The sequence below is a fragment of the Arvicanthis niloticus genome, chromosome 21, assembly GCF_011762505.2.
Source record: "Arvicanthis niloticus isolate mArvNil1 chromosome 21, mArvNil1.pat.X, whole genome shotgun sequence".
NCBI classification, from domain to species: Eukaryota; Metazoa; Chordata; class Mammalia; order Rodentia; family Muridae; genus Arvicanthis; species Arvicanthis niloticus.
Genome location: NC_047678.1, coordinates 10,750,765 through 10,822,853, shown reverse-complemented (window position 1 = coordinate 10,822,853; position 72,089 = coordinate 10,750,765). Strand labels below are relative to the sequence as shown.

General features: G+C 42.1%; 2 protein-coding genes and 1 pseudogene across 2 annotated transcripts; 2 read left to right on the top strand and 1 right to left on the bottom strand.

The window, feature by feature from the left end:
* The first annotated feature begins 12,472 nt into the window (after window positions 1-12,472).
* Ankrd34c (ankyrin repeat domain 34C) lies at window positions 12,473-24,202 on the top strand. The gene is made up of 2 exons (XM_034484469.2): window positions 12,473-12,849; window positions 21,511-24,202. Exon 2 carries the CDS (start codon window positions 21,555-21,557, stop codon window positions 23,157-23,159), a length of 1,605 nt encoding a protein of 534 aa, XP_034340360.1. The 5' UTR covers window positions 12,473-12,849; window positions 21,511-21,554; the 3' UTR covers window positions 23,160-24,202.
* A 17,770-nt stretch (window positions 24,203-41,972) lies between these two features.
* Tmed3 (transmembrane p24 trafficking protein 3) lies at window positions 41,973-50,453 on the top strand. Its single transcript, XM_034484564.2, has 3 exons — window positions 41,973-42,283; window positions 43,701-43,949; window positions 49,660-50,453. Exons 1-3 carry the CDS (start codon window positions 42,107-42,109, stop codon window positions 49,894-49,896), a joined length of 663 nt encoding a protein of 220 aa, XP_034340455.1. The 5' UTR covers window positions 41,973-42,106; the 3' UTR covers window positions 49,897-50,453.
* A 6,653-nt stretch (window positions 50,454-57,106) lies between these two features.
* LOC117693638 (uncharacterized) lies at window positions 57,107-62,536 on the bottom strand (annotated as a pseudogene).
* Between the last annotated feature and the right edge of the window lie 9,553 nt (window positions 62,537-72,089).

Genomic DNA, 72,089 nt, shown 5'->3' with positions numbered 1-72,089 from the left:
AGAGTTTTAAATTTTTCTCTCCCGATTTTCACAATTTATTCATCATTCAACAGTATTGTTCAGTTTCCATGAGTCTATGTATAGTCTGTATTCTTGCTGAGTTTTTAGTTTTACTCCTGTGTGATCAGGTAGGATACAAGAACTATTTAACTTCTACTGTGTTTGTTAAGACTTCTCTGTGCCCTGAAACATGGACTATTTTAGAGAAAGTTTCATGGACTGTTGACAAGAATATGTGCTATGCAGCCATTGAATGGAATGTACTACAGATGTCTGTTATGTCCATTTATTTTATGAGGCCATTTAACTTTGATGCTTCTTCATTTATTTTTGTCTGTGTGGCATGTTTGTTTGTGAGAGGGGTATTTAGGTCACCCACTATTACAGTGTTGTAGTCAATGTGTACCTTTACATATAACAGTGTTTTGTGTGTGTGTGTGTGTGTGTTTTACAAAATCAACTGCACCAAAGTTCAGTACTCATATGTTTACAATTATAATATTCTCTTGATAGCCTTTTCAACATGCGGTGACTTGATTTCCTCTAATACTTGTTTGAGGTCTATTTTGTAAGAATGTCTGCATGGGCATGCTTTCTAGTTCCATTAGCTAGGAATATCTTTTTCCATCCTTTCATCCAAAAGCTGTTTGTTTTAGCCATGGAGGTGTATTCTTACAGCAAACAATGTATCGGTCCTGTTTCTTATTCTAATCTAGTCTATGTATTTTGATCACAGAATGGAGACTGTCTAGTGCTCATAGTGACTACTGGAGAGTATATGTACATTCATTCCATCTTGTTTCTACAGTGTTTGATAGTTTCTTATCCTTTTTATCTGCTCTTCTACAGTTTAGTCTTTCCTGTGACCTCATGGATGTGTTTATCTTTCTCTTCTTTGGGTAGAATTTTAAAGAAAATCTTCTCTAGTACTGCAGTCAAAGAAGAAGGTTTTTTGTCTTGCTCTAGTTACAAAGGATAATTTTACTGGATATAGAATATAAGTTAGCAGTTGTTATTCTGATGTGCTTCTTTCAGCAGTCAATATTATCTCTTTGTTTTGTATGTATGTTTGTTTTGTAACTGTAATATGATGTGGCAGAGAAATTCCTTTCTGCTCTTGTCTGTTTAGTGCTCTAAATACCTCCTATATCTGGTTGGTCATCACTTTCTTTAGATTTGGGGAAACGTCTGCCGTAATGTTGTGCATATGCTTCCACAATTTTGTTGATTATGTTTCTTATGTTTTATCTTGAGATTTTTCTTCTTATATGTGTAGGGTTCATACTTTTAAACTTTTTATAATGTCTCATAAATCTCTCGGGTTTCTTTTGTGCTTTCTTATTATTTCATTTTTGTTGTTATGTTTTAACATCTTAAATTAAGTGTCTATGTTATGCTAAAAATGTTCTAATTTACCTAACTTGTCTTCAAGTTCTAGTATTTGATCTTCATTTGATTAATTCATTGGTGAGAATTTCCATTTTATTTTATTTTTGAGATAATTTCTGATATTTTAGTTTGGTTACTTTTATTGTCTCTGTCTCTTGAATTCTACTTTCATATCTTATTTGGACATCTTTAGTTAGTTTAGCTGTTTGTAGTCTCTTCGAATTCATTGAGAACTTCATTTGTGCTCTCTTATTTCATTGAATGTTTCTGTAGTCATTTATTTGAGTTGGCTAGGATTTCATTTAATTTACTCATTGGGGGCATTAGTATAAAATAGGTAATTTCTGGTGAAGTCATGTTGTTTTGGGCTTTCATGTTTCTTGTGTTTGAATTTTGTATTGAGATTTATGTATCTGAGATTAGATTCTTGGTTGGGTATGTTTTTAATAACCTGTGTTCTTTTGGTGGAAATAACTACAAAGCTTAAATAGAACTAGGCTTCAGGAGGGTTGAAGTGTTAGTGTCTCTTCACTGGACTAAAGATATAACTCAGAAGGTAGATTCTCATCCAACAGACTCAGGGCACCAGGTTCAATCTCTAATAATACACTGAGAGTAAAATATTATCTGAAGAAAAAACCCACAACTGATTGATAGACTCACTATGAAAATACAACAGCAGTGAATTAAACAAGTGCCATTTTAGCTCTAGTACTCATTATTCATAGTAAAGAAACTCAGATACTACTATATATGTTACAATATGAGTTACTGGACTGACATAAACCAAGGCCTATGCTTGAGAAGTCAGGGGAAGAAAACCTTTAACTTTAGGCCAGTCTGAGTTCATCGTAAAAAACTATATAAAAAATAAAAATACACAGGAAACACCAGTGTGAGAGACAAAGCTGCTCCACTAAATTGGCATTGGGCCTTATATATTGGAAGCATAAAAGAAAAAGAAAGAGTCAAATGGAAGTGCTGAGTCTGTATATAGTTTCTGTGGTGGTTTTGTGGATGATGGTACCCAACCACCTCTCTGGTTTGTAGATGCTTATCAATCAGCTGGGTGGTTCTTTGTAGGGTCAGCACATGTGTGTCAAGCCTGTGTTATGACCTCAACCAGATTTCCATCTCACTGAATACAGTATAGTTGCAATTTAGCATCACCCTACCTCACCCTGTCTAGAGGGGTCTGCAGGCAGGTTTATAGCTGCATGACACTTCTTCTGGGTTCCCAAGGTATGCTGTTCAGTAAGAGGCTTTTGTGTCTAGAATTACCAAGCTACCAATTCAGCATGAGTTTTTAAAATGACTTTCTGTGCTGAGAAGACAGTGAATAATTTTTCTTGCTATATTATTTAAAATGGAAACCATGTGAAACCTTAATTAAACAGAAAATCGGTTAAAGAAAGTCTGATTTGTGCATACAGTAAAATATAACAATGGCAGAGAAGATAACATGTAATAATATAAAACTGCCATATAAAAGGATACAAAATTAATTTAAATAAATAGCTTCGCAGCTCATGTTTTAAGGAAGACAAGAGGATGGTATAAGATGAATATTCTGTGTCCCATGATTTAATTTCTTTTGTGTAAATTGCATTGTGCCATTTAATATAAATGCACATAATCTCTATCTCTTGAAAAGTTTTCATAGCAAACATGATAATTACACTATCCATTTTTATTTTGATAAGGACATGCTGAAACCATCAGTAGATCAGACCAAGGAACAGAATCATTTCTTGATCTCAGCCAATCATAACATTCTTGCTTTCCATATTACCAATATCACTTGCATATGATCTATTTGAAGCAACATATAATCAAAAGTGAAGATGGTTGGGAGATTTGATGTTGGGGGAAGTTTTGGCAATAGAAGTCACCACATTCCTTAAATTCTTTCTGTCTGGGCTGTGGTGCTATCCATTGAGTCATTTGCAAAGAAAAGGTAAAGGCAGAAAGCACTGCTGCTAGCCCTGAAAACCAGCAAGCCGTTGAACCACTCACTCAAGGTCATGCTCCTTTATTTAGTAAGAAAACAAACCCTTCTCTAGTGTTGTGTTGGACAGCCCTATGACTATTAGTAATACTGTGTTGTACAGTTAATATATTTTTGGTTAAGATACCCTACCAGAATTTGAAATTAGATATGAGAACTTCTATGTTGTTTAAGCTGGGGGTTTCTGTTCATTGTGGCAACTGTGGGCATATTTAATAGAAAGATTTGAAAGACAACAATCATCTTTTAAAGGAAAAGACAGTTAGAAGGAATTGAAGCATTCCAAGTAAGATAGTGGGCCAAACACCACTGCTGGGGAACCTGGTGAGAAAGAGCGAGAATAAGAAAGAGCAGTGTCATTTCAAAGTAAAAGAGAGAGAAATTCAGAATCTCCCAAAAGACAGTTAAAAGGGCCAGAGAAAAGGATGAGTGAAGCCCAGAAAGATGTGAGCTAAGTAACCAGACTCGTAATTGAATGGCTCCCCAGAGGCAGTGAGGGAAGTAGCAGCCTTATCCAAAGGAAAGCCAGGCAGTCTGAGTGTAGAGACTGACAACCTCCTTTCTGGGTAAGCCCATGCTCTCACAACCACAAATCTGCCTTCAAGTTTTGATGAGAAAGAAATTCCTCTGCTGGACAAGTCACCAAGAGTGGAAAGTAATCCCTTTTGTCACTCTATCCAACTTAGAGTGGGGTTGCTGGACACCAACTTGAAAGAAAATCAGTTGCTTAAACTGCCACTCTGGAGGCCAGAGAACAGAGAACAACCATACACCAGTAAGCCTAAATCTAACCTGCCACAAATTGAAGGTAAGAGACAACCCTGGGATGTAGTTATGAAGAGGGAAGGGCCCTGGTGTTGGCAAGCCATAAATTGCAAGCAGTAGGCTAGGTTCAGACAGTGGCATGTATTGGGAAGATGGCTTCACCTTCAGTTGCCAGTTGTTTCTTACTAAACAAATCTCATCAACTGGGGTCACACTGGGGTTTGATTTCAGTGGGGGGACTCTGCTCTGAAGCCACCTATCTTTTTGATTATGCATTTTTTAAAAATTGTTGGGCAATCTTTTTTCTTTTCCTTTTCTTCCTATGTTTCCCAAGTTTTTCTTTTTATTCTTTTGTTTGTTTTGTTTTTCAAGACAGGGTTTTTCTGTGTATCCCTGACTGTCCTGGAATTGCTCTGTAGATCAGGTTGGCTTGGAACTCAAAAATCTGCCTGGCTCTGCTTTCCGGGTGCTGGAATTAAAGGCATGTGTCACCACTGCCCTTCCTCCCCTGCTTCTCTTTTTGTTATAGTAATATTTTGAAGTTTTATTTTTAAAGCTTTTCTGTTTTCAATTTTATTAAATTTATCTAAGTTTGTTTATAAAGGTTCTGATTATTAGAAAATGTTTTTCAGTTTTAATTTTCAAATTCTCTTCATTTTTTCCTCTTTACTACATTCTTCCTTTCATTTTCTCCTTTCCCCGATTCCCTCTCCTAAATACTTTTTAAAATACATAGAACAATATTAGTTTTGTCATTTTCTATTTTATAATCTTTAGTGACTTATTAGTGGACCTTAATCCACTTTAAGTATGTGGTTTAATGCTCTTGTTACAACAGTTTGTTTTTTCTACTCTGAAATGTTCTCAAAGTTAGCCTCTTCAATAAAAACAGCCCCAAACATTTTCAAATAAAATCAGAAATTAAAATGCATGCTATATATAAAAACAAAGCAACTTGATTCCTCCAAAACCTTGTAACTCCTCAACTACTATACTCAAAAATACTGAAATATGTAAATTGTTGGATGAAGATTTCAAAAGTTTACTCACAAAAATGATCAATGATTCCAAAGAGGATACAAATAAGTAGACAGATAGAATACAGGACCTACAGAGTAAAGTCAGCAACATAGAGGAAAATGTCACAAAATTGATGAGAAAATCAACAATATGATGGAAGAAGCCAGCAACACGGAAGAAAAATAACCAGGAAAGGGACTGGAATTCTGAAACAACAATAACAAAAACAACAAAAACCAAATAGAAATGAAAAATTCAGAGACTCAAAAGAAAGTACAATAGAAAGCTTAGTATTGATTAAGCTGAAAAGACTATCAAAGATGAAGACAAAGTCAAGGAAATGCTGCATTAATAGTCCTTCTTTATTAGAATAAATTTTGGAGTGTGATAGATGAACAAAGTGCAGAAAGAAAGAAAGAAAGAAAGAAAGAAAGAAAGAAAGAAAGTCATCAACCTCTAATTCTAATAGGAAAGAACAATCCAAAGCATATAGAGACATAATCAATAAAATTATAGAAATTTATAAACTTCTCTTGTTAGTTAACTTAAATGTAAATGGCCTCAAATCACCAATAAATTGATGTAGACTACCTGAGTGGATTTAAAAGCATAATCCATGGGCTATAGAGATGGTTCAGCAGTTAAGAGTGCAAACTGCTCATCCAGAGTTCTAATTTCTGTTCCCAGCACCCATCTCACGTGGCTTACGTCCAACCATAATGCTAGTTTTAGGGGATCTGATGCCTTTTCTTCTGGTCTCTGAGGGTACCTGTAGCCATGTACACACACACACACACAAACACACACACACACACACACACACACACACACACGCTTTAAAAAATTAACATTTTAATAAAGTCCAAGATCTAGCTATCTATTGCCTCCAAGAAACAAATTTCATTGGTAAAGACACCCACAGACAGACAGTCACAAAATAAAAGTAAATCTGTCAAGTGAATAGAAGTTGAAAATAGGGTGGCATAGCTATTTTGATATCTGATAAAGTATACTTTGAATCAAAATTAGTTAGGAAAGAGAAGGTTACTACATATACTAATAAAAGTAACCATTTAGAAATAACAAAAACAATTGTAAAAATGCATGTACCAAATGTTAAGGCTTCTGGTTTGATAAAACATACACTATTGGGTATAGCATGTCAGTTAGATAGGTCTGATAAAAATAGTGGATAATTTAAATACCTCACTCTCATCTTTAGACAGTTCATACCAACTAAAATCCAGCAAAGAAACTTCAGGGTTAAATTATACCACAGATGATTGAACTTAAGAAATAACTCTAAAATATTCCATTTGGGATATACTGAATACCATTCTTAGCAACCTATAGAACCTTGTCTAAAACAGACTACAAAGAAAGCCTCAACAAATACAAAAGAATAAAAAAAAATCCCTCTGGTATATCTTATAAGATCATATTAGAGTAAAACGAAGTCAATAAGAGAAACTATGCAAATACATGCAGCATGAACAATCCAAAGAATTGAATGGCTAGTAGATCATTAATAAAATGAAGGTGGGGAATTTAAATTCTCCAAATCCAACAGATATTAAAGAACAATTTGCAAAAAGTTGAGAGCTTACATTAAAAATTCAGTGACTGAAGAGATGTATAACTCAGCTGATATGAGCGAAAGTGCTTGTTGCATACACCTTTTAACCTGAGTTGAACCTTGGATCCTATAGTGGAAGGAAAGTACTTGATCAAGAAAGTTGTCTTCTGACCTCCACACATGCATGTGGCATGGTCTCTCTCTCTCTCTCTCTCTCTCACACACACACACACACACAGATGTATGTGCACCTCTAAAGTATATAAGTAAATAATTTATTTAATTGAGAGATATCTCAAACAAATCACCTTATGATGCATCTAAATGTCTTAGAAGACAAGTCCAAAGCTGTGAAAAACAATCAATAATAAATATCATTATATAATATATGATACACGATATATGATATCATATATCATATAATATAATAAATTAATGAAATGGAGACCCAAACAACAACATATAGGTTCAATCAGAGAGTCGATTCTTTGAAAAAAAAAAAAAAACCAGCTAACCAAACTAGCTAAAAGGAAAGATGACAAGACTCAAATTAATAAAATTAGAGACGAGGAAAGGGAGGTTAAATACATTCCAGTGGAACCCAGATGATCATTAAGCCATATTTTAGAAATTTGTATTCCCCTAAACTAGAAAATCTAGCATACATGGATTCCTAGAAGCATACGATCTATCAAAACCAAACAAATAGAATCTAAACAACCTAAATAGATCCACGACAGGCAATTTTGTGGCTATAGCAACAAAAAGTCTCCCGACAAAGAGAAACCTAGGACCAGCTAGATTCACTGGACAGTTCTACCAAACTTCTAAAGAAGAGCCAATGTCAACATTTCCCCAATTGTTTCATAGACTAGAAAGAGAAGGGACTCTCCAAAACTCACTCTGTCAAACTTGCCTTACTCTGATACTCAAACTGGATAAGAACATAACAAAAAATTAAAATTACAATTCAACTTCCCAATGAACAAAAATGCAAACGTTTTAAACAAAATTCCTGGAAATGCATTAGGAAGATCATGTAGCATGACAAAATTTCTTCCTTCTGAGGATGGAAAGATAGTGAATATATACAAATCAATAAATGTAATATAAACAGTCTCAAAGACAGAAATCACATGATGGTTTCAATAAACATAGAAAAAGGTTTCTGGCAAAGTTCTCTATCCTTTCACATCAAAAGTCCAGAGGAAACCAAGACTAGAAGAAGCATATTTTGACATAATAAAAATTAGGTATAAGAAACTTTTAGGCAAGATTGTACAAGCTGGGAGAAAAACTGAAATCATTTTTTCTAAAATCAGGAACAAGATAAAGGTGCTGGCTCTCTTGATTCTTTGCTCAAAATCTTAGTAGAACAATAAGAGAAAAAAAAAAAAAAAACAAGGATACAAATAGGAAATGAGACCATAAAATTACTTCTGTTTATAGATGAGATTATTCTATACTTAGACTATTCTAACGATTCCATCAGAAATCTATAGACAATAAAAAAATTGAGCAAAATATCAGCATTCAAAATCAACATACAAAAATTAAAGCATACTGGAGAGATGGCTCAGTGCTTGAGAGCACTGAATTCCCAGCATCCTCAGGGATGCTCACAACCCTCTGGGAGCTCCATTCCCCAGATGGCCCTCAAAGGCACTTCACACATAAAATATTAAAATCCAGAAGAAGGAGAAGGAGAGGGGGAAGTGGAAGGGGGAGGGAAAGGGGAAAAGGAAGGAGGAGGGGGAGGGGAAGGGGAGGGGAAAGAGGAAGGGAAAGGGAAGGGGAAGGGGAAAGAGAAGGGGAAAGAGGAGGGGGAGGGGGAGGGGAAGGGGAAGGGGAAAGAGGAGGGGAAGGGGAAGGGGAAGGGGAAAGAGGAGGGGGAGGGGAAGGGGAAGAGGAAGGGGAAAGGGAAGGGGAAGGGGAAGGGGAAGGGGAAGGGGAAGGGGAAGGGGAAGGGGAAGGGAAACAGCAGCAGCTAAGTCAACAGCTTTTCTGAATGTCAGTAATGAACTTACTAAGAAAGATATCAATAAGATGATCTTATTGACAGCACCCTTAAAATTACTTAGGAATTGGTCTAGTAAGATGACTCAGGGGGTAGGATACTTGTTACCAAGTCTGACAACCTGTGCTCATCCCCAGATCCTCATGGTGAAATGATAGAACAAATTTCTGCAAGTTAACCTCTGACTTCTACATGTGCTGTGCAAACATACATATAGAATAAATAAATGTTTAAAAAGTTACATAAGAATATCTATAATGAAAACTTCAAGACACTAAAGAAATTGAAGAAGACACTAGGAGACAGAAAGACCTTCCTTGCTCATGGGTTGGCAGAATTCATATTGTGAAATGGCTGTATCACTTGAAGAAATCGATACATTCGTTGAAAATCTCAGTCAAAACTCTAACATCATCTGAAAATGCAGTTTGAAAGTTCATAGTGAAACACCTCAAGTAGCCAAAACAATCCTAAGCAGAAAGAGTAGTGGCAGATGCACCTCAGTACCTACTCATTAATTATATCACTGAGCCACAGTAAACGTCATGGCACAAAACTAGACACATATTAACAGTGGAATAGAACGGATGACCAGAAATAAACCCACACCGCCACAGGCACCTAATCTTTGAGAAAGGAGTTAAAATAGCATAGGAAAAAAGATGCAACAAATTGTGCTGGGGGGAAAAAAGCACATCCATGTAGAAAAGAGTGAGATCTTTCATCCTGCAGAAAAGTCACCTCAAAGTGTCTTCTAAAACCTGAAATTCTAAAACTGCTAGAGGAAAGCAGGCAGGACATGTCAAGATACAGACATAGTCTATAGGGCTCAAATAGCACACAGGGGAAAAAAAAAATAAGAATTGACAGACCCAATGGTCTAATGCTTTCGGCTGGAAGCAAAACAGATTATTTTGACTAGCAATATAGATTATTAAACTTTTATTGGTTTCATTAGTAATTAATTTTCAAACATTGTTATTACTGTTGTGCCTAATCAAGTGGGTCTAGTTTCAGTGTAAGGAAGTGGCTGTATTACTGACAAGCAGACTTTGAGTAGTTTGCAAAGAGCCTGTACTTCATACTGACACATATGACACTGATGGCATAGAATAGAAAAATACACATAGGGGAAGTGAGTGGGGGGGGAGGGGGAGGAGGAGGGAGAGAGAGAGGGAGAGAGGGGGGAGGGAAAAGAGAGAGAGGGAGAGAGAGTGCAAGCAAGAGAGAGCCTCTCTTAGCAAGATGGAAAATGTAGGAATGACTATAAAAACTTTTACAGGCATGGTGGGCGGTACACAAACAGAACTCAGGTATCTTCAGCAGGTCCCATCTGTAAAAGCAGACAATATATTTGTCTTGTTCATAGTTGAATCTAAGCACATCAAAGAGGGCAAATGAGGTCATTATAACCAGATTCAATGACTTTTCTTTTTGCAAGAAAAATCTTCCAAATACCCTGGAATACTATTTTTTAAAATTTGTTTAAAAATATTAATAGGTTAAATACTAACAAAAATACTGACACACATTAGACACAATAATTTACCCTATTTTACAAAACAGGAAACTGGGGCATGAAGTTCAGTGGTTTTCTTCACCAGAGATCCCATTGTTAATAAGGATAGAACTGGGATTCAGATGCAGACAGTTTGTCTCCGTGATACTTGCTCTGAATCAGCAGGCTACTGATTTATGGTACATAAAATATAAAGGATACATTTATACATTTATACATAAAATGCCACTTTTCCATAGAAACTTAGGGAAAATGAATATTTTTGAAATGGACATATAAGTAGACTATGAAAAGGAAATTATGTAAGTCATAGAATTCAATGACAGCAAAATAACATTAGTTACAGGCGGCAAAGATAATGTGTGAGTACAAGACATTAGTGACAATGAAAGGGGACAAAAGACTCAGTTCAAAGATGAGTAATTATGAAAGGATAACTTGTAACTAGAACTACAATTTGAAAATATGAAACAAATGGTCTATTTCTTCTAAGCAAATACACACTACTCAAAATCGACTCAACCAAGATAAAAATAAAATCATCTGTCCTTTTAAAATCCAAACACAAATGGTTTTTGAGGCCCATCCAAGGAACTCTTAATGAATAAATCACCATGTTACTACTATCTCTGAGGGGAAAACTGGAATGTTGGCAAAGTTATCCTTTTAGGTTGGTATCACTCAATGAATGATCAACTATCTCTGACAAACACCATTTTATTCATAGGAGTGGAGTAAACTACCCTTATGTAAATAAACAGTCGGAATGCAGCAGTATGCTTGTACAGAAAGAACAGACTACACAAGGAGAGTTCGCAGACCCCAACCCTAACCCCGAACCCTACAGCAGCACTGCCAGTAGTAAAATGTTAAAACAGGGAGTGGAGGAATAGATTTTCCAGAAGTGGTGTGGAACAGTTGACTCCTAACCTCTGGTAGATTCTCCTGGCCTTACTCTTTTGCACAAAATGTAATAGCTACAAACCATGGGGACATTTAGGGAAAGATTCTGGGGATAGAAAGCTTCTCTTAGCAACATGAGAAACGTAGAAGTGACTGTACAAACTTTTACTGAGGTGGAGGGGACTCCATAAACAGAACTCAAGTCATTAAAAATTGTGGAGGCTGAATGGAAACTTCCATGTGTAGTGCTATGGAACCACCGACTATTAGAGGCACAGTGGGAAATAATATTGACACATTTAAAGAATCAGTAAAATTGATAGTCATCTAGTAAATTTGGTTTTGAAATAAGTAGAAGAGAAGTGATAGAAAATGCCAACAGAACGTGTCAGGAAAGCAAAGAGGACTTTCTTGGAACAGTGTCAGAGACATACATACATACACACACACACACTTGTACATACTACATACATACATAATAAAATGACAAGACAATACTCTGTGCTGGAACATTGAACATATAAACGAGATAATTTTGGGGGGAATATAGAAATTACTAAAATTGACTCAAGAAGTAGGACATTTGGGACAGGATAAATAAATGCTATGTGTGCGTGTATATTTAGAAGAAAATTCCACTTACCTCTGGGAAGCTGACTAGTGGGGCAAGGATTCTACAGGGTTCAGAGGAAGGAGGCACCCACTCCCTAAAATGGCACTCTGCTTTGAATAATATACAGTAGTCAGGAATTAATTTAGTTAAAAGATAACAAAAATTGTTAGTGTTGACTCCTTGGGAAGTCATAGAAGTAGGGAGGAGATGGGTTAAAGGTTGGAGTTGATGCAATCCAGAAGTAGCCATGTGGGAGCCATCACAAAAAATCAGATTCTCACATTGTGGTCTGTCATCCTAAGATCACGAGTTTATCAAGGAAAGCTAAAGTAGGCAGAGCCATAGGAAAAGCAAAGCAGACACGAGTTTGAATCCCTGTCGGTAGCAGACATTGGAAAGGTCCGTTCAAATCTCTGGACCCCAAGGTCTACACTTGAGCAGGTACACCAGGGGCTCAAAGGCTCCTGCGAAGTTGTTGAGCAAGTCTGATTCCAACTAGAATTGGAGACAAGGGGGCGGGGCAGCGGCTCCTTTCCCCACAGGGACAGGTAGGCACCTCCCCCACCCTCACTGCCCCCTCCTTCCAGCTTCCTCGCTCACACCCACCCACACAGCCCTCTCTGTTCCCGGCTGGAGAGCCTTTTTCGGGCGCCAGCGGGCAGCAGTGGAGCCAGCCAGCAGAAGCCAAGCTGCAGGACTGGGGCTGCGCAGGAGCTCTGCAGCGAGAAGCTGCAAGCTGGGGAGCATTCTCAGTTTCTTTAATACTTCTCTTATTAAACACTTCTTTCTTTTTGGCCGCCACAAGTTGGAAGAGCAGGGTGATTCAAATAATTGGCACAGAGGTTTCATTTCTGGCCCTTGAAGTAGTTCTGAGCAAGTCATTCAACGGCATCCACGAGGACAGGGCTAGTTCAGCTTCTGGCTCTGCTTCAGGCAAGCAGAGCCCTCTTGGAGCCAACCTGAAGCCGCAGGAGGAGGTGCAGTGGAAGTGATGGCACTGTCCAAGTCCTGGACTAAGGTAGCATCTCTGGGTAAGCAGGTAAGCATCCTCACTGGTTAAGTGCACCTCAAGGGCTTTCTGCTGGTCACCTAGGTGAGACTAGAGTCTCCCCAGAAGTAAGTCTGCGTTTTCTAGCCAGGAAAGAAGGCGGGGCTGGTAGAAGAGAGCCTGCTTTTATCACAGGAAATTGTGGGAGACTGGAATGGAAGGATTTAATGTAAAAATATATATATTTGCATTAACGCGTGGGGATGACACGCGTAGGAGCCAGGGACTTTTGTAGGAAATGGTTGCAGATTGGGGCTGGCGGTTGGGCGTCTGGGTTTTTACAGGAACTAAAACCAGAGCAAAGCCTGACGTTTTTCCATAAACCTGTGAGGAGTGGGCAATGACAAAGTGTGATTCTAAAAATATGCACAAAAATCGTAAAGTGTATGTATCTGAGAATTTCTGAGAATTGATGGGAGGAGCATTTACGGCTCTGACTTCTATTGACTCCCTCCACCCCTTCTCATATTCAGTCCTCAGAAAGGGACCCAAAGATACTGATATCAGGCCATGGACTCCCATACACCAGGCGCCGCCGCCGCCGCCGCACCCGGGTTTCAGCACTTCGGACAGAGCCCTCTCCCATTTCCACCCCAGCAGCTTTGAGCCAGAGGCTCTGTTGAGCTCCTCCGCAGCTACCTCTCTGTGGTGGGCGGTGACTCCCTGGGTTTGGCAAGACAGGGCTCTTGAACCTCAAAGACAAATATTTGTGAAATTCAGCTTCTAACTGCTTCCTGTGACTACAAAAGGAAGGGGCGGAGTGCAAAGGTATCCTTCCAAGGTTCCGCAAATGCTGCAGCTAAACGAAGTGGCCTCCTCAGTTTGGGAGGGTGTATCTAAACTTTCCCAAGTACTTATCTTTATAAGTCGCTTACCGTGTGCCAACACCCGGTGCCAAACGCTCTATATAGATTGTATAATTTTATATACTATAATAGTTCTGTTTGTATGCTATTTTTATTACCATTTTTCAGTCGAGAAAAACTGAAGCAAGAGTGACTAAAAAGCTTGTCCGAGTTTATACAAACAGGGACTGTTGCAACAGACTGAATCCTTTTTTTGTTTGTTTGTTTCTAAATGTTCTTTTTAAATTTTTTTAAATTATTTTTTATTGGATATTTTATTTGCATTTCAGATGCAATCTCCTTTCCCCATTTCCCCTCCCTAGAGAACCCCTATTCCATCCCCTTTCTCCTTTTTGCTTTTATACAATTTTTAAATACAATTTTTAATCAAAGGCTTTATAAGTTTGGTAATGCTCAATAACAAGATTCTATACAATCAGAAGTGTAACCCAATACCCAACCTAGATATATTAACTATCTTTGACTGGTGGAGACACTCGAACATCCGCCTCCATATTCCCCGCCCCCTCATCACCTAGTTCCTCCTCTCCTTCTCTTCCTCCTCTCCTTACTCCTCCCACCTTAGCTCATCCTACATATCACCCTTCCTATTAAAATGAAACTTTTCTTTTAAAATACAATTAGAGCATAAATATACCAATTTGTGTCAGTAAGGTACAACATAGACCTAATACCCAGTCCATCATTTTGTTGACTAACCAGAACCTCTGTCATCTCTCCTAACTAAAACACTTAGCTCTGAACCTGGCTTTTTTTCTTGACTTTAGAATAAATGTCAGCTGAAAACCATCCTCTCCAATCTTTTCTCTCAAAGTAAATAGCCAAGATTGGCTATGAGACTATAAATCTTCAACCCCGTCAGAAATCCAGAATTAACTGAAATTATGGGAAGCACAAAGCATAGCTTCTAAAACTTAGCCAATTTATAGAGACTGCTGAATACCTGGACAGTCCCTATACTACAAAACGTTGGAGCATCTGATCTTCAGCCTTCTGGCCCAGGATCATCTGACAGACCTAGTGATGCAGAATTATTAAGGACTGATTACAACAGACTGAATCTTAAACTCCACCCCAGCCTGCACAAGAGGAATCGTAAGCCTGAGCCTAATTCCCTTTGTGAAACAGCTCTTAACTGGGGGTGAGAGGGGACAGAACAAGATCAGAATTATAGCACTATGCCTTTGAACAAAGTTATTGCAAGTGATTGAATTAAGGATCAGTGTTTGGGGCTGCAGCTCAGTTGGTAGAATGTTTGCCCAGCATGCTGAAAGCCCTGGGTAAGACCCTCAGAATCTGTAAAACCAGAAAATTTACAAGGCAGTCATGCATAGTACTATTATACTTGGGTTCAGAGCGGGGCAGGGCCCCATGGACAGGATGTGAGACAAGATCAATTCAGTGTAATAACCATTTAGGACTTTTAAAGCAGAACTTCTTGCAGGACGTTCATATATTACCTATCATTTGATCTTTAGAACAACACTGTGAAGTAGGTAGGGCTTGGTGTTATTCTACTCATTTGGCAGAAGGACACTTGGCCTGAATTCCAATTCCTTATGTGCCCACCTAGAAACAGAGCTGAAATTCTAAACAGCTCTTTGGCATCTTTGTTTTGCAGCTCTCCTCCCTCGGACTGGTACTTCCTTAGGAGCTTGGACTTGGGCAATTTCAGCACTGCACATATTTAGATAGGTAGTATTAACATGTGACTTCTAAACTATTCTTGAATCAACTTAATAAATGTACATTAGTTATATTCTATTTTGGTTCAAATGATCTCAAAACCATCTTTAAATAGTCACCAGATACCAGGCTTATTATATTCAGCAGTAGTTGAAAAAGTAGAGGAGAAACAAGATGAAACTATAGCCAGAAAAAAAAAATGATTATAAAATGTTTATTAAAAAGTTCTAGAAGCATGCTTTGGGTCAGTAAAAGCAAAAGTTATCTAAGCCATTTCAATGTCATTAATGATTTTGAAGACATTCACAAATAGTTTATGATGCCTTTCAGATAAATGAAATATCTGCTTATGTGACAAATGAGGATTGATAACTGGAAATTCGCTGGACCTGAAACTGAAGAGAGTAGTCACTAAGTGAATGATACTATGACAGTACATCTTTGCCAAAGTAGTTGCTGGTTACATAACTTATGATGGCCCACATGATCATATGCACTTTAAACTTCCTGGGGAAGAAAGCTGCAGCATTTATTGTTTATTTGAAACTTCTAACAACTTCGAAGAGGTCAGCAGTAAGAAGGAAGAGAAGTGGCAAAGCTTCATGGCCTTTGCTTTTGTGTAAACCCCTGACCCTATATAAGTAACAAATAACCCATATAAGTAACAAATGTATGAATGACTCTAGTTTAACACCACAGAGAATGATAGCGTTTTTCATACTGAGCCATAAGTAATCTTCCTCAACATATTCAAATACAATCATTAAAATGTGCCAAGGGCCGAAGAGATGCCTCAGCAGTTAAGAACACGTGTTCTTGCAGAGGACCCGGGTTCTATTCTCAGACCCTTTATGACACCTCAGAGCCATTCCATACCCTCTTCTGACCTTCTTAGGTTCCTGGCATGTACATGGCATACAGACACACATTCAAGGAAAACATTTGTGCACAGAAAATAAACAAATCTAAAAACTTTTAAAATGTCCTGCCAATCAAACAGGGCATGGTGATTGTGTGCCACGTGGCTCTCAGGCCTTTAATTTGTGGACATGGCCTGAAATACTCAGACCAAAGACTTAGAAAGAAGTGGTAATGAATGGTTCTAGGTTCAAAGAGAAAATGGTTCAAAGCCGGTCATTTTTAGTTCCTACTTTTAAATCATGAAGAGTGAACAAGATGATGCTTCTGACCTTACAAGGGACATAGAATTCTATAGTTTTAAGGACAACAAAGTAACAGAAAGACTTCAAGACAAAGATGGGGCACACTCTCCCTCTGCTGTGCCAAGCAAACAGTACATGATTAACTTTTCGATGTTGGTAGTATTTAGTCTTCAGCATTTACTTTGTAGCCCTGATGCTTGAAAGTCATGTTAGTCATCATCATAGTTATGTTAAGTAAGTTAAAATCTAAAGGATCATTGAGAGGTCTGTGTAATGGGCAGGTAAGGAGACAGCATCTGTCTTTGTCCTGGAACCCCCCAAGTGGCCTAGCCTGAATGTTCTGGGAACACCAGAGATCTTCCTGTCTCTGTCTCCCCAGCACTGGGTTACTAAGTGGGTTCCACCACACCCTTCTTTTTCCATAGGAGTTCTGGGTCTCAAACTCAGGTCCTCATGTTTGTAAGGTGAGTGCTTTACTGATGCACTTAGGGTGATGTCTTAAAAATAAAACAATGGCCCCTGGGGCAGCCAAGGTGATAGGATTTCAAAATTCAGAGGATATATCAGCTATTTGCAGTGAGAGATGCAAATCTAGAGACCCTGGTAAGGTGTCCCATTCTTCCAGAATTAGGTCCTGCTTAGCAGTCATTTTGTGGGGCACAATAAAAGACAAATTTCAAATAAAAAAATTCCAGGTTTTGGTTGACTCTTCCATCAAATGTATCACTGGCCAGTTCTGCCTTCCTGACTTGTCTCCAGCTTCATTCATTCTCAGCCTTTGTACTATGGTATCCCCAATTCTCTCCAGCTCCACAGGCTCTTACAGGGCCTCCCAGACTTCCGATCTATTCCTACCCTCTTCCCAATGTTTACATCACCCTTTCCCTTACATCTCTTCACTCTTGGACATTTCCACATACCAGCACCTTATTTTCAGGACAACAGTCTAAAGAATGTTGCCAGTCCCACTAGTTAGCTCACCACCAATGCCTGTGCCCCTTTACTCCTGACCATCTACCACAAAGCCCTCTAAGTTTCTGTGTTAGGCTATTCTATCCTTTATAACCCTAGGTGTAATGTCTTCCATATTTTTGTTCCAGAAACTTCCATCCCCCCTTTCAAGGGCTATCCCAATTATATGTTCATTAATCATCCTTTCCTAAACTATACCTTCAGTTCCTCATGGTACTCATCTCTCCCTGCTGTACATTTGTCTTATATTCTTGGAATTACTATACCAAACTACAATTGTTTTACATAAAGGCCGAGAACAGAGACTTTGAGGTGAGACTGCGGATTTGAATTCTAACTCTGCAACCTGCAATTTAGGTGATTTTAGATAAGTGGCTTTATCTCCCTGATGATGCCCAGTTTAAAATTCAGTTTAAGAAAGGGATAACATTATTGTCCATCTCATGTTATCGTTGTAAGGATTAAGTGGCAATGTATAAAAATATTATCACTATTCAGCACATTGCTTGGTACATGGTAAGCATAACAAAAATTATTACTGTCTTTCTTCTAAATTGTAAATGCCTGCATTTCATAATCTCTTTATCTTCATACCTGATGTGAGTATACAGACTTTGATGATGAATAAATTAACAAATAAGTGGATATCACTGATACTTTAGTCAAGACTTAGTTATACATATCAGACATATCAGAAATTTTAACTCACACAATTAGAGACAAAAATCATATTAATTAACAAAGTCTTCTTTCTCCAACTCTCCTCTTATCTTATTGGTTGGTTTATTGAGTTGCAATTATCTGGGAGGTAGCTGGGGCTAGACAGATGAAATGGTCTCACCTACATTCAAGAAGTTAGCTCACCTGACCTTTCTGGTAGGATATCTCAGTCTTCCTCATAAAGCAGCTGAGTTCCAAGACAGAATGTGTAGACATTGCAAGGCCTATGAAGGCTTTGCTCAAAAGTGACAGTATTATTTTGCCTGTTTTACTGTCCAACTCTTCACACATATACAAGGACAAGAGGATTTTGTAGCCATGGCTTCTGATTTACCACAAGTATCAGCCTAGACATGGGCTGGGTCAAGATGTACGCTTTAATTTAGTATAGTGGTAGCTAGTTATACCCCAGCAGGTTCTTGATGGGCTCTGACTTCCTGCCTCCTTTGGGTTACTGTTCTGTGCAACACTGAGTGGTACCTTATACTTTGATTTGAGTTTCTTGAGTAGTAATGAGACTGAGTACCTTTGATGATCACGTAAAGCTCATGGGTCATTTGTGTATCCTCTTTCGGAGGAAGTGATTTGGAGGAGTTCTTTATATAGTCTAGATATGAGTCACTGTGATTTTACTCAACTCTCCCCCCTTGGACCTTGATTGATTTTTCTCTTGATTACAAAGGAAGTAGCATTTGAGCTGATGTTTGGAGGGTGATGAATAATTAAAGAAGAGCAGGGAGTCCTTATAGTTAGAAACAAGAGCAGTGCCAGGAGGGGGGAAGTGGGCATATTTAAGAAACAGTGACATTTGAAGGTAGGCAGAATGTGAGAAGAGCTGGTGTTACAGCGGATGACTCTGGAAGGTGAATTGGGATCAGAGGAAGAAGGGCTTTGGTGATGAAATAAGGAGAAGTGTTTTCATTGGCTAATGCTCAGAAAATCTGCTTTTGGACTCCAGAGCATGGAGACTAAAAGGTTTATTGAATATTGAATAATTCAAGACTTTAACATTAGCCATCATAGGAAGCACACCATTAAGGAGATCTTTATAATAGCAAGACAGTGTGACACACACACACACACACACACACACACACACACACACACACACACACAGAGAGAGAGAGAGAGAGAGAGAGAGAGAGAGAGATTGGAGGAGGAAGGAGCTAAAGATCAATAGGGTTTTAAAGGAAAAGGGAAGGAGATGAGGAAGGAGATGGAATAGACACGTTGATATATCAACCTCTCATAGAAACATATGCATAACAGCAGGAGGTATCTTCTCAGCATCTTCTGTATAATGCATCTGAAGCAGTGGGAATGCACCAAAGCAGGGAGATAAAGACATGGCTGTTGCTGCTGTTACTTTTAAAGGAGATTACTTTCAGGAGTTAAGGATGGATGAATGGAATCTCTTCCTCTTAATGTGGTATGGTGTGGTGGTGATGGTGATGATGGTGTGTGTGTGTGTGTGTGTGTGTGTATGCACGTGTTCATGTGTGTGCATGAGTGTGGAGAGGCCATAGGTCAATCTTGGGTGTTATTCCTAAGGAGACATCCATTTTTTTTTGAGACAAAGTCTCTCACTAGGACCTGAGGTTCACCAATTAGGCTAGGATGGCTGACCACCAAGCCTTGGAGATCCTTCTGTTATTTGTCCCCATTTCTAGGATTACAAGTGTGCTTTACCATCTCTAACCTTTGAAATGGGTTATGGTGATTGAATCAGGCCCTCCTGCTTGCATGACTGAGACTCGTATGACTTATGAATTAAAGTTTTTTTTTTTTTAATGTGCATCTATGTTTCAACTTCAGCCAAGAAAGCTTTGCCTTCAAATTCCATAAACAAACAAACAAACAAACAAACAAAACAGAAGCTAAGAAGTCATTGCTTTGAGTGGTACTGGACAAGAAAGAATGTTGTAGGTCAGATAAGGAGGAAACCGCAGGTCACCAGTTCAGTAGGAGCTAGATACCCAGAATGTCCACATGGAGGTTGTTCTTGCAGACATTAGTCAATGTAATTGTTACCCATAGGCTGGCCAGGACATAGATGCTGGCATGCCCATCCCTCACTATTTGTAAAATGCATCTCAGGCATCCAGTGTGGACGTTCTGAGTCCATGGACTAGACAACTCATATGAAAGGAAAAAGATAGAAAACTTGATTGTGACAAACTTTGGTGGAGGAAAGTATTTTTTGTGAATAAAATTTAACACCGGTCTTCATTCTCTGCCATGTAGCATTTCGACAAGAAGGATGGCATGGTGGGAGCTTCTGTAAATTAGGCAAATGAGAAATCTGACATCTGCTAGGAAAGTGGGGACTAGAGCCTGGAAAAGGGTAGTTATAGTGACTTTATTTTATATATTTGTTGCAGCATTCTTTTGCTGATCATAGTGATAAATATTTATTTTAGGAACACAACAAAAAGGAAAAAAAAATTGAATCCCTCCCTAGGCTTATTATTACCTAAAATAATGATCAACATGTTGGTGTCTTTTCTACTAGCTTTTTGGATGCACATCAATAACAATGCCTTTAATAATTATTTGTGAAGTAGCCTACTTATTATATATGAATCACTGCTAAATGCCAAGGATCCAACAGTGAAAAATAAAACAGATATGAATGTTTATTTCCTAAAGGAACTTAGATCTCTATATTTGTGTTAATGAAGCAGTCAACACACCATATTTTACATTTTAAAAATAGTTACTGCGTGCTTGACATTTTGCTAATTGCTTTTCATATGGCCAGGTTGTGTGTTTGTGTGTGTTTACATATGTTGTAGACTTACTCATTTTATTTTATGTGTGTGAGTGTTTTGCCTTTATGTATGTATCTGTATCAGATGTGTGCCTAGGTCCCATGGACATCAAAAGGTATTTGGCTCCCTGGAACTAGACTTATGGATTACTGTGAGCTATCAAGTAGGTTCTGGAATTCAAACCAGGGGCCTCTGAAAAGGTAGCACATGCTCTTAACCACTGAGCCAATGCTATAACCCCTGGCCAAGTGTTTTGTATACACTGAAGAAATCTTCAGAATAACCCTAGGAGGTAAGTTACTATTATTTCACCCCCATTATAGATGAGGGAACTCACTTACAGGCATTAGATAACCTAGATCAGATAACACTGCTTAGAATCAGACTGGGACATGATCATACCTAGACTTTGAAATAATCATTCTGCATAGAATAGCAATAAACTAATGCTTTCCCCTTTTCGTCTCTTGCTAGGTCTGATTTTCCCTGTGGCTCAGAGATCCTAAGTTATAGCCACCATGATGGATGATGACACTGAGTTGAGGACTGATGGAAACTCTCTCTTAAAAGCTGTGTGGCTAGGAAGGCTTCGGTTGACCAGACTCCTCTTAGAAGGGGGAGCTTACATCAATGAAAGCAATGACAAAGGAGAAACAGCTCTCATGGTGGCATGCATTACCAAACATGTGGACCAGCAAAGTATTAGCAAGTCTAAGATGGTAAAGTATCTGTTGGACAACAGGGCAGATCCCAATATCCAGGATAAGTCTGGTAAGACTGCGCTCATCCATGCTTGCATCAGAAGGGCTGGGGGAGAAGTGGTGTCCTTACTGCTGGAGAATGGAGCAGACCCCAGTCTTGAAGATCGAACTGGGGCCTCGGCTCTGGTTTATGCAATAAATGCAGATGACAAGGATGCACTGAAGCATCTCCTTGATGCCTGCAAAGCCAAAGGTAAGGAAGTGATTATTATAACAACAGACAAATCATCTTCAGGCACCAAAACCACCAAGCAGTATCTCAATGTCCCTCCATCACCCAAAGTGGAAGATAGACAGTCACCACCACTGTGTGCAACTCCTTCTGACATTGAACTGAAAGCTTCTGGCCTGGGATCTCCACCCAGTGAGAGGGATGATGACTTCTTCATCCTGCAAAAGGGACACCAAAGTGGCTGTAGTACTTCTAAGGTCCTCAATGAGCCTGGATCACCCACCAGGAAAGTGTCTAGCCTCAAAAGGGCCCGTTTGCCCCAACTGAAGCGACTCCAATCTGAACCCTGGGGCTTGATTGCTCCCTCTGTGCTGGCTGCCACCGCTCGCCAGGATGAAACCCATGGCACAAGCGCAGACAGTGAGGTCATCAGGAGCATCAATGACATGACCTTCCCTAAAAGGGGGCCCCTCTCCAGAGCCAACAGCATTGACAGTAAAGATCCCACCCTCTTCCCCACAGTCCAGGAACAAGTTCTGAAGGTTTCAGCTTCAACACCTGCTTCGTGGAAAGGAGCTTATGAGAAAGGCCAGGCTCCCCACCCACGCCTGGCCCGGAGAGGAACGCTTCCTGTTGACCAAGAGAAGGGTGGGATGTGTCCACCAGGATCCTCAACTCTGAAAGATCCAGCATCTCTCAAGCTGTTGGAAAGTGACCTCTATGACTTAGATATACAGGCAGGGGGTGACCCACCCAACTCTATATCCCTTGAGTCTGGCAAAGGACCTTTAGATAGAAAGAAGCTCAACAACTCCCACTTGTCTCTTTTCCATGGCTCCCGGGAGTCTCTGGATGCTGTGCCAAGCACATCTCCCAGCTCAGCTCGTCGCAGGCCACCTCATCTTCTAGAAAGAAGAGGTTCTGGAACTCTCTTACTCGACCGCATTGCTCACACGAGGCCTGGCTTTCTGCCCCCTTTAAATGTGAATTTAAATCCACCTATCCCCGATATCAGAGCCAGCAGCAAGCCAGCTTCTCCACTTGCTAGTGGCTTGAAATCTATGGTTCCCGTTGCTCCAAATTCGCCAAAGAGAGTTGACTTGAGAAGTAAAAAGAAACTCCTACGAAGGCATTCTATGCAGATTGAGCAGATGAAGCAGCTGTCTGACTTTGAAGAAATCATGGCTTAGAACCCTTTAAAAACAGTTCCCCAACTCTTAATCTTTAGAACAAAGAAGAAGCCTAATCTAGAGCAACACATCCCCATAGCTCCCCTTCACCCCAATCGTGATGTGTGGCAACATCAGGAAACATGGTGACAGGGTGTAAGATCACTTCTGAGCCAAACCCATGGGTTATCTGAGAGTGTTACTTTCGAGATGTTCCCTGGTTGTTGCTGCTGCTGCCGCTGTTGTTGTGCATACTAAAAAGAGCTCAGGTTAACTGGATTTTTGAGATGAAAGTACAGGCATAAAATATATTCCCCAAAGGAAATACACCTTTGTAGCTGAAAAGTAACCATGCAATTCTAATGGTTAGTATTTTCTGCCAGAAAAGCAGAGAACATAGCTTTAAAATAAGAGGTTGTATTTGGAATATGTCGTTTGTAGTCTATAAAGTGCCTAAAAAGAAAATGAAGTTTTCATAAAACACCCCCAAACTACTATATCTGGACACCTGGGTTCTATATGATGAAGGAGAAGCAAAGTGTTCCCTTGTAGAAGAGGTTTTAGCATGCGGGTCCCACCTCTTGCTATGCTGTGAGCATTGCCAAGAAGTAGGGACCATTCAGATTTCTTACTAATATTTTTATTCACATACTACTCTCGATGTGCCATAAATCTCCAAATACCACATTTATGTGGCTCTCCTCTGATGTATAACAGTAGTTGGTAACTCAGAGATGAGCCTTCCTCGAGAAATAAAACCAGAGATATCACAAAGGCTCCATGATAAAACTGTATAGAGCACCCCTTTAGGAAAAGAAAACACCCATAATTAACTAAGTTGGACTAAAACATGATATAATTGACCCAACTGACCTTTACAAATGTCTCCTGATTATATCAAAAACAGTTTGGGAAAGATTTATGGAAAGCATAATGATAAACAACCATGAGATGTGTACAGATTAAACAGTATAGTGCGTGACTCTGGATGCAGCAGGAACCAGTTCTATTTTTAAGCCTAAACATTTAATGGGTCTCCCCTTTCTCCCTCTCCCTCTCCCTCTCCCTCTCCCTCTCCCTCTCCCCCTCCCCCTCCCCGTCCCCCCTCTCTCTTTCTGTGTGTGTGTGTGTGTGTGTGTGTGTGTGTGTGTGTGTGTGTGCGAGTGTATGAAAACCATCATTTTTTCTTCTTCCATGATCTGAGTAATTTTAGGGCAAGCTGGTTTCCTCTTTACCTGCATCATCTAGGTGATGGAGGACTTATGTAAAGCACCTCTACAGTTCTTTCAAGTGATGAGCAAAACCCACAGAAGAGGGGTATAGCACATTTGGTGAAATGTAGATACACTATCAATGTGAAGATTCCTGGTCTTCCCCCATTTATTTTTCCTCTCATGCTGTGGAGACCCCATTTGTTTGTTTGTTTGGTGGTTAAGAAGCTGAGGTGTCTCTGTAGATAGCACCATGCAGAGGAGTCGTGATGAGGGCCTACATCCCAGCCTTTTCTAGTATTTGATTTTAGGGAAGTGGCAATACTACCTCAAGTTTCCGTTACATCAGCTATGAAAGGAGATTCACAATGTGTATAAAGTTCTGCTAAGGATTAAATAATGAAGCATATAAAAGTGTCAGATTATGTGCCTGGCATGGGTATAAATCATTAAATAATAGATAGCTACTCTTTAAATTATTATTTGAGGTCCTGGAAATCTCAAAAATCTCAAGCAGTAAATGACACCCTATACAAAACAGTTAAGCTTATATAAAAGACTCCAGTGTCTTCATGAGACCATCAGTGATTCTATAAATATCAATTCCTAAAAACTCATTTGTCACATAAAACAAATGCCACAAAAGCTATATATCTTTCATATCTCTATAAGATCATATTATGGAAATTTATCTATATATTTCAAAACATTTGTTAGTATTATTTATAAACAAAATGAAATGCTTATTTTTTTTAAAATGAATTTCTTTAAGACAACTGCTTACTGGATCTTAGAGCTTTTGGATCACTGGGCTGGTAACTTCTGGGGTGTATGCCCTAGATATTGTGAAGTGAGTAAAAATATCCTTGATACTACTCAGTAGATGACTCTCTCTCTCTATCTCTCTCTCTCTCTCTCTCTCTCTCTCTCTCACACACACACACACACACACACACACACACACACACACACACACACTATGACAACTAGAAAGACTCGAGATATCTCCAGATGCTTCCTGGCAACAATAGTGCCCTGGTTGTTCACCAATGCTTTTAAGAAATATAGTATATAATAGAAATATGTCATGAACCACAAAGCAAATTGGAGGTGTGGCCTTCAGAATTCTTAGCAAATGCACACCAATGGGAGTACTAAAGGTTTTGTACTTTGCAGGAAAGGAAGCATATTAGAAGCAAAGTACACTAAGAGATAAAGGCCAGGGGCTGTATGAACTTGGTTTAGTGTGAAAACCCTTTAAGCTTTCCAGAACTGTTGAGTAGTTCTCACCAAGTAGACATGGTCACAGACAAATATCAACTCTGAATGCATTAAAAAGAGAATCCTAAAAATAACGACTGGTTTCATCATATCAACACACACACATACACATAAACACACACACACATAAACACACACACACACACACACACACACACACACACCACTGCACATTTCAAGTACACTTTATGATTAATACTAATTGGAATTAACCTCTGCTAGTTGTATCTAGCTGTGAGGATATGAAGACACTACAGTAGAAATTTCCCTACTCCTTTAGCTAAGATTGGGAAGCCTGATTTGTCCTAAGTAGTAACTGTGGTTCATTTGTATTAGTTAGTTTAGGTGAAATACCAAATGAGAAATTGCTCATTCAGAGTAGTCAGTCCATTGCACAAAAAGATAAGAACAGATATTTTCATGCTGGTGTCAGCCAGTTGTGACCTTTCCATCAGCCTTTCTCTAGATAGTCATAAGGACAGTGGCTTGTGTCATCACTTCCTGGTGATGTATTAGTCAAGCTCGACTGTCCTAAGCTAGCATGATGGCCAGATTATTGCATCACTGGTCATGCCTAAATAAGTAATCTTGTCCACGTCAATGAACTTCACAGAAATGCTTTTTAAAAATGTTTTAAATCCATACATGCTTTCTAGTCAGATTAGCATTTCCCTTTGGAATCTAGTCACTCTAAACATCAGCTTCAAACTATGGTTTCAATAATCTATCTGCTTAAGTGTCTGGATTGTTCCTAAATATGATTTAGAAGGTGAGCCTGAAGTTTAAAGTCTAAAACTTTCGTTTAATTTCTAGACATTCCAAAGCCTTTGCTTTTTGGTGTTTGTTTGTTTGTTTGTTTGTTTGTTTTTAAAGACAATCTATTATTGATTCTCTTAGAACTTTGTCAGTAGATAGTACCTTGCCTTTGCAGGTTGTATGTGACCTTAGATGGCACCTTGTATATGCAGGTTATATGTAACCTTAGATGCACCTTGCACATGCAGGTTGTATGTGACCTTCCTGTTTTGTGCTTGTTGGTGCTTCTGAGGTAGCCTATGCTGCCTGACTTGTTCTCTACAGTGCTCTGTCCTAGTCCCAAGCAGAGGATTGTGCAAACATGTATCCAAGTCCATGCAATGAAATCATTTAGATGTTTCTAAGATGTCAATAAAAGATATATTACAATCCTTCAATACAAATGACTTTTCACTTTTTCCTCAGAGACATTTCAGGAGTAAGTATTATCTCTGTACATTTTATTTCTTATCCTTTAAAGGTAGAATCTCACTATGCTTGGGCTGGAATATGGTCTTTAAGATGATATTGCCAGGATCTCCCAGCAACATCAGCTTCAGCAGATCCTCCATATTTTTCAATCCCACAGTTTGAAAAACAAACTAAGTTTTGTGAACATTGTGGTTGGTTTCTCTCATTTGAGAGAAGAATTCAATCAATGAGAATGTGTGTTGCCACTTTTGAAGATAAAGGCTTGACCTTGTTGCTTAGGGCTCTCAGGATTGCTTGCTTGCATCCCCTCAGTGATGGTAGTAGCCCAGAGTGATAGTTGCTGTATACTCCTCTCTGGGTTCTGTAAGATTTTTTTTTCTGTTAGCTCTCATTCAAGGTTAGGCAGAAGTATAAAATGAACTACTTGTAATATTTCCCTTATCCTGTAAATATTAGTGTTTGGTGACTCTTTGGACACTGCTAGACTTTGCCATGATTACCATCCATGACACAAAAATAAAGTTAGTTAACAAATGGAGGGTGGGGAGAGGAAGCTCTCTACGTTACACCATTTCTTCAATGACATATGATGGGAATTTATCTAAATCTTCAAAAGAGTTGTTAGTAATACTTATAAACAAAACAGGATGCTTATTAAAATTTATTCCTTTAAAGCAAGTGATTACTGGATCTCAGACTAGTTTTAACCTGTTTTGTCTCCAGTTCTGCAGTGGGGAAAGGGAAGCTAATATTGCTTACAAATCCTTTGAGATAAGAGATTATGAGTGACAGGACTGGAAGAGGAGAAAATGCTGGGGTATAAGGCAGAAGCAATGAGTACCCAGGCTAAACAGGCTCACCATGGAGGCAGGGTGCATTCCTGAGATTGATGAAAAGCTTGGAGCCCGAATAGAGGCTTGGGTCCAATGAATACAAACTGCTTCTTTCCAGAGTGAAACTGTACAGAGAAATGGCTACTTGGTCAAGCTTGGTGGGGAAGACATCTCTGATGGCTAATCTTGATTGTCAACTTGATGAGACCATGAAACACTCAAGAGGTTAGTGAGGCGCATCTTCAGGTATGTCTGTGAGGACTTTTCCAGGGAAGGCCAAACAGAGACAAGCTGCTCTCAATGTGGGTGGTACCATTCCAATAGGCTTTGGCCAAGGAGACTAGATAACGTAAAAGGCGATCCCTGATGTGACTGCTGTGCTTCACCATGCCCTCCCCAGTGATGGACTGCAACCTCCAAAGATATGACTGAAAACAAATTCTTCTTCCCTTAACTTGTTTACTCAGACATTTGGTCATCATGACCTAGGCGATCCCTTCAAAGCGACTTTCATCTCAGATAACTCTAAGCTGAGTCAAGTTGACAATTAAAGCTGATTAAGATAGCACAGAAGTATGGGATCTTAATTGCTTAAATTGCCAGGTAAAGATGTTTACCAAGTAAAGAATGAACCTGATGAAATAAAAGTAAATAAATACTGCAGCAGAGTCTGTCTGAGAGCTTTCACTGAGCTCCTTAGCAGAATGTGAGAATATGATTATGTCAGCTTGTGTGTGTGTGTGTGTGTGTGTGTGTGTGTTTTCAATGTATGGCTGTCTGGCTCTATTGCTTTTAGAATGTGGTGAGACACAGTAGCCTGGTGGGGAGTACAAGGTGGAGCACAGCTGCTCACCTTGTGAGACACAACAGCATGGTGAGGAGCACATGGTGGAGCACAGATGCTCACCTTGTACCAGCCAGGAAGCAGAGGGAAACGAGAATGGACCTCGCACAACATACACCCTTCAAAGACACGTCACCTAACCTACTTCCTGTAGATAGTCCTCACCTCCTAAACTTTCCACCACCTCTAAATAGCCTCAGCAATTGAGGAGCAAGCTTCCAACACATGAAGCTTCTCAGGGGAGCACGTTATATCCTATCTATGACAGGAATCCTATGGCCCAATCCCAGAAGATTGGCTATGGACGACATTTTGAAATCAGAGATAAATGCTAGTAGCAGCCACTTGGAGAAAAGAGTTGTGAGTGTGGGTAAAGCTTGAAGGAAAGTGGGAAGAAAAAGAAAGGTGTGGAAATGTCAGAGAGAGCATGGTGATGTCCAAATATATTTATCCAGATGATCATCCTGATAAAAGAAGCCCTGACGTCCTCTTAGAATCTTTTGCCTTCTCTTGGTTGATGTGCTCAGAATCAGAGACACTGCTGTTCTAGAAAAGAGGTTAATGCGCTCCTCATGTGGGTACAGGACCTAAATGAACTCTTTAAAGCATTTCATTGCAACTTCACAGTCTTTAACCCTGTCCCCACTGCATTGCTAGCTACTTGGTTACCCACTGAATTTGATTCCTCCTTTCTCCTCCTTCCTGTAAGATCCTAGTACATTTGTTCATGCAGCCAGCCCATTTTCTAAGAGCTACTTTGACTGAGAAAAGCTGGACCCATCTTCTAAGAGTAAAGCTCCGATTGGGATGAATTCCTTGCGGTTGCTGCAGAACCCAGCATAAACCAAAGACCACATGGCTTTTCCTTTGTCAGTGCTTTGGATCTGAGATGAATGAGTACATTGCTTAAGCCAGATCAACTTCCCTGAAGAAGAGGACTTTTGTTCTGTGCATGAGGGAGAGGGTTTTTTTTTTTTTTTTAAATTCCTTTAGCAGTCATAACCAATAAGTTACATTGTCTTAAACAGATTTTCTGGTTGGATTTATAACTTCCATTTGACAATATGGGAACAGAGTCCAAGTGTAAAATTAACAATGCAAAGGAGGGTAGAGTTAAGAGAAAAAGAAGAGAGAGAGGAGGAGCAGAAAGAGGAAGGAGAGGAAAGAAAGAAGGAGGGTGGATAGGAGAGAAAAGAAATGGGTCCAGAGCCTGGGTAATTTTATGCCTGGAGTCCATATCATTTCCAAAATTTATGCTATGTGAGAGAATATATTCTTAAAACATATAATATAGTCACTACACATGTAGAGTTCAAATATAGACAGAGTTCATACGTATTCTCTTTTATCCGATTACATTTCATGGGTGCATTTGTCTTTCAACACCCGTATCACAGCACACTCTTTCAATTATTCTAGGGTTTTGATTCACTTTCAGAAATAATGGGAAAAGTCCACTCATCCTATTGGATAAATTGCTCCTCACACACAGCTCATTAAATGTTAAAATTATAAGTGAGACTATGAGCCCATGAGAATATTAGTTATGCTTGTTCTAATTAACATCTTTAAGGATTAAGTCTTGTCATCCAGAGACATGGATTGCTACTCTAAAACTTCACTCTCTCACTCTCTTTATCCTGTAGGGAAATAGTTCACTTTCTTCATAGAGGTCTTAACATATCTTTTTTTATCCCATTACTGGTTATTTAATACTTCTTTTGTGACTATGATCATGACACTGTTTCGTATACCAGCAGCTATTCTTGGCCTGTAGAAAATCTAGACTTTCTTTTTAAAAAAATTTTAGGACATTAAAAATGTGGGTTTTGTGTGTGTGGGGGGGTGTATATGAGTATGCATGTATGTGTGTGTATGCATATGAGTGTGCATGTATATGTGTGTGCATGTATGTGTGTATGCATATGAGTGTGCATGTATGTGTGTATGCATATGTGTGTGCATATATGTGTGTATGCATATGTGTGCATATATGTGTATATGCATATGTGAGTGCATGTATGTGTGTGTGCATGTACGTGTGTATGCATATGAGTGTGCATGTATGTGTGTATGCAATGTGTGTGTGCATATATGTGTGTGTGTATGTGCATATGTGTATGTGAGTGTGTGTGTGTGTGTATGTGTGTGTGCATGTATGTGTACATGTTGAGGACTGAGCTTCACTTTGCAGTAATTGGTTCTCTTTCTCCCATCATATGAATCCAAGGGCTAGAACTCACATCATCCGGCTTGGCAGCAGGTGCTTTTTCCCACTAAGCCACTTCACCAGCTCTGGGTTTTATTGAATCTGAGTACTGTGAGAATGCCAGCAGGATTTTTTTTTTCTTTAAAAATGACAAAACAATCCCAGAATTCATGTCAAGTAGCAATGAGCTAGAATTAGCTTAACTAGTTCTGAAGAACACCAACAAGGAAGACCATGGTACCAGATGATGAGACTTAAAAAACCGTAGTGAGTAAAGCAGTGTAACAAAATTCGGTAATACATAACTGACCCAGAAACCCAGAAACCTTGTAAAACAAAACAAAACAAAACAAAAACCCAAAACCAAACAACAACTACAACTACAACAAAAACATTAGGTGTGATAGAGAGAACTTTTTTGGCCAATAAATAATGCTGGAATAATTTGTCTTCCATGTAAAATAAAATACAAAGATGAAATTAGATCTTTATTTTACAGCATAGTGTTAAAATGCAAATAAAAATAGACAGATTTTTCATTTTTGTATTGACAAAAGAGATTGGCTCACACTTTCCCTTTTCACCACCCTTTATCTGTGGATTTGGAGGCTCATAAAAAGTTATGTGTTGAAAACATGGTCCCCAGTCTGTGGTGCCATTGGGAGAAGGGGCTTAGTGGGAGTTAAGTATCAACAGTACAAAGAATAAAGGAGTCTCTCTTTGTCTTTGTGTCTCTGTCTCTGTCTGTCTCTGTCTCTTTCCTTTTTGCTGCCACAAGTAAGCAGCTTAGCTTTAATGAGAGTGTGACAAAGTGTTGGCTCTTTCCTCAGTGTTTTGTCACAGCAGAAGCACTAACATAATTGGATTCTGATATGGGAATATTCTCTCACTTTTATATTCTCTGGACAGGTTTATCTAATAGGATTGAAATAATTCTTGATCATGTGCTCACTCACAGGACTTTTAGGCTGTGGACCTTGCTAGGAACTGTCTCAGCCAGGTGAGACATCTTGTGCAAGCATGGATGCACACGGGTGCAGAAAGATCCTACTCTTATTTTGTAAAGATAAAGAAACCAAGGTATGGGAAGGTCGGGTGACTTTCCCAAGGCCTCACCACTGGAAAATGCTAACCTAGGATTAGAACTCAGGCATTTTGGGCCTACATCTTTCCTCCCTTCCTCCCTCTCTCCCTTCCTTGCTTCCTTCCTTCCTCCTTCTCTCCCTCCCTCCCTTCCTTGCTTCCTTCCTTCCTTCTTCCTTCTCTCCCTCCCTCCCTTCCTTCCTTCCTCTTTTCCTTTCTTTCTTCATTTATCAGGTACTTGAACCTTTTTATGCTTTTAAGTACCAGATGTTTTATTTTTAATAATATGACATAAGAAAACACTGAGTCCACGTGATTTATAAGGACGTAAGACTTATTTGGGCATGCATTTCTGGAGATGGGATGGTTTTAGAGCATGGCGATGGGAAGGGTCCCATGCTGCTTTATTTCACTGCAGAAATCAGGGGATCAAATGGCACATGTCTAAGGGAAGAACACACACAGGGGAGTAGATGTCTTCAAGCAGCAAATCTCCTGGGAGCGCACAAATCTTTTCAAGAGGGCAGAGCCTTGCTGTCAAAGATCTTTAAGGTCCCCTACCCTCTTTGTGGGTTACATTGGCAGCTAGATTTTTACATGAGTTTGAGCAAGGATAGCCCACTTCTAAACTGTAGTATGCTTAGTGAATATAGGGTTTCATAGGTTGGGCTCAAAAAACTCAGGGCAGCGATTTAGGTTGTTGTGATTTACTGAGGAATGCACTAGGAAGGTGGGAAAACAAGACTGAGAAAGGGAAAGGGCCCAGGAAGGATACTGAAGAGTGCTGTGTACTCAGAGGTGCTCTCTGGACCCTGAATTAGGCATAGATCACCCCCAAACAGCCTTTCCCTAAGACAAACCAAACACAAAGAGATCCTTTATTAAGCAAGGTGGCTGAATCTGAATTGGCTGCAAATAGCTTTGCAAACATTAATTTTAAGAGGCAAAGGAGAAGATGTTTGTATTAGAATGACTTTAGATGGGCTGGTAGGTTCTGATTGAACATTTTCATTAATTTCATTAGGGTAGCTAAATGAGGAGTTTGATGGCTGAACTTTGATGCTTTGATAATTGGACCTTGGTGACCAGCCTCAGGAATGAGTCTATAATGCAGTGGCCAAATAAAGGAATAGATCTTGATGACTAGCTTTAAGAATGTAATGGTTTAGTAAGAGAAAGGGAAGGGGGAAGGGGGAAAGGGGAGGGAAAAGACATGCCAGTTCCATGTTTGCCATGTTTGACACTGTTGGAGGCCTTCAGATATGACCTCACAGAAACTGTTCCTTGGCCAGTCCATCAGAGAGGTGTCCTGTCCAGCAGGGCATTAAACAGGGTCCGGGGAGATAATCTAAGAGAGAATGGGAGAAAAATGGGTGAATACAAAGAATGACAGCTTGTTTATAGGCTGATCAAACCGTAATTTTTACTTTTTTCACACAGGGTTTCTATACACAAAAAGGCAGGATGTGGGGAAGGGGATGACACAGGAGCATAGGTGTTCAGGGGGAGTACAGATATCTTCCAGAACAGAGTGTTAGCTGGGTGAAGTTTCAGGGGACAAATCACTATGACTCCACCTATGATTCACTTGTCCTTATCTAGGTTGGTACTATCCACCAAGGTTACCTATCTAAAAGGTCTATGACGACTTAGGCTTGGCAACTTTTCACCAAAGCTGATTGTTTACAATATCTGTTTCAGTGTTTTTCCACAGAGACCCAGGACTTTGTATTAGCAGGCATTCATATCAGGCCTATGGCTGATTCTAGGCCTTCAGTGTATAAGCAGGGCTGCTCCTGACAGAGAGGGGCTGTAGAAATAATAAAAATCACAATGATATCATTTCTCTGCAGTGCAAGAGGCTCAGAGCTGTCAATCTAGCTTCTGACAGGGATAGATGCAGACAAAGAGAACAGGCAATTTTTTCTTTTATTAATCTGGAAGTAATTCTAGTAAAAAAATATAGATGTGTACAAAGTGAGTGTTGAACACAGCTGGGCAAGTGAGGGGCTAAAAGGAATTTAGACAGGGCCCTTAAACAGCACCAGACACACAGGGCTGATCTCCTCAGCTTCTTCCCAAGTCAAGTTTTAAAAAGTTATACCTTTCTAAGAAATTAATCATTTCCCTTCTCAGTTTATCTTTTTGAGGCATAAAATTATACATAATAATGTTTTGAATAAGATTTCCAAAGCTGCTGTTTGGTTTTGGACTGTCTTTAATTCTCTTGAAAGAGTCTTGTGTAGTATGAACAATTTCAGTCTGGAAAAGTCCAATTTATTGATTTAGTCTCTTGTTACAGGTTGTGATTTGAGTCTTCTAAGAATTCTCTACCAACTTCAAGTCATAAAAGCTTTGTCTTATGTACTTTCCTAGAGACTTTGTGGCTTTAGGCTTTTCATTTAGATGTAAAATCCACTTGCGTTAAGTTGTGCATATGATGTAAGACCTGGATTCATGGTCACATTTTTAGCATATGGGTATCCAATTTTTCCGGCCCTGCTTGCTGAATAAATGCCCATTTTGCCTGTTGTCAAAAAGCAGTTGTCCATATACTTAGTCCAGTTCAGTTATGCATACATTTTCTAGAAATTAATCAATTAATTTTAAATTTGCTTGGGAATGCAGCAAATGGCCTTCAAAAGCCAATGTTGAAAAAGAAGAACAGTGACAGGGATTGGTGCTTGCCCATGGGATGGATCCCAAATTTGTCTGGTCACTGGACGGCCATTCTTTCCACCTCTGCTCCATTTTTGCCCCTGCATTTTAATTAGACAAGAACAATTTTAGATTAAAAATTTTGAAGGTGGGTTGGTGATTCCATCCCTTCACTGGGGCACTTTTCTATCTGCTTACCAGAAGTGGTCTCTTCAGGTTCCCCACCATTGAGCATTTCAGCTAAAGTCATCTGAAGTGGAAACTTCTGGTTTCTTTGGAAAGTCAGTTATTCAAAGGATGTTTTTCTGAAGCAGATACAGGTGAAAGGATGTTTTGCTAAAAGCAGACATGTGAAGGACTATTTTGCTGAAAGGACATATGATGAAGGATTCTTCACTAACAACATACATGTATTGGTTTGCCTTACATTACAGTGCTGAGCTCCACTTGTTAAACTTCATAGAAAGAAATGCACCAAAAACAAACAAACAACAACAACAATAAAACCCCCCAAACCAACAACTTCTGGCAACTTCTCACGTCCCAGGTCTCTGGGACTTTCTAAAGGATCCCCTCATGCCCAATCCTGCTGCATCTTTCCATTCATTCTCCTGACCCTCTAGGCTTTTCTCCTCTCCCTCCTCCCCCACCCCCCCCCCCCCGGCCCCTGCCCCGGGCCCCATACCTGATCCTGCCTCCTTTTCCCTTTCCCCTCTCATCTCCCACCTAGGTCTCTCCCTCCCTCTGCCTCCTGTGATTACTTTATTCCCTCTTCTAAATGGGATTGAAGCATCCTCACCTGGGCCTATCTTCTTGTTATTCTGTACTTTTTGGCTAATATCCACTCATCAGTGAGTACATACCATGCATGTCCTTTTGGGTCTGGGCTACTTCTCTCAGGATATTTTCTAGTTCCATCCATTTGTCTGCAAAATCCATGACGTCCTCATTTTTAATAGCTGAATAGTGTTCTATTGTGTAAATGAACCACATTTTCTGTATCTATTCTTTGGTTGAGGGACATCTAGGTTGCTTCCAGTCTCTGGCTATTACAAATAAGCCTGTTATGAACATAGTGGAACATGAGGACACATACATTTAAGATAGAATCTCTCAGCTAAATAAATTGAGCTGTACTGGGTGTTCATGTTGTAACAATAAATCAATGTCAAAGATCCACTGTGTGTTTCCTAGAACCCATCAAAATGTCAGGAAGTGAGCCTAGCATAACTGTTCTTTGAGAGGCACCACCCAGCAACTAACTGAAACAGATGCAAATACCCACAGCCAAACATTGGATGAAGGTTGGGAACTCTTATGGAAGACTTGGGGTAAGGATTAAAGGGCCTGAAGGGGATAGAAATAGAAACTCCACAGAAAGACCAACAGAGTCAATTAAGCTGAACTCCTGGAAGCTCTCAGAGACTGAGCCATCAACTAAAGAGCATACATGGGGTGTGGGTGGGCGAGCACCTAGCACCTCCAACACATATGTAGCAGATGTGCATCTTGGCCTTCATGTGGGTCCAGAACAACTGGAGTGGGGGTAGGGGGCTATCCCAAAATCTGTAGCCTGACTGTGGAATCATTCCCCAACAGGGCTGCCTTGTCTGGCCTCAGTGGGAATGGATGCTCCTAAGCCTGAAGAGACTTAATAGGATGAGGAGGGAAGATATCCAGAGGAGGGCCCACCCTCTCAGAAGAGAAGGGGAGAGGGGCTGGGGGAAGGTACTCTGTGGAGATAGGACTGGGAAGAGGGCTGCATATGGGATGTAAACAAACAAACAAACAAACAAACAAACACATAAGAGGAACCCTTTGTTGACTAGTCTATATAATGTGAGATAGAACCATAAAAGAACCCACTTTGCTGTGAGGATCACCTTTATAAGTGCTCTGTAGAATCTCTCCGTTCCCATCTCTTCCTGATTTTTTGAGAAAAATCCACAGTTTTAGAGCTATTTTGGGTGATAAAAAAATACAGTGAAATTCCATTTCAAATGGCTGTTTGACTCCCAGTGTTGGGGATTAAACCAAAAGCCTCGCACATGCTTAGACAGCCACTTACCACAGAGATGAATTCCCAAGATGCATTCCAGTGAACAAGGTCAAACTGGATTGAACCAATGGGAAAAAATAGAAATGGTCTCATAAAGGAGCAGGGATTAAGAAACGTAAGTAACTATGTTTATTGCTAAAAAAAATCGCCATAGGGGCCATCTCCCCAGGAAGCATGGCTGACACTGGCTCTCATAACTGCAGGACTCTCAGTACGATCAGTCATCTCTGTCATGCTCAAGAGTCTGAACTAGTTTGTGATCCATAGGCAAAAGCAACCAGTTGGCAGAGTCTTTGACACACATTCATATGTGTTGGGATCAGGGAACAGGGGTAGGGAATATCTGCCCCCCTTGGTTCAGCAGTGAAAGGCAGGATAGTTTCTTCTAATAGAAAGGATATTTAAGGGGCTAGAGAGATAGCTCAGAAGCTAAGAATACTACTTATTGATCTTGTGGAGGACCCAGGTTCTGTTTTCAGTACCCACATGGTGGCTAATAAGTATCTGTAACACCAATTCTAAGAACTCTGAGGCCCCTTTCTTGCTCTGTCGTTACCAGGCAGACATGTGGTGCACATACATGCAGGCAAAACATTCATACACATAAAATTTAAAGAGTACTTGAAAGGATATTTAAAAATGCTTTGCGAGTCCAAAAAGAATTGTTCTGTAGAAGCTGATAAATCCTAGGAGAACGGCATTGGCACCAACATACCCTACTATTTAGTTTGCAAATACTTTCTACTTTCTTCATTTAGTCTGTTTGTTATTGGTTTTGATTTCATGGTAACACTAAGTTATCAGTGGATTTTCTATTTGCTTTAGGCAATCTCCATAGAGTGACTACATGGCTTTATTTCTTTTTTGCTGCTTTACCAGTTGGCATTTAAAGAAAATGAATACACAATGGATCAGGCGTTCTTGCTATATTTTCATAATATTTAATCTTGGTCGATGCTTCTACCCCATGCTTTCTTCTCTCTCCCTTGTCTCTCTGCCCACTATTCATATTTAAACCCTTCCACCTCCAGGATTCCTCTTTCTACTTTTGAATCACATGAGTTCTATTACGAAACATGGACCCCCACAACCCTCCCTCAAAACCCCTGTTTCATGGGCTCCTTTCTAGTTCCGTGGTATTCGGGTTTGAATAGGTATGGCCCCCATAGACTCATGTGTGTGAATACTTGACCCGCAGGAAGTGGCACTATTAGGAGGTGTGCTCTTCTTGGAGAAGGTGTGGCCTTATTGAGGAAGTGTGTCGCTGTGGAGGTGGGCCTTGAGGTTTCTTATATGCTCAGCTACAGTGCATCACACAGTCCCCTGATGCCTTTGGATCAAGATGTTGAACTCTTCAGCTCTTTCTCCAGTACCACGTCTGCCTGCACACCACATGTCTCCTGCCAAGACAATAATGGACTCAACCTCTGAAACTGTAAGCCAGCCCAATTAAATGTCTTCTTTTATAAGAGTTGCCATGGTCATGTTGTCTCATCACAGCAATAAAACCTTAACAAAGACACATGGCCTCTGCCTACACTCAATTCCACACGAATACACACGTGTACAAATTCGGAGCCGAGATCTGCATCTGAAGGCCAACATACGGTGCTTACTTTCTGAGCATGGCTCTCTTCACTTAATAGAATGATTTTCAGATCCATCCATGTTTCTTTCTCACCAGTTACATGTAGGATAAATGCCAATTTTGTTTCGGAATTCTAGCAGCATTTGGAGAGTGCTCCTGATGTGTGGGGTAGGGATAAAGTGGCACAGATAGGCCATCTTGTTTTGCCTGTTTCACCTAGCATGCTTATCTACCTTGAAAACGTGTATAACTATGAGATCAGGAACAAACATAAAACTCTAGAATATTAATGAATGATTCAGCAAAAGTTTGTAGTGTGAATCCCAAAGGCATCCTTGGGTAATAGTTTCCGGCTAAGTTTCTTCTGCTTAGTGGTACGCCAATTCTGGCTTTGATTCTTCTGATGCCCATCCCTGTCTTTCTTTCCCTTGCCTTATCCTCTTGGTTGAAATTGAATGGAAATCTCAATTATAATAGTAGACTCCCGACTTCAAAGGAAAGATTTGGTGTGTGTGTGAATTTTCTCATATGCTTTTTATGCATCTGTTAAGATACTAACGTTTAAAATGGATTTTATGAGTCACTTCAGGAGTAGGACAGACAGATGTTGTTTTAGTTTTCTTTCAGATTTTCTTAATTTTAGGACTTTTCACATATGAAATATAAAAATTCAAAGGCACTTTAGAGGCTGCCTAACATTACGCTTAGCTTATGAGTCATCTCTACAGCATCTTCAGAATATGACTATCCACCTGTCTCTGCGCTGGTATATGCAGGGGTGGAAATTGTGCTGCCCATTAATTCTCTTCCAGATAGATTTTTGTCTTATGTTGAGCTGAGATACACCACAGTGTCATTCATGCTTAGCACCCAACTTTTCCACACGGAGCATGGAGAACTAATGATCCCAAGAGATTTGTAGAGGCAGTGGGCTCGTAGTGGTTCATATAGCCGTCAGGACTGTGCAGATCTGAGCTTCTGGCTTAGCTATTGATGAGGCAGGTGAACTTGAGTACTGTTGAAGATTGTTTAACAGTCACAAAATGCCTTCTACTCCAAAAGACTCGCACTTTACAACCAGGTTTAACAACTTCTCACCTTCGGGGTGGAATCTATTTCTCCTTATATCTAGATTAGCTTTGGGCTTGATTGGCCAGTAAAATATATAGAAAGTGATATTGGAAGAATTCGGAAACCTAGCTCTTAGGAAACATTGCTATCTGTGCCTGGGTCCTTTTGAGATGCTTCTTTGAGTATGTCACATAAGAAAAATAGCCTAGTCTGTACTGAACCAGCCATCAAGCAATCCTCTGAGGGGGGAGTTAGGATCATAGAAAAGACAGAAAAGAAGACTCAGAGATAAAGGTTATTAATCAGGAGGGCTGTCCAGTCAGTATTGCAGTAGCCTCTTAGGCTTTATATACTTTACAGTATCATAGGAAACAAAGTCACAAGCCAGCAGAGACCATGGTTGATGTACAGTCAATATCCGTATCCATCCAGAGGCCTCCCTATTCCTGCTTGTTCCTTCCTCCAAGATTAACAGAACATTCAGCCAGTTGCCTTGAACTTCAAGTGTATCCCCTCTTATTGTAGACCCTAGCCTGACTTGACTCTGCCTGACAGGCAAGCTTTCATAGAAGCAGACGAAATAGCTCCAGACACTAGCCTACTAGTGGTGAGAGAATGCTTGGAAGAGAAAAAGGCATTAGAGCCAATAACCTGTATCTGCCACAGACATGCCAGTGGGGTTATCTTGCACAACCCAGCCCAGATGGACTCTACATGAATGAAGCTTCATGGGTAAATCCAGGGAAGATTGCCTGAAGCTCAATTGCCCAGCTGACCCACAAAACCATGGAGATTATAAATCGCTGCTGGCTCAAGCTGCTGACACACAGAAGATGTGAACAAAGACAAGTGTTACTGAGTTAAACATCCTGGGCTCCTTATCAAATAGGAACAAACTTATTTTTTAAAAAGACATGGTTTCTAGTGAGGTTAATTAATATAAACTATGTTGAGCTGGATAGTGTGGTGACACTGTCAGGTACATTGTTTGTGCCAAATGAATGGTTGCTGTTATGTATACTTTTAAAGCTAGCATTTCCTATTGATTTTTAGTTTCCATGCTAAGTCCTATTATTTTTTTTTTCTTGGGCATTCCCTGTGTGAGCCAGCTTCTTGGCAGTGTCTATGCTGGTTCCTCCTAATCACATTCCTTTGACTAGTGCCCCAACTTGGTAATACCTCTCCTAAAATAGTACAAAAGGTGCCACCTGATCATTATTTGCTAAGGCAATAATAAAGTTTACAAAAGTTTTACTTTTGTAAAAACTCAGGCATTTTCTCTTGTCTTATATGAAGTTTGGTGCTGATTTCAATTCTGCCTCCTCCAACTCGAAGAGCTATGAAATCAGGCCTCCTCCTTTGAACTTTCACAAGTTCTCTCTCCCCTATTCCTCCCCCCAACCCCCGAACTTATATGTAACACCTCATATTTAACCTGCTGAAATTTCTGGGTTTTTTAATTTTTGTTTATTTTTCTTCGTTTGATTCTTCCAGTTAGATGATTATAATGCTCACATCTTCAAATATTCTTCATTAAAAATGTTAAGAGCTGAAGGACAGCTGACTCACTGGTTGAGAGCATTTCTAGAGGACCCCAGTTTGGGTCCTAGAAGCCTCATCAGATGAATGACAACTGCCTACAATTCTAGCTCCAGGGGATCCAAAGCATCTAGCCTCCTTGGGGACCTGCATTCATATATACATACTCATATACACACATGTACATATGCATAATTGAAAATAAGAAATGTAAAATAATGTTAAATAGGGCAGACAGGGAAGGAGCCCCAAGGCACATCGCTCAACACCTCTTTCATATTTAGCACAGAGACAGTGCACGTTATTAATAATTATATTATGGGTGCCATTATTTCACAACTTAGAGTGCTTTCACACACATTAGCTCCTTGATACAGAATCTAATATGGCCAATGGTAGTGTATGCCAATCTTATATATGTGGTGGTATATATGAGCAGTGAAATTCTTATATATGTGGTGGTATATATGAGCAGTGAAATTCTTTGCTAAACATCAAGATTCATGATATCTAATAATGTTCTACTGAAATAAAAAGTTTATTTTGCAGCAAGTATCATAATACATAATTTCTCTTTGTTTATGGAACTATGGTGAACATAAAATCATATACATACATATATGCATACACACATATACATACACATACATATGTGTGTGCATATATATATGTGTGTATATCCTTCTTAGGGCGGTAGTCATGAAGAAGACAGTAATCAAATTGTCTTTCAACACTTTGAGAAGTTAAAGGGGATGACAGATTCTCCCTGAAAAAATTTTCAATGCGACCCGAATCCGAAAAGATAACTGAAATCCTTTAGATGCTTTTATCTAAAGAAGGGAGTCTGTGTGCGAGAGAACCTGTTTTCCCCCAGAGCAGGTGTAACCATGGGATTTAATTTGTTGAAAACTTCACCTTAGGTAGGAGAGGGGAATGAAGAGTTCATTAATGGTCTTCCTTCCCTGCGATTCCTTTTTTAGTTAATCTAGCTCTTCTAACTACCGGATGTGTTCTCTATATCCCGTGTGTCTGGTGAGACAGGGCAGACAGTAAGTGACAGCAAGTCAGAAACAGACTGGAAGCCCAGCGGTTTCCGACTACAAGATTTGGAGGAACGCACGGAGAAGTTACGGAGTCCAAAACCCAGCAGCAGACACATTTGCTCATCATCTCAGTGATGCGCTTGCGCAGCGGGCGGAAAGGTTTCCCGCCCACCTCTCCGGTGTGCGGCTGCGCATAGTGTCGCCGCCACCCGGAACCGCTGTGCTGTGCTCGCGCCACGTCTCTTCAGGGGGCCCCTCCCCGCTCTCTGCTGTCCCTGCTGTCGCTGCGCCGGAGCCTAGAGAGGATTAGGCCCAGAGCATCATGGGCAACGAGGCTCCGCGCGCTTCATCCCTCCAGATGCTGCTGTTGCTGCTTCTGCTCCTTCTCCGGGCCGAGCCACTGCGGAGCGCTGAGCTCACCTTCGAGCTGCCGGACAATGCCAAGCAGTGCTTCCACGAAGAGGTGGAGCAGGGCGTGAAGTTCTCTCTGGATTATCAGGTGCGGCCCTAGCCGCGTCTCACCGGGCTATTGGTGCGCCACCACCTGGAGAGGCCAAGATTAGCCACCAAAGGCTGAGGGGGTCCGGGATAACCCTTGACCGGTTGACTTCTCTCTGATAAGGGCCAGGGGGATTGGGGAGTTAGGCAGGCTACAGGTGAGCACCCAGGATGGGGAGGCCTGTTATCGCTTACTGTCGCCCCCTGCAGAATTGACAAGAATGACCTCCCCAGGCACCTTCGGCTCTATGAACACCAGTATTCATTAGCTGGACACAGGCTAGCAGTCTGTCCCAACTGCCTCTTGACCTGCAGGTCTTGCAGGTGCTGAAGCGAGCAGCATCGTTTACGCTTGGAGTTGGAGTGAGATAGTTGGAGTGATTAAGGGTTTTTTGGAAAGGAGGGTTCAGTGCAGACTTAGAACCCTAGCAGTGTATACATGTGTATACATGAGGACAGTCACACACACTCCCTCCCCGATGGTGTGACCCTGTGGCTTGCCTCTTTGCTTACCATATGGCTCAGGAAAGTTAGGTCCTGCACGTTTATGTCCATGAACAGTGTCATAGCTAACAGTTGCTTTGGTGAAGGCTTTATCCCCTAGGGTTAATAAGCGGGTCTAGGTCAGAAGGATGAGAGAGCACAGCAAGGAAGACTTCCAGAAATGAGCTGACGCAGACAGCCTAGTTGTGTACAATGGTAGAAGCTCTGAAGGTTGCTTCTGCTTGAAGACAAGTCCACGTATGATGGAGTCACTGATGAGACTGCTCTTACATCTGTAGACAACATGCAAAGTGTGTGTATGTGCCTGTCTCAGCACAGGCAGCCTAAGAACACGAACAGTGTTCTTGATGTGGCCAGTGAGGCTCCAGAAGCCGTTGGGGGTATTTCCATCAGTGGGAGGAAATACAAATCACCGAGGAGATAAGCCTCTGGGCACGTCTGTGAAGGGGTTTCTAGATTAGATTGAAGTGGGAAGAACCACCCTAAGTGTGAGTACCATCATTCAGCAGGCTGAATAAAAAAGGAAACCAGCCGAATACTATCATTCATCTCTCTCTGCTTCCTGACTCTGGATGCCATGTGACTTGTCCCTCCACAGCCTTCATGCTCCAGACACCGTGCCTTCTCCTTGATGAACTATGCCCTCCAATTTATTTGCCAGCCAAATACATTTGAATGTATTTCCTTGAATTGCTTCTGTCACATGTTTTGTCATAGTATGAAGAAAAATGTTGAGTACAGTGGTCACTGCCTCTTACTCAACTGCTAAAGCTAAGCAGGATGGGAAATATCATGGCATCTGTGTGGGAAAGCGGTGAGGGTTAAATTATAGAATGCTTAGCGTGGTCCCTGCTGTGCAGCATCTCGGAGTTCTGGTTGCCTCCCTGTAACTGCACACTTTTTGTGGTTGTCAGGTTATCACTGGAGGCCACTACGACGTGGACTGCTATGTGGAAGACCCCATGGGCAACATCATCTACAGGGAGACCAAGAAGCAGTACGACAGCTTCACGTACAAGACGGAGGCCAAGGGCGTTTATCGGTTCTGCTTCAGTAATGAGTTCTCCACCTTCTCTCACAAGACCGTCTACTTTGACTTCCAAGTGGGTGACGAGCCCCCCATTCTCCCAGACATGGGGAATAGGGTCACAGCTCTCACTCAGGTGAGTGTGTGTGACAGTGACAGGACTAGGGGAACCCTCCTGCTCTCCCCATGTTCCTGCTTTTTTGTCCATGTCCTAGCTGATGAGCCAGAATGACCATCTAGATGTAAAAGACTCCATGCCACTTCTGGACCCCTGTTTCTAGCCAGAGCCCTCCCCTATGACGCTCTCCCTCTCCACCCGTCCAGCTGTCTTTCTCTGACACAGCCCCTCTCCCAAACTTCTGTCATGTACTTGTCTGCTGTGTGGTATTTACAGATCATGAGGACCAACGTCCTGCTTCAGGAGTGTTGGTGAGGGTAAGACAAGCTGCCATAACAAACCCATATGTCAGTCCAGGCCTGCACACTGGGAGTCTGTTCTCAGGGTAGTTTGGAAAAGTTGGGTGGTGACTTGGGAATCCAGGCTTTGTTTGTTTGTTTTTAAATTCTCATTTCCTCTTCATTTTCTTTATCTCCTTCCCCTCCTTTTCCCTTTTCCCCTTTTTGTTATCTCTCCACCTCTTCCTCTTTCCCTTCCTTTTTTTTCTTTCTTTTTCTTTTCTGAACTTGGGACCTTGTGCTTGTTAGACACATGCTTTACTACAGAACTACAGAGGTCCAAGCCTCAAGGCTCTTTCTCACCATCCTTCTCCCTTCCCTCAGGGTTCAGAGTTCTCTGTCTCTGGATACCAAAAGGGTAGAAATGAGAAGGGCCCAGCTGTCCCTTCAAAGCTATGGCCTGTAGTGACACACACAGCACTTCCATTCATGTCCCTTTGGTGACCACTTGTGTAATAAGTCAGGACAGGGCAGCTACGAAGTGCAGTCTCTGAAGGACAGATCCCCACTGAGGAAGAGAAGCTGTGGCAGCTGTGAGGGATGGGTAGTTTCCATTGACCCCCGTGCCTCTCAAGATTATTGACTAACCCCAGCCTCTATCTGGAGTTCTCTCTCTTTCTATATAAGCTCTTCCTTCATTCTACACATAGGCTGGGCTTTCCAAGGGCCAGGAATCTTATATCTGTCTACCTTTATATTCTTAATACCTCGGTGTAGGAGGAGTTACACCCAAAGGAGTTCACCAAACATTTGTCTTATGACTGATCACCATAGCCTGGGGAACCTGTAAGACAGGAATAACCATCTTATTTCACTACCAAAGCCAGAATGTCTCAAATCTCTAAGGAAGCCAGTCTTTCCTCCTGTGTGCTCTCCGTTCTGTGTCTCTGTGGCTCAGGCTCAGTCTTTCACCATCTCTGGACAGTTAGAGAATGGAGTTGCATTATCCAGTACGGTACCCACTATGTACATTTGGCTATTTAAATAGAAGTTAGAAGATCCAACTGAAGGGATAGAGTGTTCTGTGGGTCACTGATGAGACTGGAAGTTTAAGGAATCCCTGTTGTACCAGTGGGAGAAAGTGAGAGAGGAAAGGTTAATGCGTTAAGAGCAATGGCAAACGCCTTTCTCATTCAGTTCCTGTGTAATTCTGTCGCAGTGAGGAGTACAGGTGGAAAGCTCCTCTTTCACTAATCTGTTTTCACTCAATATCATATGGTTCCCCTTTTAGCCAATGCCTGCTTTCCCACATCCCCTGAAACAACTAACTGAAATGTGGTAACAAGCTTTGTGGTAGACTAGTACCAGTGGGAGACCCCAGTGGATGGGAGGTAGCTTGCATTGAAGATAAGTGGGTGCTCTCGAGTGTGTGTCACTGTTGGTGACATACTGCTTTGGGGAGGGCTTAGGCCATGTGTCCTAGTCTTGTGCTATGGTTGATAGATGTCCCCTGCTACCCCAGGAGTTCATGTGCTGGAGGCTTGTCTCCAGTTAGCAGTATGGAGAGGGAGTGGACCTGGGCTGAAGTGTCAGGCTAGGGCCAAGGGTTGAAGGAATTCCCACTCAGTGGATCTAGTGACCACCAGGTTCCAAGTGTGCTGTGACAGAAATGAACTTAGAGAGTGCATTTCTAATTAGGAGAACAAAAGGAGCCATTCCCTGGTGCTTAAAAACAAAGTACCTGTGGATTTATATAATTGAAAGCGTGTATGTTTGCACATATTTGTATATATACATACAGATAGGCATATACACAGCCTATGACTGAACACACACCACGCATGTATATGTCTTTATCCATTTTTCCTTCCAATGATCTTCTTTGTTGCTAAGTTCTCTGACTTTAAACTCCCTCCCAAGCCCACTCCCATCCAGCACAGGGGCCTTCTTAATGGAGGTCGTCTTCTGCCAGTGCTATGTCAACTGTAGCACTCTCTGGAAGTAGAGAGTGAGGAGCAGCAAACCCATGTAGACTGCGTTGGTCTCCTGGAACTAAGAGGTCCTTTATGCTAGACAGTGGAGGTGTCTTTTGCAATCACTTTCCTTTTTTGGCTGTGTATAATTTGTTATTAATGTATATTTTTTCTCTAAGGACATTTTTTAGTTTATTCTTCCTATATTTCTTTTGCTTGTTTAAACTAGCACACTACACTACTTTATCTCTTTATTATTTTGATCTTTATAACTGACTGTCATAGAAATACTCTTCAACTCTCTTTGTGTAGCTGCCTGCAGCCACGAGTACTGAGTTCTCCTGAGATGAAGCCTGGGAATTAACGGGAATGGAGGGCGAGAGAAACATGGGGCCAAGACAAAGTATTCTGATCAAGGCCTGAAGTTTAATAATTTGCTTTCACATATAAAGGGGAAGCCCCACCCCCCAGAGTCTCTTCTCTTCTCGGTTCAGCCCAGGGGCTGGGCAAGGAGATAGCAGTCCGGAAGGTGTCAAGGATAGCTCAGCAGGTAGTCCATTCTTCTTAGCTCAGGTAGCAGGCTCCAAGGCTGGTAATGCAGTGCATCTCCTAGGTCCTACTGTTGCTTGGTCTATTGTGGTAAATGACTTTGCAGGCCTGCCCAGGCCTGGGGGAAGGGCACATCTTCGCACTGTATTTCTGAGACTGCATCATAGTTTATCCTACTATACTGCATTCAGCAGAGCTCCAGGCACTTGGACCCGACTGGGATGGTGAGAGAGTGAAGAAAAGACAAACACATAGACACACAGGAAGAAAAGTTGGATCAGGTGGTTTGGGCTCCCTCAAGGAGAAGCCTCAGCACACTGGAAGGTCAGGGTATTGTTATCTATAGTTGCACAGGGAGGTGAGATGGTTGCATATAGCTATACAAGGAAGTCCAGTTGTTGAGGCCCACACTCTGCCTCAACACTTTTCCTCAACACTTTTGAGGCTAAGTGCTCTGGTCAAGAGAGAGTGTGGCTCTTGGGGCAAGAGACGCGAAGAATGGAGACAAGACAGGGTGTGATTCAGTCTCTTCTATTTTCTCAAGTCTCCCCTATTGAAGGGAATTCTGAGGTATTTATATACACAAGCAGGAGAACACAGGTGAAAACACTTTACCACGTGCACCATACAGCTGAGGTCACTAAACAGCAAAACAAGCTATGTGGGATAAACAATATATTTATCAGAGTGTGCTTCAGCTGTTATAGGCTTTTGAAAACCAAGTTTTTCATCAGGGTATATGGTTCCAGATGGCTGCAAAGTTGATCTAGCCGCTTTCTACTAAAGTCGGCTCCCAACATCCAGTTATTAATCAGATAAACAAGGAGGCAGGGTTGTTATATACCACTGAACAAGGAGGCAGGCTTAGTTAATCTTGATAGGAGCAGTCTCTGTAAGGCACAAACTTTAGGCTGTAAAGGTCTGAGGGAGAAAGCTACAGTGGATAGTTTCTGTACAGATGGTCAACATCTGCACTAGGACCATGGAGGACGGCTTTGCCATTTCTCTGAGCTTAGCCTACTTTCTCATGGGTCTAAGGCAGTAGTTCTCAACCTTCTAATGCTGTGACCCTTTAATATAGTTCTCATGTTATGATAACCCCCCAACCATAATTTTTTGTTGTTGTTTTCAAGACAGGGTTTTTCTGTGTAGTCCTGGCTGTCCTGGAACTCACTCTGTAGACCAGGCTGGCCTCAAACTCAGAAATCCTCCTGCCTCTGCCTTCCAAGTGCTGGGATTAAAGGCGTGCGCCACCACTGCCCAGCAGAATTTTTTTCATTGCTACTTTATAACTGTAATTTTGCTACAGATACGAATCATAATGTAAATATCTGATATTTTGATGGTCTTAGGTGACCTCCATGTCCAAAGGAGCTGAGACCCACAGGTTGAGAACCACGGTGTAGTGGAGGAAGGCATTGGCATCCTTGACATGGCCATGCTCATGTCATCAGAGCACACTCACTCAGGGCTTCCTCCACTACACCGTTAACATTAATCAATTCTAGTTTGCATTTCTGTTTTAAAAGATGTATTATTTTATGTGTATGATTGTTTGCCTGTATGTGTAGCTGCACACCAAAGAGCAGCCAGTGCCTTTAACCATAGGTGTCTCCATGAGCCATTTGTTCAGCCCCATTATTATTGTTTTTTTTATGAACCAATGGGTTTAGTTAGTTAAGATTCCTTCTAATGATTGTTAGGAGCATGAGGAAAGATTATTTATTAGAACATGAATTACTTACCCGTTGCTGTTTCTCTCCTAGCAACAGTTAATGGCTGTAGATTCTCAGTAAGAGGCTGGGCCTTGTGACCCTTTCGTGCATGACAGTGTTAACAAGCCCAGTCTTGTGCAGGTAGTCACGGTGCTAGAGTAAGGACTCATGCTGTTCAGCAGGCCTGGTATCTTAGCTGTCTATTACCACAGACATGGTGGCATCCAGCCACACCCATCTCTCACCTCACAACTATGGGTGCTGAGAGTCTGAGCAGGCTCAGTGGTCCTCTCCTCAGTCTCAGAGAGCTAAGATGTGGTTGGTGACCATTTGGTGTGTTTACCTAGAAGAGGAAGCATCTGCATTCTCGTTAGCCAGTTATTGGCCCCATTCCCATATGGCCAAGGACCTGTTGCATTGACAGACCCTTGAGACATTTTGCTGATTCTTGTAGGGTTTTCTTCTTTGTTCCAGCTAGAGAGAGTCTCTGCTGTAAGTGTTTGTGTGAGTAGATCTGACTGCAGTATCTTGTACTTCCTCTCTTGTCTCAAGGTCAGCTGTTCCAAGTAACATTGTAACTACAGAAATGGTGGGTCCCCATGTCTTAAATTCGGTAGGGAGCAAGGACTGGTGGTGGTGCCGACATTTGCAGAGATCTGTCTACAACAGAGACTGTTCCAGAAGGCATAAGATATTGTGAAGTTAGGTGTGAGCGTATGTGTGTATGTGCATGGTTGTATGTTCACACGTGTTTGTGTTTATACATGAAACTGTAGGCATCATTGGGTCTAATTTGGACGGCTTGTTAGTTGTGTATTTCAAGGAATTCATGTAGCCTCTTTGAGATCAATTTCCTCATCAATAAGGATAAGTAAGCAACAGTCTGACTGTCCCTGACTGGAGGTGGTGATGGAGTCAGTCAGAACATTAGGAGACACAGGGTATGAGACACAGGGTAAGAGACACAGGATAGGGCTTGCACACATAGGCTGATCCTGTCACTTATTAAACTTGTGTGATTGAATAAGTTGCTTTCTCTGAGCTCCCTCCCCCTAGGTTATCTGTAGGATTGTAAAACCACATAAAGTGCTTAACACAGACCCCTCAGAGGCACCAGTAGTTGGTTTCTAGGATTTTGTGGTAAACCTTGGCTGCTGGATTCTACCCTGCCTGGCTTAGGGTTAGCAACTGACTACTTTTTCTTCCTCCCTAGATGGAATCTGCCTGTGTAACTATTCACGAGGCTCTGAAGACTGTGATCGACTCCCAGACGCATTATCGACTTCGGGAGGCCCAGGACCGAGCCCGAGCTGAAGACCTTAATAGTCGAGTGTCTTACTGGTCTGTAGGGGAGACTATTGCCCTGTTTGTGGTCAGCTTCAGCCAGGTGCTACTGCTGAAAAGCTTCTTTACAGAAAAACGGCCCATTAACAGAGCGGTCCACTCCTAGCCCTGCAGTCCCACCCCACAGCCCCTCACACCTCTAGGGTCTCAGGTTCCTTCATGGATGGCGGTGTGACACAGGGGAAAGGGAGGGCTGCAAGGAGACCAAAGGCCACACTTTGTTGTTTGTGCACATATCTAATCTTTGCACCCCAGCAACTGAAGCTCACAGAGCCCAGTAATCTGATTTTATTATGTGTGTAGCATTGGCCAAAAATGTTTACGGATCAACTTAGGGATTGGCCACTATGGGAGGGCAGTGATCCAGCAGCCAGTCTGAGAACTCCAAGTACCCTGGGCCTCCAGGGAAGCTTAGGGTTCTGTCACTACTCCATGATACATCGGTCATTAGGTTGTTGTGTCTTCTTCCATCTTGAGGAGAAAGGAACCCTGAGTTCTTGCCTTCTCTTCATGGGCCTCTCCGTACCTGAAGAACGCAGGTCTAACCTGGAAGCAGTAGGGTCAGACATACAACCAGGACCCACATCGAGAGCGAGTGCCCTTGGTGATCTATGTCTCCTGGAGGCAGAACTGTGCTAATAAAAACCAAGATTGAGCACTCTGGACTGGTGTACCTTTATTTTTTTTTTCTTAAAGGAACATCTAGCTTGATGTGGAGCCTAAGTGTGTATATAAACAGTGTGATAGAGAAAGTGGGTGGTTTGGAGCTGTATCCAGTATGGGTAGAGATGTTGAGAGGAGCCAGTGGACCATGCCCCTCCCAAGGGAATGGCAACAGGAAGACCCCCTTCCCATTCTGTTCACTCAGCAGGCTGTGTATACATGGTTTCCTCTGTGGCAGCCAGCAAGCCCTGTGTGCATAATCTGTTGCCTCATTTCCCGTTAATCAGATGTCATCTCTCAATTCAGGGTGGCACCATCATATTTACTTCAATGTCCTTCCATGAGGAAGAAATTAAGCACACTTATGGAGTATGGTGGGTCTGGGAGGAAGATAGGATGTCCATCTAAAGGAAAGCTAGCAAGGAATGTGGCAATCCAAGCTGACAGTAACACGCTGAGAAAGAACAGTCCTTTGAGAAGCAGGCTTGGAAAACTTACTCCTTAGCTTGATTCTGAAGGTAACTTTGTTCTCTGTGCTTTTGATAGTATTTTATCTCTTATTTTGAATTTAAGTATTCTCTCTATATCTAAATGACTGTTTATTAAACTGTAGGGCAGAGTGAGAAACACTAAGCTTTCATGGATCTGCTATCTAGACCGACACCCCACATGGGCACCTCTAGATTGACAGAGAATACTCGAGCTGCTACTTTTTGGTTCTCTTTTGGGGCAGTTCTTACTATGTAGCTCAGGTTAGCCTCCAGCTCTCAGTCCTCCTGAGTCCTGTTTTAACTGATGTACACCACCACATCTAGCTGTCATCTGTACGTCTTATATGCTCCCTAGCTGCGTGCCCCTTGCCAGTCCTGGCTTCTGTGAGAACCACCAACTTGAACACAATGTCCTTCAGTCACTGAGGAGTCTGAGGAGTCAAGGCCATCGTTGTTGTACAGCTTCTCATATCATATTTCATTCGGAGAGAGAATGTCCTCTTAACCTTGAGAAAACAAACAAAAAAGAATTGCTAGTACTCCCTGCTTTATTAATATAACTTTATTTAATTATTAAAAACACAGACTAATGGAGACACTGCCCCATTCATTCAGTTTTGGATAATGTTTGCAATAAAACTTACAGTTTTTTTTTCATTGCCTGCCAAATATTTTTGAGCATGAATATACTAACAAATTTAATAATTACCTAGTCCCAGAGACATAATTGTTAACATGTCAAGTTCAGTATTGTCGATGAAGCAACATTTAAAATGAAAGCGTTTTAGTTAGAGAAATTTAATAGGATACTACAAATAAGAATTTAAACATGGAGGTGTGGTGCGTAGGAGAGACAGATGGGAATGTGAGTTTAGGGAGGAAAAGGAAAGGTGGAAAATCTGAGCACATACTGGGTGCTCAAGTCCCTCTGATGCCTTTTCATGCACCCAATAGTCATAACCACTAACGAATTAATGCCTGGATGGTGTCTTTCAGAGCCCTGTATTCCTTATGAGAGGTTTTAGATACACATTTTAAAATGTGGGAGACTTTATGGTTTCTCCAGCCTTCTTCGTATAGTCAAGAAAAAGTGAGGTACTCCCTCACTTCAAGCCTGGGCTCCCTGGGGGAGACTCCCGTTTCCCATGAAGAAGGAGGTGTTCAGTGTTGCATTTGAGTAGGAAATCCTCAGTTGGTTTGGCCTTTTGGGATTTGAATCCAGGTCTACCATACATCATTGTGTCATCAAGGACAAGATGATGACGAGCTGCTTGCTCTGAACTGTCCTTATTGGTGACGTGGATATGAGAGAGTGTTCTGGCTGGACACGGAGTTCCAGCCATATGCATCATTATTGAGCAGACTTCACCCTCTTCTAGCAAAACTTATTTGAGTGTAAACTTGGATGCTGCTGGCAGGTGGATGGCACAGCTGTTATCAAGCTTACCTAGGAGACTGCAAATCCCTATGGGAAGAGAAAGATTTCTGACTTCCTTTGAGGGTTAGTATTCTCAAGGGAGGAGAGGTTTTTCAAAACTGAGGGCTGGGTACACAGAAGGTATAAGGCTGGCATTTTCAGGAACCTATGTCTAAGCCCCACAGAGGAGGGAGAAGTGGGGTTGAGGGAAACAGTGGAGAGAAATCCAATGAAATATGATGTGCTCCATGCCATAGGTTTCAGACACAAGTGGAGCTTCTGCAGGGGTGTCTCTAAAGTCCTTATGAATTTGGACAGTCTGGGACTCACCCCTGCAGTGCTGATTCTGGCTGCCTTGGGACACAGCCCTGTGCCAGTCAGACTACTGAAGTGTGGTATGAAAGAGCTGTAACATTTGAGGTTCATGTATCATTGCTGTCAGATACCCTCCATAGGACTACCCCAAGTAGACATTTGTTAAAATAATTTTTTTTTTCTAAACAGGGTCAAATCATGAGCCTCCTGCCAGGTATCAAATTAAAATATATGTATGTCTTAGCTAGGGTTTCCATTGCTGTGAAGAGACACCATAACCAAGGCAATTCTTATAAAGGAAAACATTTAGCTGGGGCCAGCTTATGGTATCAGAGGTTCAGTCTATTATCATCATGGTGGGAAGCATGGCAGCATGCAGGCAGACATGGTGCTGGGGGAGTGGAGAGTTCTACATCTTGATTTGAAGGCAGCCAGAAGAAGACTGTCTTCTACAGGCAGCCAGGTAGAACGTAGGGCTTAAGCATAGGAACCCTCCAAGGCCTACCTACACAGTGGCACACTTCCTCCAACAAGGCCACACCTCCTAATCATGCCACTTCCCATGGTGTCAAGGATATTCAGGCCACCACAGTATGGTATTGTATTTCTGAATCAGTAGGGAGTCTGGTTTCATAATGGGTCAAAAGAGAACTCGAAGAACAGACATTAATTCAGAGCTATGAAGTAGCTCTAAGACATTGAGGCAAACTAGTCAGTAACCCAGGAGGATGTGCTACGGAGAGAAGACAGTGGTTGCAAAAAAAATAGCTTAAGGATAGTAGGAATTAGATGGTCTGGAGGGGTAATCAGAAATCTAGAGGTTTTATTTTTCTTGTTTGCTTGCTTTAAACATGTTCTTCCCATCTCAAAATCTAAGGGGGCCGCTGAATTATCACCACCCATTCCCCCAGTCAGCTGATAGCCTTTTTTTGTTTTCTAAGAAGATCCCATGTGTTTGAGGGTTGAATAAGACTTCTAAGCTGTAGAAATAGAGGGATGAAGTTGTAGATGGTTTACAAAATTGTTTGCTACTTTTCTGACATTCAAAGACAATGGAGCAGCTCCTGCTGAAGCTCTCTAGTGAATGCCAATCACAGTGTGCTGCTTCCTTTGGAATTCCCTTCAATAGCAGCTTTAAAAAGTCATGTTTTTTTGGTTGTTGGATGGTTCACTAGGTAAAAGTGCTTGCTGCCAATCCTGAGAAACTGAGTTCAATCCCTGGGACGCACATGGTAGAGGGAGAAAACGGACTCCTCTGTTGTTCTCAAACCTCCACATGTGTGTCATGACATGTTTATGCCCCTCCTCAATATTCTCTCTCTCTCTTCCCCCAATCTCTCCCTCCTTCCTTCCTCTCCCTACTCCTCTTTCTCTCTCTTCCTGCCTCCCCCTCCCATCTCATCATACACATGTGTGGATGTAGCCGCCAGCAGCTACAGGTAACCGGGTTCACCTGAAAGGAAGGCTGGGAATGAAAGGGGAATGGAGGGCGAGAGAAAACATGAAGCCAAGACAATATATTCTGATCAGGTTTAATATTTTGCTTTCACATATAAAGGGGAAGCCCCACCCCCAGAACTCCAGTCTCTTCAGGTGTGGATAAGGGGATAGCAGCCCAGAGGTGTCAAGGCAAGCTCAGCAGGCAGTCCATTCTTCTCAGCTCCTGTAGCAGACCAAGGCCTGCAGTGCCTCCTGGGCCCTATTATTGTTTTGACCTACTGTGGTAAATGATTCCTTCAGGCCTGCTCAAGGCTTGGGGGAGAGCACGTGTGGACACACTCTTACAAACAAATTAAATATGTAAGTGATTTAAAAGTCTTGTTGGCAATTGTTTGCATAGCAAAACAGAATAGGTTGGAGTGAGGTGGGTATTTGTGTAATACAAGAGGAAGAAAGAGTCATGACCCTCTCTAGGATCATTATGTCACTTTCTGAATATAACCAGGCTTATTGTACAGTTTGCCTTTGAAAGACCCCCGAAGGGAGACCCTCACTCAAGTCCGGATCAGCACACACCCAAAGACACATGAGAGACCTTCTTGATGCAACAGCAGAGGCAGTTTAATGGCAAGGGCCCTTGGGTCGAAACTTATCTCACGCAGGAGATAGAGGAATCCACCCAGACCCCAGGAAGCTTGGGATATTTATAGGTAGAGGCTGAGGAGAGCGGGAAGGTTTGGCACAGTTACATGTGATTGGATATTTTAAACATCAGCAACTTGCATAAGAAATCATTTGAGCTGGCAGGATAACTGTTATTTTTAACTATTTGTCTGTACTTGTCTGGGCATGTCCTTGCATGCCTTTGTGATCATGAAACTTTAGACCACCCAGAAAGGGAGGAAGAGAGAAGAAAACACCAGATGGCCTATTACTCACTTGGGCTGGACCTGTCTGGGCATGTCCTTGCATGCCTTGTCATTTCTTGGTCACCCTGCCCCTGGAGGGATGTGAAATTTTTATTATGGCTATATTTAACAAGTTGTTGGTGGTCCTTGCTGACCATGAATTTTGTTATTGTTTTAAGCTGTTTCCAAATTTTATTCTCACATTCCCTACTCCTGTTGTTTTGAATAATTTTAATCTTAAAATTAAAGATCAGTATCTTCTATTTCGTCCTCCACAATCTCATATTGTTGTCTCAACACCAGTAGCTGAACAGTATCTATCCTAGTCTTAACAAAAGTTATTAATCTATTTATCACACATGGTCCGAAAACCAAGAGCAGAAAAATTATTATTAAGGGACCAGCCGCGGCAGAGAGCAGTGTAGTCAACCAAGGAGAATGGGTGAACCAAGACTCAAACCAACCTCGTTGGGCCTCTCTTTCTTTCTGTCTTTTATCTAACCTTTCTCTGAGTCTCTGCATTGAGTCTCGGACCACCCGGGTGTGGTCAGCATAAAAGCAGCATTCTTCTTTGAGGGCCACACACAGTCCATCTTTTAAAAATAACAGGTCTAGTCCCCTTCTATTTTGAAGGACTACTTCTGATAGTGATGTCAAAGAATTTTCTAAATTAGTAATAGACTGTTCTAACATCTTTAAATCTTCATCTATGGCGGTACTAAGGGCACTGAGGCTCTGTTGTCCAGTAACTACTGCAGCTGCTCCTGTCCCTATCCCAGCTGCAACACTGGCACCTAATAAAATGGCTAAAATGATGGATACTGGCTCTCTTTTATATCTCTCAAGCCCATTATCAAAATGATCTTCAAAATTATCAGCAGTATAGTAATAAATCCTGGGGACTAATTGTACAAGCACACAAAAATCTGTAGCTGGTTCAAATACACTCGTGGACACACAAGGGGTGAGCCCAGTATTACAGGCCCACCATCGGTTGGGTTTAGGCACTAAATAAAAGGTAGTTGATGTTTTCGGATGAGATTCTGTCTGATTACACAAATGTTTATGAGAGGCGGGTGGGTTTCCCAGACAAAAGCCAGTTTTTACCCCTGACACTTCAGTTAAGGTTAATTTCTGTTTTGTTTCCCAGGTGAAGGAATGATGGGAAGTGGTGTTGTTAAAAGTACCACTCAGTGACCCCTTCATAATATGGGGGTGCTGCTGTCAAACACAGCCAACATGATCTAGTAGAATTAGGATCTGTACTATTTAGGGCCTGGAAAGCTACAGTGATTAGATTGACTAGTCGTTGCCCTGTTGACGGCCCAAAAGGAGTGGCAGATGTCTTAAAACCCTGTGTAGGGCTAAGACTCTGAGGGTCAGTGGTGGCTACCGGTATGGTTGGAACTGGGTTTAAGATAGGGGGCTTTACAGGAGGACCTTGTTGGGTCCTATGGGTACTGTTGTAGTACTCTCCATTTTAAGTCTAATGATAAAGAGAAGCCCAGGGTCATATCCAGCGACATAAAGTTGGATGCCCCATTGGGCCCCTCTCCTCCATGAGGTAGTCTGCTTTTTCCCTATGTCTGAGAACACGCACCAATTGGTCTTACATGAGGGAACATTATTTGGCGTTCCCTCTTGGCGGTTATAGTTGGCAGTAAGTGTAATCCAATCAGTCTGGGAGGTGGGCCTCCAACCCACCATTCCACTAGTCTCACATCCCCAAGACTTACAATAGAAATGTGTTTCTGCTCCACAGTACCTCTGTCCCTTGGGTCTGTGATGTCCTGAACAGACATAAAAAGATTTATGTCTGAGACCTCCTAACGTGGCTACAACATCCTGGATATCCATGTCCTGTCTGGCCCACACAACTGGGTGCTGATTGCCAAACCTCTTGCATCTCTGTATCCCACCTTGGGGCACCAATCGCTATCTGGCACAGGTCAGGAAATAAGTCCGGCCACCAGGTCCATGGGGGGGTGGTGGTGGTGCATGGCGGCAATTGACCAAACAGTGCTTCCCTCCGCATTAAGCACTTCTCAGGTTTGTTTCATTGAGGCATGATGATTACTGTCCTTACTCAGGCTGGTGTCTGCGATGAAGGCAGAGCTTAAGAGGATTATCAGTCTTTTCCAAAATCCACCCATCTTGGCTATCTTCTAGAGGGGCCTTCTTGACATGTGACACATGAACCCAGGTGGGGATCCCTTCCACCTTGACGGTGGTTGGGGTCGTCAACAGTACCAAATAAGGTCCTTTCCACTGCAGCTCAAGATTCCCCGCTCGGTGTCGCCTCACCAGGACTGCGTCTCCAACCTTGAACTGGTGTGGCACTCGTAGGTTGCCAGCAGTAGGAGTTTTTAAGCTGTTCCCAGGCCTCCTTTCTGACAATCTGGAGAGCTTTTAGCCGGGCTAAAAGGTGAGATGGGGGAATAGAGGGATCATCAGGACGAGCATTGTTTTGTAAAGTCTCATAGATGGGCGGGGGCACCCCAAACATCAACTCAAAGGGTGTGAGGCCTAAGACTCCTGGGGTATTGTGCACCCTAAACAGGGCAAGAGGGAGAAGGGCTGTCCAATCTCTTCTGACGGTCTCTAAGGCCAATTTAGTCAAGGTCTCTTTTAATGTTCTATTTGGGGCCTATAAGCACAATGAAATTTCCAATTTATCCCCAGCTGTCTGGCCAGACCCTGACTTACCTGGGCGAAGAAGGCAGGCCCATTGTCTGACCCAATTACCCGAGTAATTCCGTATGGAGGAAAAATCTCTTCAGTGATCTTCTTGGCTACCACATTAGCTGTCTCTTTTCTGGTAGGGAACGCCTCTACCCATCCTGAAAAGGTGTCTATGAAAACTAGAAGATATTTATTTCCATATCGGGCAGGTTTTATTTCAGTGAAATCTACTTCCCAAAAGGTTCCAGGCTGGGTGCCATGGAGGCGCTTTCCTGTTTGGAGTTTACTCAACCCTGCATTTGTCAGGGCACAGGCTTTACAGTTTTTCACTATCTTTTCTGCTGTCTCGGCCTCTGGATAGAGTATGGAGATTTTGCTGCCAACTCAGTCATCTTTTTCGGCCCTAAATGAGTAAGGGCATGTATGTGGGTCAAGTAGGCGAGCCCTCCTTCTTCATCGAAGGGCGTTATTGTCTGTTCTTCCCCCAAGATTGGAACCAACATGGTCAGAATCATAGGTCCTTGAGCTGCCATTTTTGGCAGCTTGGTCAGCCATCTGGTTCCCACTTTCTATGAGTCCCTCCCCTTTTTGGTGTTCTGGGCAATGTATGATCGCTACCTTGCGGAGCAAATGGATAGCTTCTAATAAGCTAAGAGTTTCCTCTTTGTTTTTAATTTCTTTACCAGCAGATGTCAGAAGTCCTCGTTGTTTATAGATTGCTCCATGGACATGAGCCATTGCAAAAGCATACCGGCTATCTGTGTAAATGTGAACAGTCTTCCCCTCAGCCAGTCTCGGAGCCTGAATTAAGGCTATAAGCTCTGCTTTTTGGGCCGATGTCCCCTCAGGCAGGGTACTGGCCCATAAGACAGACTTCCTGTCCACTACTGCTGCTCCCGCTCTACGCTTACCTTCCACCGCGAAGCTACTTCCATCTGTATACCAGGCTGTTGCCCCAGACCATGGCTGATCAGTCAGGTCCATTCTAGTTCCTGTTTCTTCAGCCAATATTTCTTCACATTGATATACTGGGGCCTCGTCAGTCTTAGGCAGCAGGGTGGCAGGATTAAAGATAGCATGAGGGGCAAAAGTCACCTGTTCAGTCAACAACAAGCTTTGATAATGGGTCATTCGGGCGTTGGACATCCAACAATCTGGTGGCTGTCTGATAATGCTTTCTAGGGCATGGGGGGCCACTACAGTCACATTCTGGCCCAAAGTTAGTTTATCAGCATCTTTCACTAGCACAGCTGTTGCTGCTATCGCTCGTAGGCAAGAGGGACATCCACTGGCCACAGGGTCCAATTTCTTAGACAGATAAGCTATCGGTCATTTCCAGGGTCCTAGTGTCTGAGTAAGGACCCCTCTGGCGATTCCTTTTCACTCATCAACATATAAGGTAAAAAGCTTATTTAAGTCAGGCAACACCAAGGCAGGGGCTTGTAACAATGCCTTTTTGAGGAACTTAAAAGCTGATTGATGTTCTTCAGTCCAAATACATTCCCATTTCTCCTTGGTCAGGGGGTAGAGCGGGGCTGCTAGAGTGGCAAACCCCGGGATCCAGAGTCTACAGAACCCCACAGTTCTCTTTTCCAAAATCCACCCATCTTGGCTATCTTCTAGAGGGGCCTTCTTGACATGTGACGCATGAACCCAGGTGGGGATCCCTTCCACCTTGATGGTGGTTGGGGTCGTCAACAGTACCAAATAAGGTCCTTTCCACTGCAGCTCAAGATTCCCCGCTCAGTGTCGCCTCACCAGGACTGCATCTCCAACCTTGAACTGGTGTGGCACTCGTAGGTTGCCAGCAGTAGGAGTTTTTAAGCTGTTCCCAGGCCTCCTTTCTGACAATCTGGAGAGCTTTTAGCCGGGCTAAAAGGTGAGATGGGGGAATAGAGGGATCATCAGGACGAGCATTGTTTTGTTCTCTTACCTGGCAAGGGGTGGCTGGGGTTGGGATCTGCATCACTGTTTGTTTCCTAGCTTCAGTGAGCCATCTTTGTCCATCTTTCAGAGTGTACCCTAAGTAGGTCACCTCCGTCTGGCACAGCTGTGCCTTCTTAGCGGAAGCCCAGTACCCCAACTCACCTAGCTCAGCCAGAATCTTTTGAGTTCCCAGTTTACATTCTTTATAGGTCTCTGCAGCTATCAAGATGTCATCAACGTATTACAAGAGAGTCACTTGTGGGTTTCTGGCTCGGAAGGAAGCAACTTCACAGTGTAAGGCCTCATCGAACAAAGTGGGAGAATTTTTGAATCCTTGTGGCAGTCTTGTCCATGTGAGTTGTCCAGTCCTTCCATCTTCAGGATCTCGCCATTCAAATGTAAATAAGGGCTGGCTATTAGGATGTAACTTTAAACAAAAGAAAGCATCTTTCAAGTCCAAAACAGTGTACCACACCCATTCATGTGGCAACATACTAAGCAGGTTATAGGGATTAGGCACAGTAGGGTGGATATCTTGTGTTCTTTTATTCACTTCTCTTAAATCTTGCACTGGGTGATAGTCATTCATGCCTGGTTTCTTCACTGGGAGTAGGGGAGTATTCCATGGGGACTTACAGGGGACTAAGATCCCTTGTTGGAGTAATCTATTAATGTGGGGGCGTATGCCCTTTCTTGCTTCTTTACTCATGGGGTATTGTCGAACCCCTATGGGAATGGCTCCCAATTTAAGTTCAATCACCACTGGAGGGACTTGCTTAGCCATTCCCATTTCTCCAGTCTCTGCCCAGGCTTGGGGAAACCAACCTAGCCAAGTTTGAATGTCTGCTGATGGGTTCTTTTTATTTTGGTATAGTCTATATTTTTCTCCCAACTGTAGAGATAGTAATAGAGTGGGATGGTTCTTGACTCCCCAGGACAATTATGGCCCAGCAGGGGCAAAAGTAATCTGGGCTTTAAGTTTTGTTAATAAGTCTCTTCCCAACAGGGGCGTGGGTCACTCTGGTATCACCAAAAAGGAGTGGGTCACTTGCTTTTTTCCAAGGTCTACAGTTCAGGAGGTAGTCCACGGATATTGTTTTTGCCCCATGGCTCCAATAACCAATGTCTTTTTATCCTTTAATCTTCCCAAGGGTTGTTGTAATACTGAATGCTCAGCCCCCGTATCTACCAGAAAATCCATGGGGGTCCCCTCCACTCTCAAAGTTACCCTAGGCTCGGGGAAGGGGACTGAGCCCCATCTCCCCTAATCTTCATCTTCATCTTCCAAAGACAGTACTTTTGTTCCTTTCTTTTTAGGGCATTCTCGAGCCCAATGACCTTTCTCCTTGCAGTATGCGCGCTGGTCTTTCTCTAGTTGAGGTCAGTCTATTTTTCTGGGTCTCCTTGGCCCCTGCTTCTGCTTGCCGCCCAGGTCTCCTAGCTGTCTAACCTTGGCTCTCCTCTCTTCACCTACTACTGCGGCCAGTATATGCATCAAATTCTTTTCCTGTCTCCTATCTCTCCTGTCTTCATCTTCTCTCCTTTCTTTCTTTTCTCTTTCCTGTTTCTCATCCTCTGTTTCTCTCTTATGATAGACTTTCTCTGCCTCTTTCACCACATCCCTAATGGTGTAGTCCTGCAGCCCTTCAATGAGCTGGAGTTTCTTTCTAATATCAGGGGCAGACTGCCCTATGAAGGCCATTATTACGGAAGCCCGTTGTCCTTCTGACATGGAGTCAAAAGGAGTATATCTCCTATAGGCCTCCATAAGTCTCTCTAAAAACACTGAAGGGGGTTCATTTGTTCCCTGCATAACCTCTCTTACCTTAGCCAAATTGGTGGGCCTTCTTGCGGCCCCTCTGCGACCTGCCACCAGAGCCCAGCGATAAGTGGACAGCCGTTCCCTACCTTCTGCCATATGGTAATCCCATTAGGGATGAGCTAGTGGAAATCTCTGGTTTATTGTAGCTTCAACCGGATGTCCAGCATTTTCTCGGATGTTTTTCTGAGCCTCAGAGAGTATCCTCTCTCTCTCTTCAGTGGTAAATAGGGTCTGTAGGAGCTGCTGGCAATCATCCCAAGTGAGTTGATAGGAAAACACCAGGGACTCTATCAGACCTGTGAGTCCTGCAGGATTTTCTGAAAAAGGAGGATGGTGAGTTTTCCAATTTAAAAGATCAGAAGAAGTAAAGGGCCAATATTGTAGTAGCTGTAATTGATCTGGGCTGGTCAGGGCAGGTCCAACAGCCCTGAAAGTCAGGGCCACCATAGAATTGGGCCCCTCGGGGACTGAAGCAGCTCCCTTCTTACTCCTTGTTCCCGCTGAGGGTCCACCACCTGCTGTCTCTGTGGTGGGGGCCTGGGGTGCAGAAGGCTGGGGCGCGGGCTGGGGTTGAGGGGGCATGGGCTGAGGTGGATAGGGTGGGGGTACGGGGGCCAGCCACTCTGCAGGAGGAAGAGGCCACTCGGGGGGTTCCTCAATTTCAGGGTATATCTTAGGAAGGGGCTTTGGCCAAGCACTGGTCTCTTCATCCTTCTGCGGTTTTGATTTCTTCCCCGACACATCTTCTCAAACAGTCAGGACTCCGGAGTTAGGTCGAGGAGAGACCCAAGGTTTTACCCATGGGGGCGGGTAGCGGGCCAAGTCTTCCCACACAGTAATATAGGGCTGCTGGTCTGGATGTGATCCCGGTCCCTCCTGAAACACAACTGCCTTGAAGGCTCTGATAGCAAGTCAAATGTCCTCTCAGGGGGCCATCCTACATTAAAGGTGGGCCACTCTGAGGTGCAGAATGTCTGCCAAGGTCCCTTTTTCACAGTCACTGACAAATTGTGTCCTCTAGCCCTAACGTCAGCCCAATGGTCTAAAGTCAAAGATAGTGGAGTCCTCACAGCCTGTCCCATTTCAAAACCTAGCAATCCCACAACCAAAACACAAGCACACAGAACTAACACAGTCAGGCACACTTGCCCGCGTTTGGTCTTATAAAACCAGCCAAACTCGATCTCTGACAGGGAAGGATTCCACGTCTTCCCCTCAAGCAAGAGCACTCCGTCGGTCTCCTTTGTTCCGAAATAGGGCAGTCAGGCCTTACTGACTCCCCTCCGCCTCTGAAGCATCTTCCAGGGCTGCAGCCTGCGGCCCTAGCACGTCTGCTTCCACAGCTGCTGAGCCCTTACAGTCTACAACGGGCAGCTGCTCAGAAACCGAAGCCAAGACACAAAGACAGTGGCACCACACTCAGACACCCGGATGAGCCCCCACATGAAAGACCCCCGAAACAACAATTTAACAAGTTGTTGGTGGTCCTTGCTGACCATGAATTTTGTTATTGTTTTAAGCTGTTTCCAAATTTTATTCTCACACTTTCAAGAAGAGAAGAACTAACCGCATTTCAGTTTTTAAAAATTGTCACCCCAATATATGAAGTTATTTAAGATACTGGCTTAAAATGAATCCCCTGTCCTGACTCCAGACAAGATCTTTCCCTCCATGGTCTTGTGACTTACTGAAGGCCCAAAGTAGGGGAACCAAATGACAGGGATTGAAATACTGAACTCAAATATCTATTTCCTCTTGTAGATTGATTCTCTGAGGGATTTTTTTCAGTGATGAAAAATCACCTAACAAAGATACACTGCTAGTAATGGGGGGGGGGGTACAGGTACGGAGTCTAAAACGCCCATCTTCTGTAACCAGGCAACTTACAGTAGAGGGATTGGACAGCAACACAGCCACAAGACCTTGGACCTACAATTTGTCCTGCCTACAGGATATGCTGGGGTAATAGTGGCTCAGAACTTGTGAGAGTAGCCAGCTAATGAATGGCCCAACTTGAGACCCAGCCAGGAGAGGAAGCCTCTGCCTGACACTGGAGGGCCAGGAACCACAGGCTTGATAGCCCAGAGACCTAGGATAGAATCAAATATGCCTGGCAAAAACCGAGACAAACAAGCACCCAATTATACTTCTAGACCAGAGCCTAGCATAGCTGTCTTCAGAGGTTTCATCCAGCAATTGTTAGGAGCAGATACAGAGATTCTAAGACAAACATTACATGAAGATCAGTGAACCCTGAGGAAGATGGGGATGAAGGGTTGCAGGAGTGAAAGGGATCAAGGACACCAGAAGAGACTGTATCACTAAGCAGGCCTCAAAGGGGTTCATAGAGACTGAAATGACGATGGGGAGCCTGAATGGGTTTGACCTGGGCACTCTGCATACGTGATTTTGTAGCTTGGTGTTCTTTTGGGACTTATAACAAGGAATGGGGGCTGTCTCTAACTCTTTTGCCTGCTTTTGTGACCCTCCCACTGGATTGCCTTGTCCAGCCTTGACATGAGGACATGTGCCTAGTCTTGTTGCAATTTGTTATGCCATGTTTGGTTGATATGCCAGGGAAGCCTGCTTTGTCCTGAAGAGAGATGGAGGAGGAATGGATCTGGGGAAGAGGGAGGTGGGTAAGGGGAGGGCCTGGAAGAAGAGGAGGGGCAGGAAACTTCAGTCAGGAGATGAGAAAAGAATAAATAAATAAATATACAAAAAGCCCCACAGGAATGTTGAAAATAAGATTAAAGGCATTCAGGAAATATCAAGTAAACAAAAAGAAAAAGAGAAAAAAGTGAATGTGACCTCTGGTGAACAGAACTCAGAGCAAATTATCATATCAGGTTGGAATATTACACATTTGCCTCGAGGAGCTTATGAAAGGCATGATAGGTCAATGGATGTAACTGAGAAACTGTACAATGCACGGAGAGCCATAGAGGGAGGGTCCACAGTGACTCATGCATGAGCATTCATGTTTCCTGCCAGAGCCTCAGACATTCAGGGCCATCAAGTGTGTGGGTCAGGAGGCCAGGTAACAGCTTTTTCTTAGTTCAGATGACGCAGGTGAATTGGAAATGGTATAGAGGGGCATTGGGGCACATTTGGGGTTTATTTTCCCAACTCTAAGACATTTTAAATTTTGTTTTGAGCTAGCAAGATGGCTCAGTAGGCAAAGGGCTTGGTGCCAAGGACCTGAGTTTGGTCTATACAACAGACTCCCACAAATCATTTTCTCATCTCCACACATGCACCCTAGATGCATGTACTAACTTACACACACACACACACACACACACACACACACACACACACTAAATAAATAAATAAATAAGTAAATAAATAAATAAGTGAATGTTTAAAAATTCAAAAGTCGTGTGTTTCATAAGTTACTATTCCTAGCAATAGTAAAATAGTTTATGGTAATCAACAGTTCTAATTATTGTGGCAAGTGTTGGGGTGAGTTGGGTAATGGCTGAAAAGTCAAACCAGTGGCCCCATTCTCACCATGCTTTCCACTTATGGTGTGAGGCCCAAGGTTACCTGCTCTAGTCCACAGACCTGGTTGCCATTTCCCACAGACTATTGGCTCTCTCCTAGAACATAGCTGGGTGAGACTCTGAAAGGCAGTCTGATCTCTGTTCCCTTGTTGTACTGGGGGCTTTAAGGTTGTATCACATGTACTTTGGAGTCTAGTAATTTATTTCTCTAATTCAGCAGTTAAGAACAGTTGTTGCTCTTGAAGAGGCCCAGGCTCAATTCCCAGCATCCACAGGGTGGCTCATGACCAGTCATAACTCCAGTTTCGAGGGGATCCAATGACCTCTTATGACTTCTGTGGACACAAGCTATGCACCTGGTACACAGACATTCATGTGGCCAAAGCACTCATACACATAAAATAAAATGGGAAATCTTGTTGTTGTTGTTGTGGTGGTGGTGTTTTGTATTTTAAGAAGGAGCCTTTGAATCCCAGGAGTGATGTGAAAGAGGCATACTTTCTTGCAGACATGAGAGTCAATTTGAAGATACCAAAGGAGAAGCCATTGGCCACAGGAGAGACACCAAGGAAGCCCAAAGAGCCTGCCCAGAATAGCCTAGGAGAGGAGCAGAAAGATTTGCACATGAAGGCCATCTATCCATTGTACAGATAACTTGTGTCCCTAAAGTAAACAGAACAAGCTTTAATAAAACCAGAGACACCAATCCTTGGTTCCAATGGGCACCTTGCACTTCAGGAAACAGTGACTCAGAGAGTGTAAAGCTACTGGTCTCAGGGAATGATAAAGAAATGATCATCATCATCAACAACAAAAGAATTCTGTCCTCTACTGATGAAAAACTGTGGAAACTCAATGCTGTCTTGGACATTTATTGGTAGAAAACCTTGGAGTACTGACTAAGAGAAACTCAGCCTACTACAGACATAGAATCTTTTCCTTGTTTTTATTAGACAGAGTCTCACTCTGTTCCTGGTTGTCCAGGAACTCACTAGTTAGATCAGACTGACTTTGAACTCACCATGATCCTCCTGCCTCTTCTTCCCGAGTACTGGAATCACAGGCATGCACTACCAGGCCAGACCCATAGACAAAAAAGATAGTGCAATTTCAGTGTAAAATCTATGGGTGGCCAAACTAAATTTTGAAGAAATTTATGACAGAACACACAAAACACATTCTTGAATAAACTTTCCCAGAAAAACTCATGAGTCAGAGTAAGCCATTATATAAAAGGTAGAGGATAGATCCTGGATCCTATCTGTCTGTCTATCTATCTATCTATCTATCTATCTATCAATCAATTATATATATATATATATATATGAAATCATTTACATATTATGACATGATATTAGAAGTGATATTATCTGGGAAAAGGGGTTATCCAGGGCAGGGGAGAATGCATAGATATGAATATGATCTAAGTATATGGCATAATTAAGTGAAAATGTCTGTATGAAACCCATCACCATGTCAATGACTGCACGCCAATAAGGGACGCTGGTGAGCCAGCATTTCATCTGCTAATTTCCACAGACAACAATGGAAGAATCCACTAAGAATGAATTTTATAAACCTTAACAATTTAAGCATAGCAACATAGAGGAGTGAGGAAAGATAGGAGAAAGTATAAATACTAATCTTATTTTTATCAAAAATTTGGGGGCAATGCTAATTTAAATAACTAACTAATAAATAACTAATTTAAATCAGAATCAGTTCCTGCTTTATGCCAACTCTCATTCTATTGCTTCGTGTATAGCATCTAGCTCAGAAGAGCTCTCTAATGCAGAATGTAAACACTTCCTTCTTATGGATGAGGAACACAGCACAGAAAACCTTAACCTTTTCCAGAATCATCCGGCTAGTAAATATAAGGTGAGAAAAGCCATTTACTTATCTTTCTAGTAGGTCAGTAAGTTAGCTACAGCCACTTCTGACACCACCTAATGACGTAAATATTAGTTAAGGGACAAGGGTGGATACTGAAGCTGGGGCTGTTTGCTTTGTCCTTGCTAAGTCTTGTGCCACTGTGATGGCCACTTTTTAAGTCTTGGATAGAAAAGTCCTGTCTTCTAACTGTGATCAGAACAGGCAGATGTTTAAACACTTCTCTGCCAGAGCCTGACAAATACAGAGGTGGATGCTCGCAGCCAACCATTGGACTGAGCACAGGGTCCCCAATGAAGGAGTTAGAGAAAAGACTGAAGGAGCTGAAGGGGTTACAACCCATAGGAAGAACAACAATATCAACCAATCAGAACCCCCCAGAGCTCCCAGGGACTAAACCACCAACCAAAGAGGATACAGAGGATGGCCTTGTGGGGCATCAATGAGAGGAGAGGTCCTCAGTCCTGTGAAGGCTCAATGCCCCAGTGTAGAGGAATGCTAGACTGGGGAGGCAGGAGTGGGTGGATGGGTGGGGGGAGCACCATCATAGAAGCAGGGGGATGAGGGATGGGATGGGGGTTTTCAGAGGGGAATCAGGAAAGGGGATAACATTTGAAATGTAAATAAATAAAATATCTAATAAAAAATAATAAAAAAGATAGGTATCTGGGGCTGTGGTGATAGCCCAGTTGGTAGTGTTTATGACCCAAGCATCAAGACTCAAGTTTGGAACCTTATAACCAACATAAAACCCAGGTGTTGTGGTGTGCACTTGCATGCCTGGCATTGGCCAGCTAGCCTCGCTGACTTGGTGTGCTCCGAGCCAATGAGAGTCATTGTCTCAAAAAGTAGGTGGATGGTGACTGAGGAATGATAGCCAAGATTGTCCTCTGGCTTCCACATATACACATGTGCTCATGCACCAGAATACACAACAGAGCCCCACTAACCCACTTTCTCATAGTTCTTGAGACCGGGAGCCTGAGGTCTCTGTCTATGGCTTGCAGATGACTCTTCTCCCTGTGTCCCTACATGGTCTCTTGAAACATATGCATCTTTGACACAAACACAGATCAGCTCATGACCAGTAGTTCTGAGTAGGTACCATCCACTTGTTAGTCTATGTTGCTTTAAAAATTAATTATATTCTACTCAGAATCGACATTTTATCAAGTCTGGGTATTTCACAGCTTGGGTTAGTTATCATTGTTCCCTCTTGTATCCTTTATAAAATATTGGCCTGTACAAATATGCCTGGAGGATGGAGTCGTTTGATAATGATCCAGTTTTGACTGTCATTTGAGAGCTGTGTGAAGATGGGAAAATCATATAGTCCCTCCTATCTGAGGCTCAGTTTCCTCATTTGTAATTAAATCTGATATGAAGGGACATACATAATGATGTTCATTGCAGCACAGTGTATGGAATAAAACACTGGGTACAATCCAAATGCCCATCAGGAGGGGGCTGGATGAACGAACTGTGGATGACTTACATGTGGGAATACTTTATTGTGGCTGGAAATGAATGGAAGGCTCCCAACACAGCTATATGAAATGATATTGAAAGCATATTGAAGAGTGAAAAAAAACATTGCAAAGTGTTCCAGTGTGGTACCTCAAATTTCTCACTAAAAGCATGCAGAAGACTGTATTCTTGGGAGAAAGATATGCTTGTGTGTATACATAAAATACACCATAAATACATATTAAAAAGATAAAAACACAGATTGCACATAATCATATCAAATGGCAAGTTATCACTGGGATGGAAGATGAGAAACAGTAGCAGGGAGAGCTACAAAGGACATGCCCACTCAAGTGGAGCATGAGCCTCTTCTAAAGAACTGGGATGTGTATGACAAAATATCATCACCTGTCACTTCTAGGTGGCTGGTATGTGGGTGTTTGTTATGTTCCATTTGTATTTCTTTGTATAAATAGCCCCCCAAAAAAGTCAAACACAAAAGTGGAGCTACTCCTTTGTCTCATCTCTTAGGGTAGTTGTGAGGCTTTGATAATAACGAGGTATTTGTTGACATTCTTAGCAAAGTAAAATCTCCCATAGAAATGTTAGCTCTGTAGCTAATCTGTTCTATTTGCCGTTGATTCTGGTAACTTCCATTTCTAAAGTCCCCATTGTCCGGTAGCTCCAAATTTGGGGTGGTGTTTGCAGTAATCAGAGTGGTGACAAAGGTGATGGATAGCGGTGATGGAGGAGTTCAGGTGGTGGTAGTACATGCCTTTAATCCCAGTATGTGGAGACAGAGGCAGGTGGGTGTCTATGGGTTCAAGGCTTGCCTGATCTACAGAGAGAGTTTCAGGACAGCCAGGGTTACATAGGGAGACTGTCTCAAAAGTCGATTGACTGATCAATCAAACAAACAAACAAAAGTGGAAGTGGTGGTGGTAGTGATGATGATGGTGTCTTGTGTGATGGCAGTGGTGGTGTCTTGTGTGATGACAATGGTGGTGACATGTAATCATATGGTCATACTGATGATGGTTATGGTGTTCCTGGTAAGATGATGGCAGTAATGCTGGTGATGGTGGTATGGATAAATGAAGGGGGTGATGGTGTGATGGAGTACTGATGGCAATGTCTGTGATTAAGGAGGAAGGAATGGTGGTGATGATGATGATGGTGGTAACAATAGTGATGGAGGTGGTGGTGATGGTGATGGAGGTGGTGGTGATGGTGATGGAGGTGGTGGTGGTGGTGGTGATGGAGGTGGTGGTGAAGGTGATGTATGTCGTGAGTAGAGGTAGACTTCTGATCTACCACTGTGCCATATCATGGACCACAGAATTTAATAGTTTGGGAGGCTAAGTGGTTTACTCTAGTAAGACCTAACTTTTCAAAGCCTGAATGACTGTATCTCCCACAGCTCTGAGTAAACATCCTTCAAAGCTCTGCATTTAGGACTATAATTGGTTTTTTCTGTAAATACTTGTTAATTTTTTATCATTTTCTTAGAACTGCAACAGTATGAGAGATGACCACAAGAGGACAGTAGAGAAACAGCAGTAAAGCACATCAGTCTCAGACTGGTGGGTGCACAGCATTCCCTCCTCTCTGGCAGTGCAGAGAGAGCAGGACCCTCAAGGGACTCATAATGCAGGAATCTCAGGACCATTGGAGGTGTCACGGACTGTCAATGTCTTCAGCCTTAGGCAGTAGCACCTTGACTGACTTAATGGTAAATTTTGAGCCAGAACCATCCAGATGGGTCAATCCCTTAGGACTTTCCAAGCCCCCCCCCCATACACATACAAAACAATCATAATAAATGATTTTTTTAAATTATGTGGTGCTGACCTGGGAGGGGGGGTGGAATGTTACAGCAAAAGCAAAGCAAAACAAAACAAAATAACTATTACCTCTGGCATAAGTTGTGTGCTAACTTTAGTTGCTATTCAGATGACTCTTAAATGCAAAGTCTCCCTCCTCCACCCCCAGTTTTCTCCCATTAAATGGGATCATTTGTTCTCATTCATCTCAATTATAATGCGATTTGTAAGTGATAACATTCATTCATTTGTTTTTTCAATATGTCTTACAAACATGGGACCTGATTTTCAATCCTGCCGTGGTTGAGAAGAAAGAAAGAAAGAAAGAAAGAAAGAAAGAAAGAAAGAAAGAAAGGAAGAAAGGAAGGAAGGAAGGAAGAAAGGAAGGAAGAAAGAAAGAGCTGGCAAGTGCTTGCATGCAATCCTAATGGTAAAGAATTGGAAATCGTCAGATCCCTGGGGCTTACTGGCCAGCCAGTTCTAGCCTACTCAGTGAGCTCCGGGTCCTCTGGAGAGATCCTGTATTGAAAAACAAAGTCTGCAACTTCTTCCCTCATGAGCACCACCTGATGTTGCCTCTGGTTTCAGGCTTCCATGTCCACCCTACACACACTCCGTACAGATACATGAAATGAACGTAAACAAATACCCGAACATACACAGAGACACAGTTAAAAAGAAAAGAGAAAAACGTCTAATTGATTTACTAGTGCCCGACTGAAGCATACCCTTTATCTCTTACATCTGGGTTTAGACTCCCTACAAGAACACTTAGAGGGGAGAAAAAAGCCGGGGGGCTCAAAGAAAGGTGCTTGAGGGAAAAGGGCTTGCTTTTTCCATCATGTGCAAAATGAAACCACAGTAAAGATGTCAAAACTCTTAGCTCACAATAAAACAGGGCTTTCCCTGCAAAAGGCTGAGTTGCACATTGAATCTATTTTCTGTTTCCCCACTGCATCCATTTTGGCTTCATTCTAATTTATTTGGGAGGGAGAGGATGGAGGAGAGAGGCAACATCATATTATCCTTGGGAGGTCCATAACTGTCCTTGATGAATTATTTCTCATTATTGTGGTGAGTCAGGAGAGGATCTGTGGACTACCAGGGACCTTGTTTACCTTTACCAATCCATATTTTGGCATTTACGTGCTCACATGGTACAAGAAACACAGGAAGCTAATCCTTTAAGGTTTTGCAGATGCCCCATTATTGAGGACTTCAGAAAATGAGCTAGGAAACTAGATCATTTAGGCGACGTTTCACAGTGCATGAGATCTTGGACGTCAGACTCAATGCCTAAGGAGCCACCTTTATTGGGTTGTTCAGCAGTTACTTTTTAACAACATGCACCACTATACTGATGAAGAGGTTCTCTAGTAGAAGCCTCAAGCAAAGGCTGTCCAATCAGAGGGACACTTGTAGTGGAAGAACTTTGTGACAGGTTAGGGGATGGCCTGACTGAGGAGACAGGATTCTGTGCAGAAAAATGCTACACAACTTACCTAAGTGAGTGACAGAGCCAGAAAGATGCTTAGAATCCTAGAAAACCAGTGATCCACCAATGGCAGAGATTTAGTTTCAAGAGGGCTGGGGTTTTAAATTAGATACTGCCGTAACCAGTTTTCTAACATTAGTTGGCCACATTAAGAATCTTTTCTTGGCTTAGCAAACATTCTATGATGTCAGACCTGCAGGTAGGAGATGGAAGGTCTTGTGTTTCACTCCTTTCCTTGTGCAGGACTCAGGGCTTGAGGTGGAATTTTGAGCAGGTATGAGACATTGACATACCCTACTCAGTAGTTAGCTCCAACCCTTCCCTGGGTGGCAGGCCTTCCCCCTCCCTCAGCCCTCTCGGAACCTTTCCCATCTGTGGCTTCCTGAGTAACATATGTTGACCACAGTGCAGCTAGTTTTTAATGGATTAAGTGACAACATTCAAAAAATTT

What these genes read in the sequence shown, in the direction of transcription:
- Tmed3 (XM_034484564.2), top strand. Translation starts at nt 42,107, where the DNA reads ATGGGCAACGAGGCTCCGCGCGCTTCATCCCTCCAGATGCTGCTGTTG. An exon ending in AGTTCTCTCTGGATTATCAG is followed by an intron (nt 42,284 to 43,700) that starts GTGCGGCCCTAG and finishes TGTGGTTGTCAG; the next exon opens with GTTATCACTGGAGGCCACTA. An exon ending in GGGTCACAGCTCTCACTCAG is followed by an intron (nt 43,950 to 49,659) that starts GTGAGTGTGTGT and finishes CTTCCTCCCTAG; the next exon opens with ATGGAATCTGCCTGTGTAAC.
- Ankrd34c (XM_034484469.2), top strand. Translation starts at nt 21,555, where the DNA reads ATGATGGATGATGACACTGAGTTGAGGACTGATGGAAACTCTCTCTTA.